At 32.5% G+C, this 72,089-nt stretch overlaps 2 protein-coding genes and 1 long non-coding RNA gene across 3 annotated transcripts; 1 reads left to right on the top strand and 2 right to left on the bottom strand.

Annotated features, from left to right (window-relative positions):
* Nucleotides 1-19,511: 19,511 nt before the first annotated feature.
* LOC123883157 lies at nucleotides 19,512-31,791 on the bottom strand. The gene is made up of 3 exons (XR_006800119.1): nucleotides 31,701-31,791; nucleotides 22,983-22,985; nucleotides 19,512-19,637 (listed from the first exon to the last, which is right to left on the bottom strand). It is a non-coding gene; the product is annotated as an uncharacterized LOC123883157 (long non-coding RNA).
* Nucleotides 31,792-40,607: 8,816 nt separating this feature from the next.
* LOC123886014 lies at nucleotides 40,608-42,570 on the bottom strand. The gene is made up of 3 exons (XM_045935352.1): nucleotides 42,344-42,570; nucleotides 41,219-42,170; nucleotides 40,608-41,111 (listed from the first exon to the last, which is right to left on the bottom strand). Exons 1-3 carry the CDS (start codon nucleotides 42,568-42,570, stop codon nucleotides 40,608-40,610), a joined length of 1,683 nt encoding a protein of 560 aa, XP_045791308.1.
* A 23,855-nt stretch (nucleotides 42,571-66,425) lies between these two features.
* On the top strand, nucleotides 66,426-67,666 carry LOC123885218. The gene is made up of 2 exons (XM_045934492.1): nucleotides 66,426-66,748; nucleotides 66,835-67,666. The coding sequence occupies exons 1-2, from the start codon at nucleotides 66,656-66,658 to the stop codon at nucleotides 67,606-67,608; spliced, it is 867 nt and encodes a 288-aa protein (XP_045790448.1). The 5' UTR covers nucleotides 66,426-66,655; the 3' UTR covers nucleotides 67,609-67,666.
* Nucleotides 67,667-72,089: the final 4,423 nt, after the last annotated feature.

Here is a 72,089-nt window from a genome sequence, read left to right on the forward strand (position 1 = left end):
TTTTTCCAAAAATTGTAATTTTTCCAAAAGATAAAAACCTCATTTTTCAATTTTGATGATTGATGTCATTGTATCTTGATCAGTGCATTTTGGCACATATTTTCTAGTATTATAATTTAGCATATTAGTAGTCTTTCTACAATAATATCGAGTTTTTATTATGTTTCTAAGTTTTGGGTCACAATTGAGCCTTAATGAATTTATTTGACCAATTTTCGTATTTAATGACATATTGACACCTTCTCATTGCGCAGACCATAACTGGAGCTACGAATATCGGATTGAGGTGCCGGAAGATGCGTTGGAAAGCTGAGATCAAGAGCTACAACTTTCATGTTGTGTCCAAAACCCAGTTCGGAGCGCAAGTGTGTCAAATATTTACGTTTATGTTCCAGACTTTATGAAAATAATGTAATTTCGGGTCAAACTTATGTTTTTCGACCCGTAGCTTTTTAAGCCCAATTTTCTCTGAGTACTTAAGCAAAAACACAGCTAGGGTTTCAGGGACAATTGAGTATTCACGCAAAATAGAAAAGAAGGGCTGCTTTGCTCTCATGGAAGCCTAAAAACCCTAGGTTGATTCATTGGTATACGGGAACATCGTTCATGACTTCTTGAGGTTCAATTCTTAATAGTAATTCAGTTTATTTATTTACTGTCTTCTCTTATCAATTCATGCTCTTTATTTATTTATGAAACTCGAATATAGTGATGCTTAATCTCTATTTTGAGTTATATATTGTGAGACTTTTCGGATTGATTCATCGCTTGTATGACTAGTTCGAATAGGAATTGATATAGGTTTTTTCGCGCTTAGCAAAAAAGGGTTGGTCGAAATCTGTCATGATACAAACCGTGTTCTAAGTGACGCTTGTTCACTACTCATGGTTAGTTGAACACATTCTTTGCTTAATCGAATGAATTCGTATAAACTGTTTATCGCTTGTATAATCGGTCTTATAAACCAACCAAGGCATGAATATATAAACAATATTTTATGTGAACCGAGGATAGAATCATAACGAAGTTTTCCTAAAACCAATGGATTGATCGTCTTTTTATCAATTGAATTTCTAATACTCTTTCGATCTAAACAAACCCAAAACCCCATATTTAATTGTGTTATTCATTGTTCTTATTTTTACTAATTATTAAATTAGAGGTCCTTGTGAGACGACCAAGGTTAACTACCTTGTTACTACTTTTCTTAATTTAAAACTTATTTTGATCACGAAACGACGGTGATCAAATTGGCGCCGTTGCCGGGGATCTCTGATTAGGATTAGTAAAATTGAGAACTAACTAACATTACTAACAATTTTGTTTTGTGAGTTTTAGTTGTGTTTCAGGTTCTGACGTTGAATTTTGTAGTGAAGCTGAAAAATAATTAATTTTCGGTTCATATCTCGGATTGATCCGAAATTTGGTCCACAAATCCGAAAAAAATCAAGGAACAAAACTTTCGTATCTTTGATACGAAAATTCAGGCTGAAATTGCGAAATTCCTTCGTTTAGACCACTTTTTATTTTTTTTGAATTTTCCATATATTTAAAAAAAATCCAAAAAAATTATATATAGATTTGTTTGATTTTTAGAGATTTTAGGTGGTATTTTTATTTTATTTTTTTAGATTTTATTTGACTCAATTTTTTTTTTCTCTTCATTTCATTTAGACAAAAAAAAAACCTATAAAAAAAATGGAAGATTCATTGGACCAGTTGACTTATATAATTAATTGTTTGGATGCAAGAAAACAACAAACATGCTATCAAAATCATATTCCAACTGTGATGTGTAATATTTGTTCTTCGAGTTTTCATATTAGTGATGCATGTCCTATATTGTTAGATACTGCTCTTTGTGGTGAGACCCAATTTGTAGGTAATTTTCAAGGACAATACTATCAAGAACAAAATTCATATCTTGAAGAACAGCCTATTTGGTCACATCCACAGTTTCAGCAAATTGATTCATTGGTAGTTGAACCACAACCTAGTTTGGAAGAAATGATAATGCAGATGGCTGAAAATAATAAGAGAATGGCTGAAGATCATTTGCAATTTCTTCAACATATGCAAGTTATGAAAGTCCAAACTGGTCAAGTTGAACAAATAATCTCCACCGTCCGTCGAATTCAAGAGGACAAGATGTCTCATGATGATGTACAACCTGCTGCACTCTTAGAGGTAATGCAATGTGATACAAGTGTTGATGAAACTCCAGGTGAGCCCATTGAAACAATACTTGTTTCTGTTGATGAACACAAAATAAGCAACATAAATTCAAGTGAATGCATGGAAGAGATCACACCACAAAATTCCTTCGAATCTGTTATAGATGAATTACATACTTCGCTTGAAGTAGATAAATCTTTTGAAATTTTTTCTTGTGAATGTGGTGTTTGTAATGCTTGTCTTGAGATCAATGCAGCTATTTTAAGTGAAGATATTTTGATGCCGACAACCACTTGTGCAGAAATTCAAGCAAATACAATAACTCTTGTAGTTGACAGCAAAAATGTGGATTTTAGTCGGAAGAAACCATTGACTATAGAAAAAAAATTGTTGGTGGAACCTTTGATTAAGCCAAGAAACATGCAGTTGTCCTTCACCATTTGTGCATCTCTTCCACCCAATTTATCTGACTCACAAACTAACCGTGGATTGTCTGATTTCCATGCTTTTGTTATTGCAGGTGTACCATATGTGCTGGCTATTCCTCCCAAGCCACCAGATTTTTTACTAATATCTAAGTTCATCTGCTATTTGCTTTTTCCCGTTTCATGTATTCGAAGTGCAGAAAGGCCTCCTCCAAAACCACCAGACATGAAAGCTACACCTTAGCCCTCGGGTGTGTTCCTTCCTTTTCTTTATGCTTATTGTTATACATTGCGGACAATGTCTGTTTTAAGTGTGGGGGGGGGGGGGACATTTATTTATTTTATTTTCCTGTCAATTAAAAAAATATAATAATAATAAATAAATAAATTTAGCATGCATGCAATTGTTATGAGTAATTAAATGTTTTAGGACTAGAGTAATATAGCCGTAGGATTGGTGAAATTTTTGGAAATTCTTGTTTTCATGCTTGATATGATGATCTTTGCACCTTAATGCACAACTGCTGAAAAACATGCAAACTTAGTAGTGGCTTGATAAATCTTTAAAATACACAGTCATCAGCTAAGTTGTCTGAGTATAGAATATGATAAAGAGGTATGATTAGGACTAAGTTTGGGGGAAAGCTGGATTACTTGATTGTAGGATCATGGCTAGATTAAATGATGGGATACTACACAATAAAAAAAAAATTAAAAAAATAAAAATAAAAATAGAATAAGTTCCTGTGCCCGAAACAGGAGGAACAATAATGAATATGTTGAGTTCTTATGCCTAAAACTGGAGGAACAAATGCTGTGTAGGGTGCTCTATTCGGAGTAACAGGTTGGACTCATTACAAGTGAGATCCCGTCAGGTGAAAAGGTAGAGTAGCACCTAAAGCATAACTAAAATGAACTTAAGTGGTATCCCTGCGTATAAAAATCAAAAAGCCTGTGAGAACAAGAAAAGAATAGCTTCCCCTCAAGCTAAAATCTAAACTCAAACTCTGAGTTGTAGGAAAGAAAAGGTAGCTTAGTATCCTGACTGTATATTTTCGAGAAGGATCATGTCATGACTCTGGTTGAAAAGTAATAGGCAGTACACACACACACACGCAGGGTTATCGTTGACAGCTGATATACAAGAGTTATGTCAATCTTTGAAATACAGTCCACGGTTGGAAGCTTGAATCCTAGAATTTGTTGATTGCTTGTGATGATTGTAGCATGCTTTGTTCTAGAGTTTTGCTCAGGAGAGCAAAAGAATAAGAGTGGGGGAATTTGATCAGTGCATTTTGGCACATATTTTCTAGTATTATAATTTAGCATATTAGTAGTCTTTCTACAATAATATCGAGTTTTTATTATGTTTCTAAGTTTTGGGTCACAATTGAGCCTTAATGAATTTATTTGACCAATTTTCGTATTTAATGACATATTGACACCTTCTCATTGCGCAGACCATAACTGGAGCTACGAATATCGGATTGAGGTGCCGGAAGATGCGTTGGAAAGCTGAGATCAAGAGCTACAACTTTCATGTTGTGTCCAAAACCCAGTTCGGAGCGCAAGTGTGTCAAATATTTACGTTTATGTTCCAGACTTTATGAAAATAATGTAATTTCGGGTCAAACTTATGTTTTTCGACCCGTAGCTTTTTAAGCCCAATTTTCTCTGAGTACTTAAGCAAAAACACAGCTAGGGTTTCAGGGACAATTGAGTATTCACGCAAAATAGAAAAGAAGGGCTGCTTTGCTCTCATGGAAGCCTAAAAACCCTAGGTTGATTCATTGGTATACGGGAACATCGTTCATGACTTCTTGAGGTTCAATTCTTAATAGTAATTCAGTTTATTTATTTACTGTCTTCTCTTATCAATTCATGCTCTTTATTTATTTATGAAACTCGAATATAGTGATGCTTAATCTCTATTTTGAGTTATATATTGTGAGACTTTTCGGATTGATTCATCGCTTGTATGACTAGTTCGAATAGGAATTGATATAGGTTTTTTCGCGCTTAGCAAAAAAGGGTTGGTCGAAATCTGTCATGATACAAACCGTGTTCTAAGTGACGCTTGTTCACTACTCATGGTTAGTTGAACACATTCTTTGCTTAATCGAATGAATTCGTATAAACTGTTTATCGCTTGTATAATCGGTCTTATAAACCAACCAAGGCATGAATATATAAACAATATTTTATGTGAACCGAGGATAGAATCATAACGAAGTTTTCCTAAAACCAATGGATTGATCGTCTTTTTATCAATTGAATTTCTAATACTCTTTCGATCTAAACAAACCCAAAACCCCATATTTAATTGTGTTATTCATTGTTCTTATTTTTACTAATTATTAAATTAGAGGTCCTTGTGAGACGACCAAGGTTAACTACCTTGTTACTACTTTTCTTAATTTAAAACTTATTTTGATCACGAAACGACGGTGATCATATCTTAGCATTAATTGTCTCTTTTGTACTTCTATTTTTTAATGAAACTTATTGTACGCTTTACAATCTCATTTTTCTTTTTGGCATCTATTCAAGGTTGACGAGGAGAGAAGACACTTCACACCATCAACAAAAAAAAATAGATATACAAAAGAAGGGGAAAGAGTGGGAGAAGACTATAGCAAGGAAAAAAGTATGAAAACAGAAGGTCATCCTTACGAAAGGCACACAAAATTATTATAGAAGAAGTAGAAGATTAGAGAGGAGTTTGATTATTGTTTTAAGTCAAAAATCTATTTTTTATCTTCACAAAGACATGTATGATCATGAAATCAACAATTAACAAACATATAGTTTGTCTTATTTTTAACTATAGATGTATATCTCTCTCTATAAATACTTATCTTGACCGGAACATTGATAGTTATGAAAATGGATTGTCATTTTATGTTCAAAGTTTTTTTTCTTCTATTGACAACCATCATGAACTTTCATTCTTATGTTCTACATATCGAATGGAGTCTTTTTGAAAATACTTTTCAAATATAAGATCACATTTTTTCAAAGATCACATATTAACATATATTGGTAACAAGTTGTTTCTTTACCTATTATGTCAATCAATTCACATAAAATACAACTTTTATTTAAATGAAAACTAAAAGTACGCAAAAATTGAATTGAATAAAAATTAAATTCTTAGTAAAATATTTACGGTTTATATATGATAGCAAAATAAAAAACGCGGACCACACAAACGGGCACAAAACTTGCCCGTTTGACTGCTAGATGCCAAAAGAAGCGGATACGTTCCGTGCCCGTTTGTGTGATCCACTTTTTCTATTGCGCTAACATGTACTTCAATTTTATTTCTTATTATTTTTTTCAATCCAGCGGCCGTCTGTGTGTTCCGTTTTTTCTATTATGCTAAGTTGGATAAAAATATTATATTATAGATTTTTCATATATATATAAATAGTTGGTTTTTGAAAAACAACAAATTAAGCCACATTAAAAATGAAAGACATTGTCAAACACTCTGTTCCATGATTTTGTTTTTTAAGTCTTTTTTTATTTTTTATTTATGGTGCTTGATTTTTTTGTCTTATTTTTACTACAATATGTGTTTTTTTCAAGTTTTTTTTTGTTTTCACACATAGTAGTCAAATATATACACGTTAGTGCAATAACAAAATAAAAAGAGCGGACAGACGCGCACGAGAGTGCCCGTCTGCACGCTAGTATATATAATTTAGATTTCAATTGTATTTTCACCTATCGCTCATCGTACATTTCGTATCTCGATCAATTAATCAATACGATAACATTAAAATTCGATAGTGTATGTGACTGTAAACCTAGCCCTTTCTCTAGTAACTAGCATTCACCGATGAATTTATTTCATATTCTTTAAGTAAAAAGTCTATGTATAGAACTTTCTAATCAAATAATCAATTTCAAAGTTTTACATCGAAAAAACATTAAGCATTGAAATAAATCATCAACATAATGAAATAGAGATTATATATAATCAGTCAAATTAAGAGTTTATAAGAAAATTATAGTTATGCATGATTTGTCCTCTCTCCCTTATCACTATCTGCCTCCAATTAGTCGTCTTGTTCCCTCTTTTAGTGTTATGGTGATGAGAGAAACGAAATGAATCCTCAACTTCTGTTCTGAATGTGTTTAAATAATATTTAGAAAAGTGCAATTTTGCTACCTATAAGTTGTTTTCTCATAAACTATCATAAAAACCCTATAATAATATATTAATAATACATAAAAGCTTTTTTATATGTATAAGTTGTTTTGCATAATTTTAAAAATAAGTCAATCCACACCGGCCCTTAGTCAATATGATTTTCAAGGATGAAAGAGTACAAATCAATTTTTTTCATTATTAAATTTTACTAACATGATTTTATATTAACTGAAATTATTTTTCTATGCTAATATTTATTGAATTTAATTGGTGTAAAATTATTTTACACATGCGTTTAATAATTGTTGTCACGTTATTTAATGAATATGACATGTCATGTGTTTTAAAATCCATTACATGATGTGTCAATAAATAAGGGTATAGTATAAATGAAATTAAACATTTAAAACATTTGAAAATTGATCAATTTTTTTTATAAAAATTACTAATTATTTTTCAAAATCTTTCTTACAAAAAGGAACGAAGGAGTTTTTCAATTTCTAAGAACGACTATAAATTTAAACCAACTTCCAATGAACGGAAACTATTCTTCAAAAATATAACGGCCGTAAAATTAATTGATGATTCAACTATTCCTTTTTATGCATTAAAATTAATACCGTATGATGATATTTTTAAAGATAAGAATGAAGATTCGCACTTAATTGGTATAATATTTTAAGGAGTTAATTTGTATATCTATATTGTCTATTAATTGTTATACTTTTTATTCTGACCGTTTTCTCCATCATATATATATATATATATATATATATATTTTTTTTCATTAAAAAAAATTGTTATATTTTTTATTTTTGCATTGAATATTCATCGCTTTATTATATTTATTTTTAAGATATATTATTGTAATTGTAAATTTAAATAATTTTATTCCAATATACTTATAACGCCGAGACTCTAAACTTATTTTATAAAAGAATATTTTATTGTATAAATTATTTTCAGAATTTATTTCCGAAATTATCACTTAAATTTCATCAAAATGCATACAAAATATTTTTTAAAAAAAATGAATATTGGACCGTGTATGTATTTTAATAAATTTGTTTCTTATAAAATAAATTATTAGTAAGATATACATTATCTTATTGAAAAATTGTATATATTTACTCAACAATCAATGAAAATAAGCGTAATTTTGTATGAGATATCCACAAACTTATACTTTTTAATTAAATTTTACTTCGCACGCATATCTATTTATGTGGGATTTATTTTCATTGATTGATGGAAAAAAATCTTCAATTTTACAAAAAACAATTTGAAAAATTTGAATTCTTCGGTACATATCTTATTTGGATATGTACTTGTTGTTAGGGTGCTCAAATTCAAAACAAGCCAAATAAAAAATGCAAACCGAACAAAAAAAACCGAAAATCGCAAAAAATAAAATATTTTTGGATGTGTTTGGATGTTCTTTTGTGAAAACCGCTAGATCGGATTGGATTGATTTTTCAAAACCGATCCAAACCAAACTAAACCACATACATATATTTTAATACTTTTTTATTTTTTAATTAGTAAGAATATATATATATATATATATATATATATATATATATATATATATATATATATATATATTGCATTAAACTATTTTTTTTTCATTTTAAATTTTGTCAATATATTGATTTGTTTAATTTAATCTATTTTTTACTTTTTGTTTAAATTTTGTCACTCCATAATATTAATTTTTAATATATTATATATTATATTTTACTTCAAACTTAATATCTATTTCGTCAAGAAGTTAAACTATTATTTTATAGTGTTTTATATGATAAAAAAAGTTACAATTTATAATTTGGATATTAAAAAACCGATAAAGTAAACCGCATAAAATTGGATCGGATAGTATTTTTTTATTTGTGATCCAAAACCGAACTGAACCACGAATAAATATATTTTGGATATGATAAGTTTTTGTCTCAAAATCGATCCAAATTGAATCACGAGCACCCATACTTGTTTTACACTGTTGGAGTGGATAATTTTAATAGGTTCACAAATAATGTTTATTAATTTTTAACACTATTAAAATCTTTCACTTTAACGGTATACCGATACATATTAAAATAAAATGAATAGCAAATTCTTCATTAAAAAAAAAACTATGAAATTCATAGTTAATTATAAACTTGCATGATATTTACTATATGGCCACCGTCCGTGTGTAAGGCGTGTAGTTAACAGTGCCGGTTGTAAAATTCATGTTACGTTCCAAGGTTTATGCAAATAATAAATTGTTTGACAAATTCAACTTTATTTGAAATGAAGCTATTATGCATGGTAATTTAACCTTTCGTAATGCACAAGAATACTTTGAAAAACGTTTAATAAATAAAACATCGAAATTTTTAAGAAAATCATGACCATTTTCATAATAATGCTTTTACTTGGAAACTCCTATAGGGCTAGCTATATATGATTTCTATATATAAGCTCCTTCATAGCTTCTTCGATACTCATTCCACCATTGATAGATATCTTTCATTCAAAACTTGAACTTGAATTGCACCATGAGTTCTAACAATCCAAACATTCAAAAAATTCTTTGTCCAACCACTAGGCCATCCTCATCCTCCTCCTCCTCCACCTCGGCCGGGACTAAACTTCCAACTATGGGGCAGATCTTTGGAAGGAGAAAGTAGACAATGTTTTCACCAATGGGTTACTATAAAGATGTGTTATTCATTTCACCATATATACCTATGTTTTCTTTTATTCTTTGATTTCAATCTGTTGTTTTTTTATGTTTATTCTTTTGAATTGGAAGTTATAGAAAAGTTAAAGCTTAATTAGTAGTGTTTTTATTTAAAAGTACATTTTCTCAATTGAATTTGAATCTCTTTTTGTAATTGTGCCCTATATCATATAATGTTGTAAGATCACTACTATTCATTCATGGATCTAATTGGGCTCTATAATGTTGTTTTTTCTTTTTGTAATTTGGATCTAATTGAGCATATAAAGGTTTGTTTTGTTAACAATTCTACCATGAAGGCTTTTCTTGCAGTTAGTGAGTCCCTTTTCGATCATATTCATTGCGTGATTTTAATGCTAATAGCGTCACCTCTAATAGCTGGAGCAGGCTACTAGTTGTTGTAAATTTAAAAGCATCGTTTAACACATACATGCTCACAAGAGAAACACACACAAAGCAATCACCTTGCTACTATTATACATACACAACCCCGAAATACTTATATGTCAGCACTGCCTTGCACGAAATCAATTATTATGAAACACGATCGATCAAAGACCACTGATTAATTGGTGAGGCAACCATATATATACTTGCGTGTTTACGTGATGGATGATGTGAACAAGCACTTGGAAGATCAGTGTTAATAGAGTCCACTAATGCATTCACAATTCCACAAATCGAGAAATGTGGGTTGAAGATGAATTGAAAAACGACGACTTGCTTGCTTGAGATACTAAACAGTGCTCTTGGCTAGGAAAATCCTAGCAGAGCGTAACAAATTTTGAGGGCAATAAAAAATAATTATAAATTAATTAGAAAATCAAGTTAAATAATTATATTGATGTTTCCTCATTAATATCTCAAATTTCATTTTTATTTCACCTAAAAATTTTCAGCAAGTTTTAGTTTCTAGATCAAATATTTTATCACGAACTTTTGTCCGTGCTTTTTAACACAACTCATGTGTATCGTTCAAAATTTTGAATTTTCTTCCGCGTTCAAGTTTAGTACATTATAGAAATCTCTTTTGAAAAATTTTAAATTTTTTTAGATGCATAAATATGATTTTTTTTATGATTTTGACGCTTTAAAGTTCATATTTATTCAACGATCTTTTTTCGGACTAGGCCGAAAGCTCATATGCGTTGCGTGCTAGACATTGTCACCGGATCCATATTTAACAAAGCATACAATATGATGACACACCCTGATTACATGTGATTACCACTTTGTATGGACAGGTGAACCTACACTGCCCTCCCATCAAACAACAAGTATCATAATCATAAGTGACATAAAAATATTCTAGGTCTTTACAATCCTAATTATTTCCTTATATAAAGCATGTAAAAAGCTACTTCAGGTATGCAAAAACCCTAAATACCTCTCACCTTCATCTAGATATCGGTTCGGAAAGATTGAGATCATTTGTAAGAAATTCAAAATTTTTATGAAAAAATATTTTTTTTATAGTATTATAAACATGAATAAAAAAATTTATTAAAAAAATGTGAGAGTACCATGGTAACAAAAACCAGACCGGACTGCCCGGTTCAACTGGTTCAACCGGCAATCGGACCAGCATCCGGTTTATTATGACTTGAAAACCGCTTGTTTAGAGAACCGAAAAATAAACCGGTAGAAAACCGGAAAAACCGCGGTTCACACAATTCTTAGGTTGAATCGGTTTTCTGTACTTTCTTCCAAAAACATGCAAAAAAAAAAATATTGATCCATTCCTTATTTTTAATACCAAACAGATTAGAAGTAGAAGAAGAAGATGATAAATTGATGTTATATTGTTATTCACTAAGAAAACAATTAAGAAGAAGAAACAAGACAAAGAAATGAAGAAGTGGATGGGATAACTATTAGAATTTAGAACTGACAAAAGTAAAGAATTGAAATTGTTCGGTGCATTTTTCATGAAGAAATATAGCGGCAGCTACTACTTGTTCATGACAAAAGTAATGTTACTCCCTCCGTCTCTAATTATAAACACCCTCTCAAAAATAAAATTTGTCCCTAAATATAAGCTCATTTTTAATTCCCTAGACACATTTTATTATTACTTTTCCAAACATCACCATACTTTACATTGAAATCCGAAAAATCAACTACAAATACATATTTTCACCAAGAACAATTTAGTAATTGAAATACTCAAAAAATACACATTTATTACACTATCAACTTTTCTTGGGTCAAAAACCAAACCACTAAAAACATAACTTTTTTTTACCGCATATATATACTAAAATCATAACCTTTTTCTTATAAAAAAAAACATAATTTCTTTAATTTGACTAAAAAGTAAAAATCCTACATTAGGTGAGATTTTTTAAGTTACATGAGCCTTATTTTTTTAGGAAAGCATATAAATTTTTGAAAATTTATTTTATTAATAGTGTGAAATTATCAATATTATGTAATTCTTTATTTATTATTATTTTATGTATTATTTAAAAATAAAAAATATATACAATAAAAAATGTATGATTCCCCCGGTTGAACCCCGGTTCGATCTTTAAACCTCGAACCCATGAGTACACCGGTTCAATGACCGGTCCGGTTTTGATTACTCGGAGAGTACATTTAAATTAACTTAAAAACAGAAACAAAAAATTGTGATAAAAAATATTTCAGGGTGTGTTTGATCTGCTAAAAAATAAAGGATTGGACAAGACAACTTCAATTGTACTGTGTTTGATTTTAAAACTATTCTTGGTATTGGACAAACTAGTGTGACCAAGGGACATGACAAAAACTAATATATTTGTCCCCCATTGAACCATGCAACAACTTTTTATCCTCTGCACAAGTTGTCTTAAATAACAAAATAACCTTTTGTCCATCAAATATCGTAGAACACAAAATTTGTTCAATACCTTAAATGTCTGTCTTGTATTGTCCTCTGTACTATTTGTTAGTATCGAGCAATAATAATAGTAGAAGAAATGAGAAGAATAGAAAAAGAGAAAAAGGACACAAAGATATAACGTGGTTCAGCACACAGTGTGTGTGCCTAGTCCACGGTTGCACTAGAGAAGAGCTTTATTACTTGGTATTTAGAAGTTTACAAGATGTCTATATATATAGCACTTAATGAGACATAACAGAAATAAAATAAGCGATGTGGGACTAATTTAGACCACACAACTCTAACAATTCTCCCACTTGGGGTCTAAGTTTCAAACAACAACTTCTTGTAAACATTGAGCTCATCTGCTCATTCCCTAGTGCAACGCCTTCGTCTTCAATTATCCTCGAAGGCCAGCTGAGGTTATGCAAAGCCTCAGCTTGTCAGTAGTGACAGTCTTGGTTAACATATCTGCTGGATTCTCTGATCCTGAGATCTTTAGCAATGACAACTCTCCATCATTTATTAGCTCCCTGATAAAATGGTATTTCAATTGAATATGCTTGCATCTAGAATGGAAGACTGGATTCTTAGCAAGAGATAGAGCACTCTGACTATCACTGAACAATGGAGCATCATCTTGTTCTTTCCCCAATTCTTTGAGAAAATTCTGCAACCAAATCATCTCCTTAGCTGCTTCTGAGATGGCTATGTACTCGGCTTCGGTGGTTGAGAGAGCAACACTATGTTGAAGTTTAGACTTCCAACTCACAGCCGTACCTCCCAAAGTGAAAATGTAACCGGTGGTGCTTTTTCGAGTATCTAAATCTCCTCCCAAATCTGCATCTGAAAAACCTTGTAAGGAGATATTACCTTTTCTGAAGCACAAACACATCTCTGATGTACCCTTCAAATATCTGAGTATCCATTTTACACCTTCCCAATGCTCCTTTGCTGGATTTGATAGGAACCTACTGACAACTCCCACTGCATGTGCTATATCAGGTCTGATACACACCATAACATACATCAAACTCCCAACTGCTGACGCATATGGTACTTTTGACATGTAACATTTTTCTTAATCTATCTGCGAAGACTGACTCTTTGAAAACTTCAAATGAGATCCCAGAGGAGTATTTCTGGTCTTGGCATCTTCAAGGCTAAATCTATCAAGTAACTTGTGTATATATTTCTCCTGAGACAATTTCAAAGTTCCTTCTGATCTGTTTCTGAGAATTCTCATACCAAGTATTTGTTTAGCTGGACCAAGATCCTTCATTTCAAAGTTTTCTGCTAACTTCTGCTTCAACCTGTTGATTTCTGCCATATTCGATCCTGCAATCAACATGTCATCAACATACACAGCAAGAATAATATAACTGTTAGCATATTTCTTAACATAGCAACAATGGTCCATGTTACATCTGTTGAATCCTGAGTTACTCATAAACTCATTAAACTTTTTGTACCACTGTCTCGGTGCTTGTTTCAAGCCATATAAACTCTTATTAAGCTTGCATACAAGATTCTCCTTGCCTGGAACTTCAAAACCTTCTGGCTGAGTCATGTAAATGTCTTCCTCTAAATCTCCATGTAAAAACGCAGTTTTGACATCTAACTGCTCTAAGTGAAGATTCTCTGCAGCTACAATACTCAAGATAACTCTGATGGTGGTCATCTTGACGACAGGAGAGAAGATCTCTGTGAAGTCAATTCCCTGTTTCTGTTGAAACCCTTTCACCACAAGTCTCGCCTTGTATCTTCTACTACCATCAGATTCTTCCTTTAACCTGTAGACCCATCTATTATGTAAAGCTTTCTTTTCTTTTGGCAACTTGGTCAAAGACCACGTTCCATTCTTTTCAAGAGATGTCATTTCATCTTTCATTGCTAGCTCCCACTTAATAGAGTCATTCCCCTGCATAGCTTCACTAAAACATTCTGGTTCACCAGCATCAGTTAACAACAAATAATGTAATGAGGGAGAATACCTATCTGGTGGTACTGACATTCTGCTAGATCTTCTCGGAGGAGTTGATGGTTCTGATTCTGACTCAACCTCAATACCTGTATTCTGGCTTTTAATGGCTATATCACTTTCTGAAATTTCTTCAAGTGTTGCCTTTTCAGGAAGTTCTGGTACTTTACTAACACCCACAGATTCTGCAGAAAGTCTGTCCTTATAAAATAAATTTTCATTAAAAGTGACATTCCTGCTTCTGATGATTTTCTTGTTTTGGTCATCCCAAAACCTGTAGCCATACATGTCAGATCCATAACCAATGAAATAACACTTTCTTGCTTTCGGGTCCAGTTTATCTCTATTACAAGAGTCAATTAGTATATATGAAACACAACCAAAGATTCTTAAATGTGAAAGTTTTACCTCCTTTCCTGACCATACTTCTTCCGGCAATTGATAATTCAAAGGAACTGATGGTCCTCTATTGATGAGATATGCTGCTGTGTTTATTGCTTCTGCCCAAAATACTTTAGGCAAACCAGATTGGATCCGGATACATCTAGCTCTTTCGTTTAAGGTTCTGTTCATCCTTTCTGCAACACCATTTTGTTCAGGTGTTCCTGGTATTGTCTTAATCATTCTGATCCCATGTTCTGAACAGAAATCTTTAAACTCTTGACTATCATACTCTCCACCATTATCAGATTTCAGACTTTTAATCTTTAGACCTGTCTGATTTTCAACTTCTACTTTCCACCTTTTAAATACAGAAAACACATCTGATTTATTTTTAAGAAAATAAACCCATACCTTTCTGGTGGAGTCATCGATAAAGGTGATGTAATAGCATGAGCCTCCAATAGATTTCACCGGAGCTGGTCCCCAAACATCTGTATGCACCAATTCTAGCTTTTCAACTTTGGAATTCTTCCCTGTTCTTGAGAAGCTAACCTTTTTCTGCTTTCCAAAGATACAATGTTCACAGACACCAACATCAACATGCTTCAAGTTTGATAACTTACCCTTTGTTGCCATAAGTTTCATTCCTTTTTCACTCATGTGCCCAAGTCTTTGATGCCATAAGGATGAATTATTGACAACCTCAGTAACTGCTATCATATCTTCATCTGCAACCATGTAAAGAGACCCTTGCTTCTTACCACGAGCCACAACAAGATTACCTTTTGTTACCTTCCAAGCTCCATCTCCAAAAGTGGTGTAATGTCCTTCACTATCCAACTGCCCTATAGATATCAGATTTCTTTTTAAGGCTGGAATGTGTCTGACATTGTGCAATGTCCAAAGAGTTCCACTAGAGGTCCTGATGTCAATATTGCCCCTTCCGATAATGTCAAGAGGTTTTCCATCTGCAAGATAAACTTTTCCAAACCTTCCAGAAACATAATTAGATAACAATTCTTTACAAGGAGTGGTGTGGAATGACGCACCTGAATCCATAACCCATGAATCAACAGGACTATCCAAGCTACATATTAATGCATCATCAAATTCATCAGTTGCTGCATTTGCGGATTCATCATCATCATGCTTTTTATTTCTGTGACTCTTGTTCTTCTTTGGTGCCTTGCACTGATTGGTAAAGTGGTCTATCTTGTCACAATTCCAACAAACAATATCACTTCGAAACTTTGTCTGACCTTTCCCTCTTGACTTTGATCTACCTCGACCATTCTGAGACTTTTGAGTTGTCCTTCCTCTGCTTTCAGTATTCAATGCTGAATTAGAAACATGACTGGAAGACTCCCCTGAGGCTCTCCTGCGAACATCTTCGCTTAAGATCAAGTTACGGATGTCATTGAGCTTCAATGTGTTATCCCCTGTAGAACTACTGACTGCTGTAACAATTGCATCCCAACTATCCGGTAGTGATGACAATAGGATCAGTGCTTTCACCTCATCCTCAAATTTAATCTGCACTGATTCCAACTGGGAGAGAATAGTATTAAATTCATTAATATGATTAGTTATAGAAATACCTTCTCCCATCTTGAGGTTGAACAACCGCCGCATCAAATATACTTTGTTGGCTGCAGACGGCTTCTCGTACATATCTGATAACGCCTTTATCAAACCTGCAGTAGTCGTCTCGTTCACAATGTTGAATGCAACATTCTTGGCCAATGTCAATCTGATCACGCCAAGAGCTTGTCGATCTAACAAAACCCAATCTTCCTGCTTCATGTCATCTGGCTTCTTCCCTGACAAGGGTTGATATAACTTCTTCTGGTAGAGATAATCCTCTATCTGCATCTTCCAGAAACTGAAGTCTCTGCCATCAAACCTCTCAATCTTCACCTTCCCTTCTTCTAACGCCATTGCTCGACTATCTCCTCTAAACTGAGAAGACTCCCACTAATTCCTCTAAACTAAGGAATTCCCTTGGAATAACCAAAGGCTCTTGATACCAGTTGTTAGTATCGAGCAATAATAATAGTAGAAGAAATGAGAAGAATAGAAAAAGAGAAAAAGGACACAAAGATATAACGTGGTTCAGCACACAGTGTGTGTGCCTAGTCCACGGTTGCACTAGAGAAGAGCTTTATTACTTGGTATTTAGAAGTTTACAAGATGTCTATATATATAGCACTTAATGAGACATAACAGAAATAAAATAAGCGATGTGGGACTAATTTAGACCACACAACTCTAACACTATTCTGTCAAGTACTAACATTTTGCAAATCAAACGGAATCTTATGAGACAAACTTGAAATTTTTGATGTGAACTAAAAACAACATTTAAAATAGTTATGAGGAATAAAAATTTATTTAACCCTAAACTATATTTATGAAATTATCATTGAAATTTCATTAACGTGTTACATTACAACATATTTTCAAATAAATTCAATGTTATTTTTTTTTGACTTAAAATTCGATGTTAATTACTATGAATTTGCATATACCGATTAAATTGACAATATTGCCACCGTCGGTGGGTAAGCCGTGTAGCAAATATGTTTACGTTCGTAGAATTATACAAATAACATATATGTTTGACCTTCTTCACCTTTGAAGCCAATCTGCATGGAAATTTACGTGGAAACTCTTATGGTTTCTTCAAAACATTATAAATATATCCATTTCATCATGAAGCTTCTTCATTACTCATTCACAATTTGTTTCAATTTTCTCTCATATACAAGCTTGTGCATTATTCATCTCTCTTATTTAAAACTTCAATTTTATAAGCTATTGCTGAATTGCATCATGAGTTCTAATAAACACCCAAGTATTCAAAAAGTTCTTTGTCCAACCACAAGGCCATCAACAATTACTTCATCATCCTCTAATTCCTCGGGGACTAAACTTCCAAACATGGGGCAGATCTTTGGAATTAGGAGAAAGTAGAAAATGTTTTTACCAATGGGTTACTAAGATGTTGTTATTCATTATACCATATACCTAGGTTTTCTTTTATTCTTTGATTTCCAATTTGTTGTTTTATATGTATTGGAAGTTATAAATTAAAAAGTTATAGCTTAGTAGTCTTCTTTATTTAAAGGTACCTTTTTGTTAATTGTATTTGAATCTCTTTTTTTAATTGTGCTCTGTATATCATATAATGTCGTAAGATCACTACAATTCATTCATGGAACCAATGAGATCAATTATTATTTTTTCTTTGGAAAAATACATTCACATGTCCTTTAAGTTTTTTAAATAATAAATAGATCATTTAAGTTTTTAATTTATAACATCCAGATTCTAACCGTTAGGAGTTGGAGGGAGTAAATGTAGCTTCTGTGTCGCGAATATGTATAATAATATATGTGTGGATTTTGGTATTGGAGGAATAAGGAGGCTCATGATGTTGATTTTGTTAGACCAAACCTTCCAATACAGCAGGTGATGAAACTGCTTAACGAGTATGATCATGCCTCAAAGAATAACATGATCACGGTGGAAAGGTCAAGTACTATGGCATTGATAGGTTGGAGTCCACCTCAGACAAATTATATAAAATTGAACACATATGGTGCATTTAAAGATCAGCACACGGCTGGTTGTGGGGGAGTGATTCGAGGTTGCGACGGCGAATGGTTGGGTGGATATGCCAAAGGTCTTGGTTTATGTTGTGCTTTTGTGGCCAAGCTTTGGGACGTGCTAGAAGGACTGAAGTATGTTTGGCGGTTGGGAATTAGTAAAGTGGAATTGCATATTGATTCAAAAGCAGTGGTCTGAGTAGTCAGAGAAAGACGGTTACAGAGTTCGGCAGGTGTCGCCTTAGTAAAACAAATATGGCGCTTGTTGGACTTGGATTGGTGTGTTGAGATTTCACACTCATATAGGGAGACAAACAAGTGTGCCGATGCCTTGGCCAATCTAAGATGTACTCTAGATCATGAGATATTAGTTTTTGATGATTGTCCATCATATTAGATATATTTACCATGCTGATAGATTAGGAGTTACCACTCCTATAATGATATTCGTGTAATCCTCTTTGTTTCTGGGCTTGTGCCCTCAAGATTACCAAAAAAAAAAAAAAACTTTAATTAAACAAAATTTTAATCACTTTTATCAAGAAATACAAAGTCAATTTCCAAAAGCGTGATATAAGCTGAATTAATTGGATAAAGGAAACTCGTGACTTTTTTTGTTATTAAAAATGATATATTTTTTATATATTTTTTTAAAGACTATTTTATTTCCGTAGAGTGCAACAAAATATTTTGAAATTTGTCAAAAAGAAAATAATATTTTCTTAGAGTAATTGGATTTACAATTTTAAAAAAGTCAATTCTAAGTTTTTGGGAAAAAGAAAAGTTAATTATAAATTGAAAAATACTTATAAATTTGCACATACGATATTAGCCCATATTGCTAACCCATTAAAGCGTGTAGGAACCGTGGGATTGTAAAATTCATTGTTAGGTTCTTAACATAATATAGGCAATACACAATAACATCAACCACCATTTTTCAATTCTTTGACCGTTTCTCTTCTTTATTTTTCGAATGGGAAATTTAATATTTCTTGGTGATCAAGGATCATGAGAAAAATATTTAAAAAATAAAATAGAAATTTTGTAGAAATTTACCATTTGCTTTTGCTTTTAGAATTCACATTGCTAGTTATAGTTTTAGTCTCTTCAACCATTATAAATATTACCACATCGTTAATCTTCTTCAATACTCATCATTTCCAAAAAATATATTTGTGTTAATTTTCTCTCATAAACAAACTTGTTTCACTCTTATTTCAAAAATTCAAATATAGCTATTGTTGCTGAATTGCACCATGAGTTCTAAAAACCCTAGCATTCAGGAAGTTCTTTTTCCAACAACTAGGCCATCACCTGTTGGAACAAAATTGATTTAAAAATGTTTGCCCCTAAATCTATAAAGGTTTTGATGTTAACAAAGTATTAATTAACAATTGGAAGGATTAAAAATTTATTTTAAGTGCGCAGATATAAGCATCATATAAAGTTCAGAGGATGTGAATTCAGAAGTTCACAAGCGCTCAGAAGATGTTGGACTTCAGAAGTTACAACCTTCAGAGGATGAAGTCTTCAGAACTTCTTGAGTGACTAAAGCGTCATCAACCTCTGAAGATCTTTTTGATATCTGTGAAGATTCCCTTTGCAAGTCAACTCTTCTACCAATGAAGAAAAGGACCTTTCAAGCCTGATCAGTTCAGCTACCCTCTGTTTGTCTGTTCTAACTTGAGAACGTGGGTCTTCAGTTTTGTTAGCTGAATAAGGAAAGTCTTCTCTGCTGTAGTCAAAGTAACTGAAACTCTTTCTTAGTTTTGGATACAACCAAACTGCATCAAGACAGACTGCTTGAAGACAAAAGATTATCAACTCCAACGGTTCCTTTTGCAACGACTCTTTTCTAGTGGTATATATACTAGAAGATTCAGCTACAACATAGACAATTATTAAGGATTGAACGTACGCTGAACAAACTCTGAACTTTGTGATATACAAGCTCTGAACCGCTGTTAAGTGTTTTTGCACTTTAGTCTAATACTCTGTACTCTTTGTATTGGCTCTCATTAGGTTCGGTTAAGAGCATTTGTATATTGTTATATACTTTTATATTACTTGAGATAACTTAAGCTTGTGTGCTTAAGTGTGAAGTCTCTTGCTTGTGTGCTTGAGCATTGTTGAGAAGTCTCTTGCTTGTGTGCTTGAGCAGGTGTAATCTTGTGTGATTATAGTGAAATCCCTTGGAAGTGCAAGGGGACTGGACTACTCTCGTTTTGTGAGAGGAACCAGTATAAATTGCTTGTGTGATCTCTCTCTCTATCTTGCTTTTGTTTGTGTTATTTATCCGCTGCTAACGTAGTTGAGTTAAGAACTTAAAAAGGTTTTAACTTGGCTAAAACACAATTCAACCCCCCCTTCTTGTGTTTTCACACCTTCAATTGGTATCTAGAGCTCTGGTCTGTTACTTTCACTTAACAGTGAGACAGTAAAGATCTTGTGAGAACACTATGTCTGGAGGAGACGATAGTAGCACTAGAACCGGTGAGGCCAGTGGTGCTGGTGGTGGTCCTAGAAATGCTTTTGGTTATGACTACTTAAGTAATGAATCACATGAACATAGTGGAAACAGAAAAGCCCCTATATTCAATGGTGATGCTTCATTATTTGAGTGGTGGAAAGAGAGATTGTATAGCAATATTACTGCTATTGATCATGAGTTGTGGGATTTGGTTGAGTTGGGAGTAACTTTTGAAAACTTAAATGAACATGGAAGATTGTCCATTGAGCATAGAAAGTTACTCACACCAGCTAACTTAAAAACCTACACTAAGCATCATAGAGTAAAGGACATTGTTGTTGGTGCTATTAGACATGAAGATTATGTCAGAATAGAGGACAAGTCTACTGCTAAATCTATCTTTGATTCTATGTGTGCTACCTATGATGGTAATGAAAAGGTTCAAGAGGCTAAAGCTAGTCTTTTGATAAGGCAATATGAACTATTCACTATGCAACAAGATGAAAACATTGAGACTATGTTTACAAAGTTTCAAATCCTTGTATCTGGTCTTAAAGCTCTCAAGAGAAGTTATTCCACCTATGACCATGTTCAGAAGATTCTGAGAAGTCTTCCTATTGCTTGGAGACCCAAGGTCACTGCAATAGAGGAAGCTCAAAATCTCAAGACTCTGAGTCTTGAAGCTCTGATAAGCAATCTCAGAAGCCATGAGATGGTTCTGGATGCTGACTCAGAAACTAAGAAGAAGTCCAAGTCAGTGGCTTTACAGTCAACTAAGACTACTTCTAAGGCTCTTAAGACTCAGCTTCTTGATATTGAAGAAGAATCTTCTGCTGATGGTCAAGAGGATGAGATGAATGAGGATGAGTTTGCTTTATTCACCAAGTTTCAGCAATGGAACAGATTTAACAAAAGAAATTTCAGAGGTAACAGCTCCAGAAATTTTGTCAGCAAAAAGGATGATCAGAAGAACTGCTTCAACTGTAAGAAGCCAGGACACTTTATTGCTGATTGTCCAGAAATGTCTGCTAAAGACAAAAGCAAAAGATACAGCTCAAAGAAGCAACAATTCAAGAGTAAATTGAGAAAGAGTCTGATGGCTACCTTTGAAGAGCTATCATCTGAGGAAGAAGTTGAGGAAGAAGAAGAGGCAAATCTAGCCCTGATGGCTTCAACTGACTCAGATATAGACTCAGACGATGAATCAGAATCAGAATCAGATTCTGAAGTAACTGATGAGGTATTTTCTGACTGCTCTAAATCTCAACTTATAACTGCACTTAACAAGGTCATTGAGAAACATCTCAGAGTGTTAAGTAAACAAAAAGTTTTACAAGAAAAGCTTAACACTCTGACTGAACAAGCAGAACATTTTCAAGGTCTTTATCAAGAAACTCTGAGTAGAGTAAATGACTTTGAAAAGGGTTGTGCTGTTTGTCACAAACCTATTGATGAGCAGGAAATAGCTCTTCAACAGTTTGTGCATCTCAACCTTGGTAAGAGCAAAGCTGCTAATCTTGTTTATAATGTCATGAGACATAGAGGAGAGGGACTCGGCTATGAATATGGTAGAACATATTCAAAGCTGAAGACCTCTGCCAAAAAGGTTGGAAAATCTTGGGTTTATTATGTTGTTCCGCAAAGTGAAGAGGGAAAGAATCCTGGTAGTGTTGAAAATGACAAAGATGATCTGAGTGATTTAGAAGCTGACAGCTCAGAGGAACCCAGTTCCTCAGGATCTGAAAGAAGATGTTCAGAAGATAGAAGTTGTTCAGAACCTGAGAACATTAGCTCAGAAGTTCTGAAAGCTTCAACATCTGAAACTTCAAAATCTGGATCCAAAGGAACTTCAGTACCTGAAGCTAGTCAATCTAAAGGATCAGAAGTTCTTAAAAGAAAAAATTCTAAATCTCAGATGGAGTACAGGACTCAGATTATTTATGATTCTAGAGTCAGTAGATATAATCAATCAGAACATGGGATTGGTGATAGATACAAACCCTGGAATCATAAACAATCCAAATCTTGGAATAATAACAGATTTCAAAAGAAAAGGTTTCAAAAAGGTTATTATTCCAAACCAAGATCTTTCTCTAACACTAGACAACATAATAAGCATTTGTGGACTAACAAGCGTGGACCCAGAAGATGGGTACCAAAAGCTGAAATTATGTACCATTCAGATTTACCAACTAGGAAAGGATATGTCTTACCTAAAGTATGGAAACAAGTCCTATGCAAAGGAAGAAGGGCTTATGTCCTAGATACATGGTTGACAAGTTCTCAAGTTAACAATCAGAACTTGGACAATGAAGAGGAAGAATACTGGGATGACTTTATCATTAACCTTGATGAAGAGTTCTATCGCAATGATTAAAGTTGTTTCTCATACAGCCTGCCACTCAAAGAAGTATCATGAATCATTCATGGTATTTGGATAGTGGATGTTCAAGGCATATGACTGGTGACAAACAACTATTTTCTAAGCTGACTATGAAAGAAGGAGGATCTGTTGGCTTTGGAGGTAATCAAAAAGGAAAGATAATAGGTACAGGTACAGTAGGTAATTCTTCCCTATCTATTAATGATGTTTGGTTAGTTGATGGACTTAAGCATAATCTATTGAGCATAAGTCAATTTTGCGACAATGGTTATGTAGTCATTTTTAATAAGGAATCATGTACTGTAACCAAACAATCTGATAATTCCATTATATTCAAGGGTCTTAGAAAGAACAGTGTTTATAAAATTAATCTTTCTGATTTGAATGAACAAAAAGTGATGTGTCTTTTGACTTTGAGGAAGAAAAATGGGTCTGGCATAAGAGGTTAGGCCATGCTAACTGGAGATTGATCTCTAAGCTTAGCAAGCTTGACCTTGTCAGAGGATTACCTAAAATCAAATATCACTCAAACACACTTTGTGGTTCTTGTCAAAAAGGAAAGATTACAAAATCATCTTTTAAACCTAAGAACATTGTTTCTACTTCAAGACCATTGGAACTTCTTCACATTGATCTTTTTGGGCCAGTTCACACTGCCTCTATCAATGGAAAGAAGTATGGATTAGTAATTGTTGATGATTACAGTAGATGGACTTGGGTAAAATTCCTAAGAACAAAAGATGAAGCTTATGATGAGTTTAGCATCTTCTGCAAACAAATTCAAAATGAAAAAGGCTACACTATTTTAAAAGTTAGAAGTGATCATGGTGGAGAATTTGAAAATGAACCTTTTGAAAACTTTTGTGAAAAATATGGCATTCTGCATGAATTCTCCTCTCCTAGAACTCCTCAACAAAATGGGGTTGTAGAAAGGAAGAATAGAACTCTGCAAGAAATGGCCAGAACCATGATGCATGAAACAAATGTAGCAAAGTTTTTATGGGCAGAAGCTGTAAACACAGCATGTTATGTTCAGAATAGAATCTATATCAGATCTAAGATGAACAAAACTGCTTATGAATTGTTTAAAGGAAGAAAGCCTGATATTTCTTATTTTCATCAGTTTGGGTGTACTTGTTACATCTTAAACAACAAAGTCCATCTAAAGAAATTTGATGCTAGAGGCTACAAGGGTATCTTTATAGGATACTCTGAACGCTCAAAAGCATACAGACTGTATATTTCTGAAACACATACTGTGGAAGAAACTATGCATGTCAAATTTGATGACAAAGAGCCTGACCAAGTGTCAGAGCTTGTGGAAGGTTTGTCTAGATTTCAGGTATCAGAGGATCAATATTCAGATATTCCAAACTATTCAGAACATCCATTCTCTGAAGAACCTCTGAATACAACAGTTCCTACAGACTCTGAACAACAAAGAACTGAAGCAACTGCTGAACCTGATGTTAATGAGTCTGAAGATGATGAGCCCCCAAGAAATACTTTCAAATACAAATCATCACATCCAGAGGAACTGATATTAGGCAACAAGGATAGTCCAAGGAAGACAAGATCTCAACTAAGAAATGAGGAATCTTTAGTTGGTCTGATCTCAATGATGGAACCTTCAAAGATTGATGAAGCTCTGAAAGATGATGCTTGGATTGTAGCAATGCAAGAAGAGCTGAATCAATTTCAAAGGAATGATGTGTGGACTCTAGTGCCTAAGCCTTCACACAAGAACATTATTGGAACAAAATGGGTATTCAGAAACAAGCTGAATGAACAAGGTGAAGTGGTAAGAAACAAGGCTAGATTGGTTGCACAAGGTTATAGTCAACAAGAGGGGATTGACTATACTGAAACCTTTGCACCAGTTGCTAGACTTGAAGCAATCAGGTTACTTCTATCTTATGCTGTTAATCATGGAATAACCTTGTATCAGATGGATGTTAAAAGTGCCTTCTTAAATGGTTTTATTTCTGAAGAAGTGTATGTTAAGCAACCTCCTGGTTTTGAAGATGTCTCAAACCCAAAACATGTTTTTAAATTGAAGAAATCACTGTATGGTCTGAAACAAGCTCCAAGAGCTTGGTATGATAGACTCAGTAATTTCCTTCTTGAAAAAGGTTTTGAAAAAGGAAAGGTTGACTGCACACTCTTTAGAAAAACAACCAAAGAAGACATTTTAATCATTCAAATTTATGTTGATGATATTATTTTTGGTTCAACTAATGCTTCCTTGTGCAAGAACTTTTCTAAGATAATGCAGGATGAATTTGAAATGAGCATGATGGGAGAATTGAAATTCTTTCTTGGAATTCAAATCAATCAGAAGAAGGAAGGAACTTATGTTCATCAATCAAAATATACCAAGGAACTTCTGAAGAAGTTCAATCTAAATGATTGCAAGATAATGAACACTCCTATGCATTCAACTACCAACATGAGCAAGTCAGATGATGAAGGAAAAGTAGATCAAAAGGTTTACAGAGGTATGATTGGTTCCTTACTCTATTTGACAGCCTCTAGACCAGATATTTTATTCAGTGTATGCTTATGTGCAAGATTCCAGTCAGATCCTAGAGAATCTCATCTTACTGCTGTAAAGAGAATCTTTAGGTATCTGAAAGGAACAACTAATCTTGGACTTCTCTATAAGAAATCCAATGATTATGTGCTAAATGGATTCTGTGATGCTGACTATGCTGGAGATAAAATTGAAAGAAAATCCACAAGTGGCAATTGTCAATTTGTTGGTGAAAACCTTATCTCCTGGGCTAGTAAGAGACAAACTACTATAGCTTTGTCTACAGCAGAAGCAGAATACATTTCAGCAGCTAAGTGTTGTACACAACTACTCTGGCTAAAGTATCAGTTGGAAGATTATCAGGTAAGCAGTAACAATATTCCTTTATATTGTGATAATACTGCAGCCATTCATTTATCTAAAAATCCTATCCTACACTCTAGAGCCAAACATATTGAAATCAAACACCATTTTATCAGAGATTATGTTCAGAGAGGCATTATAGATATTAAGTTTGTTGATACTGAAAATCAATGGGCTGACATATTTACTAAAGCCTTACCTGTTGAAAGATTTGATTTTATAAAGAAACATCTGAACATGTTTTCAATCTCTGAATGAAAATTTTTTTTGGGCTTTTAAAGTGTAAGAGGTTATGTATATCAGAACTTATGATTCAGAACATCTGAAACACAAGCTCTGAAGTACTTGACTCTGATAGAGAATTTTAAATAACTCAGAGGCTCTGAACTATTTAAGTGGGAAACGTTTAGTATTCACTGCTGAACAGTTGTCCATTAAAATAGCAGTTACCGAGTAAATTTCTGCACGTGGTCTACGTGTGTCAGGTAGTGGGTGGTTAATGATGACTTTTGGTATTCAACTTTCTGTCAATTAGCGTAACTTCCCAAATTTGCTATTTTCGTGATAACTGTGTGCATTTAAATAAAACTTACACAATACACTTGCACACTTCTCACTTTCACAACCTACACTTTCATATTCTCTCTAAACCTCCAACAAACTTTCTTTCTCTCTCGTTAGTTTCCAAACCCTACCCTATCTCCAACAATGGCTGGACCTTCGTCGTCAACAAAGATTCCACCTTTTATGTTCAAAAATCTCCAAATCGTTGGGAACGAGATGGAGTTTCCAGAATCTGAGCTCATATTCCTTTATGAAAAGATGATCGACTTCGACAGTATAAAGGCAAATGGGTTTGATGTGAAACATTACTTCTCCGCTCAAGGTTGGGATAAATACTTCAGCATGTTAAATGGTCCTATTTACCCAGATCTCTTGAAGAAATTCTGGATGAAAGCTAAGGTCTTTGACAAGCATGAAGCTAAGGAAGAAGAACGTGCTGCTATTGAGAGAAATCCTAGTTTAAAAGGTAAATCTAGGAAAGAAATGGGTTTATTGGAATTCACTGGGAAACAAATTAGGTCTAACATCTGTGGTATGAACCTAGCTTTCTCACCTATTCATTTTAATGCGTTGCTTGGTCTAGATAACTCTGGGATAGAGTTGGATGTTTTTGAGAAGGACACTAGGTACAGAGATGATCTTCTGGCTCTGATGTGTACAGATTTGAAACTGAAGGGTAAAGTCAAGGGTTTGACTGACGTCTGCAGAGTACTTTTCAAGATCATACTAGCTTCTATCAGTCCAAGAGTTGGTGGTACTGATACCATTTCCTGGACTCATCGTCATCTGATCTACTTTCTTCTGAAAGAAATGAAGGTGAATCTGGGAGAATATTTCTTTGAGAGGATCTGTGAGGCAATCTTCTTAAGCAAATCTCAGAGGAAGACAGCTATAGCCTATCCAAGATTACTCTCAGACCTTCTATATCAAGGTCATGTTGTTGAGAATCTGAAGAAGTTTCATCCGGAACTTGTTGAAAAGAAATTCACTCCTGAAATTCTGAATGCCAGCTTCCTCACCAAGATGCGTCTCATTTCATCCAAAGTGGTTCCACCTCCACAAGAGTTTACAGCCAATCTTGAAGATCGTCTGTATGTGGATGGATATCCAGTTATCTCAGAAGCTGATGCTGAGCACATCATTCAGGACTATTTGGAAGTGCTCAGACAAGAAGGATTTGTTGTTGATAGAAGTATGGTTCCTCCAGCTCCTGTAAACATGTATAATCCTAAGAGGAAACCAAAGAGGAAAGCTGAACAAGATAAACCAGATCTTCTGGCTCAGAAGAAGGTTAAGGTAGAAGAAGCTACTGCTGAGCAAAGAACAAAGAGGAAACATGAAGCTTTGACTGGAAAAGCTGCTGCACCATCATCAAAGGAGCCTATCATTGTTGATGATGAAGAGGAAAGTGAGGAAAGTGAATCCTCTGAATCAGAAACTGAATCTGATGAAGAGACTCTGGCTGCTCGTTTGAGGAAAAGACCTGCTCCTACTCCTAAAGGTAAAGGTAAGTCTACTAAGTACATCTTTAATGAAGCTGAAATTGGAATAGGTTATACTAAACCACTTAGGACTATACTTCCTGAACCCACAATTATTCCAACCTCTGACAACCCTCTTTCTGAACTAGAAAAACATCTGAGCCCTGACCCTCTCAATAATCAACTTCTTTCTCATGAAACCCACAAATCTAGCTCATCTCCTAAACCAAAATCACCTCTACCTCAACCACAACAACTATCACCTGTCATTCCACCATCTGAACCTCAACCAGATATTCCAAATGCTGAACCAACCCCTGAACAACTTGCTCCTGAACCAACCCCTGAACAACTTGCTCCTGAACCAACCCCTGAACATAAATCTCCTGAACCATCGCCTGAACATATTTACCCTGAATCAACTTCTGACATATCATCATCTGAACCAACCCCTGAACCCCATCCTAACCCAAGTGCTGAACATGCTTCTCCTGAGCGTATTCACACTTGTGCTCCCAAGCCTACAGAGGCAGAAGTTGTGATTATTGACAACCCTGCTACTGAAACACCTAATCTCTCTACCATTCCCAATCCTTCACCCTCATCATCTAACTCTTTTTGTAATCTATCCACTCAGTTTCATGATGACTTACGTAGATTATCTAAGATAAAGGACAGGTTCTTAGTTTGTCCTTCTGATGTGGACCTAGAAGTGTCACGCATTAAGGCAAGGATTTGCAATGCCTTGGATGATGCTGCTGAAGAAATTAAGGCTGTGATTGGAAGAAGAGACTTGGATGTGATAAGCTTCATGAGGGAAAGTCTGGCTAGGGCTGAATTGAAAAGGTTAACCATGTTTAATCATGCTGGATTTGAACTTGCTAAGCTGGAAGCACTTGCTGCTGCTGAACAACGTCTGAACGCTTTCAAAGTCATCTGGATAGACTCCAAGCTGTTTCAGAGTCTTGAAGCTCAGAGGTCTGAGTCTGAAAGGTTAGAAGAAGCTGCTGCAAGAGTTGCCCAGTTGGCAAATGAGTTGCAACCCGAGGACTTTTCAGAGGATGATGTGCTGGCTTCTCAGAATCACGAGGATGTACTGATGATTGATTACCCAGAGGAAGGTGAACCCTCTGATAAAGGCAAGGCACCTTTGGTTGAAGAACAAGCGCCTTTGGTTCAAGATCAAGCTCCTGTTGTGGCTGATCAGTTGCAGATCTTTCAAGAAGCTCTGAGGGAGCAGCAAGAAGGTTTGGAAAGGCAAAGGACAGCTCACCTCAACTTGGAATCCAAAGTGGATGGTCTGGTTTCCAACGTGGGATCTCTGAATGACAAATTCGACCAGCTCTTAGCCTTTCTTAAGAAACCCTAGGATTCTAAGCACTTGTTTTAAGCTTTCTTTTTATTTTCTTGAACACTTTTTCTGGTTTATCTATTTCAAGTTGTTTTGTTTATGTTTTGCTTGCTCACTTCTTTCATGTTCACTTGATATTTATATTTTCTTGATAAATAAGAACATAAGAACACAAGATGCTTTTTAAAACGAAAATTTTTTTATTAATGATCTAACAATGTTGAGTACATTGGTATAAAGAAAAAGAAAAAGACAACCTAATCCTAATCAGATGGATAAAACTCAGAAGAAATCTCTGATTTCTCCTCAGCATCATCTGATGAAATTTCTATGGGAGAACTCAACATAGTCAGCATCATCTTCATTCTCTTCAGCTTCAGAATCTGATGAGATGATTATTATCTCAGCATCTTGTGGTTTCTTGTTGTCTTCTTTATTTTTCTCCTCTTCTTCGCGTTTTTCGTCTTCTTTTCTTCTCTTAAACTCTGCGATGCGTAAACTAAATCTTTTCATTATTCCTAATCTTTCTTGTTTCACTTGTTTACTCTTGTTTTTACGTGAAGAAGGCATGTTAACTCGTTCACCTTTTTATAAACCTGTGAGCGCGTTGGTTTTCGTTTTTAACATAAATTCACCTTTGTAACAACCACTCTTCTTCTTTGACTGTCTTGGTTATATAAATTTTTTTTACTTTTTGATAATGACAAAAGGGGGAGTAGTTACGCATTAATTGATAAGTGATAAGTTCAAAACTGAAACCACTTTTATCTCGCTTTTATCCGTTATGTTAAAAGTTGTTACTTTTAAGTTGTTTTACGTATTTCAATGTGGAGACTAAGTTAGTTGAAACTGAAATAAATTTCATTAGTAAGGATAAGTTAAGAGTGCAATTTTAACTTAGCCTTATGAGACTTAGGGGGAGAGCTTGCAAACCTCTCACTCTGAAGAAAGATATGAAACTTGTTTTATTTCAAACCATCTTAATCTTATACTAAATTAAAATATCATGGATAAAACATAAAGTTCAGACTTTATGGAATATCAATCTTAGGGGGAGCTTGCAAACCTCATAAACCTAAGAGAAACATGATAAGTTAATTTAACAACAATTGTCAATTAATACTGATGTTTGTCATCATCAAAAAGGGGGAGATTGTTGGAACAAAATTGATTTAAAAATGTTTGCCCCTAAATCTATAAAGGTTTTGATGATAACAAAGTATTAATTAACAATTGGAAGGATTAAAAATTTATTTTAAGTGCGCAGATATAAGCATCATATAAAGTTCAGAGGATGTGAATTCAGAAGTTCACAAGCGCTCAGAAGATGTTGGACTTCAGAAGTTACAACCTTCAGAGGATGAAGTCTTCAGAACTTCTTGAGTGACTAAAGCGTCATCAACCTCTGAAGATCTTTTTGATATCTGTGAAGATTCCCTTTGCAAGTCAACTCTTCTACCAATGAAGAAAAGGACCTTTCAAGCCTGATCAGTTCAGCTACCCTCTGTTTGTCTGTTCTAACTTGAGAACGTGGGTCTTCAGTTTTGTTAGCTGAATAAGGAAAGTCTTCTCTGCTGTAGTCAAAGTAACTGAAACTCTTTCTTAGTTTTGGATACAACCAAACTGCATCAAGACAGACTGCTTGAAGACAAAAGATTATCAACTCCAACGGTTCCTTTTGCAACGACTCTTTTCTAGTGGTATATATACTAGAAGATTCAGCTACAACATAGACAATTATTAAGGATTGAACGTACGCTGAACAAACTCTGAACTTTGTGATATACAAGCTCTGAACCGCTGTTAAGTGTTTTTGCACTTTAGTCTAATACTCTGTACTCTTTGTATTGGCTCTCATTAGGTTCGGTTAAGAGCATTTGTATATTGTTATATACTTTTATATTACTTGAGATAACTTAAGCTTGTGTGCTTAAGTGTGAAGTCTCTTGCTTGTGTGCTTGAGCATTGTTGAGAAGTCTCTTGCTTGTGTGCTTGAGCAGGTGTAATCTTGTGTGATTATAGTGAAATCCCTTGGAAGTGCAAGGGGACTGGACTACTCTCGTTTTGTGAGAGGAACCAGTATAAATTGCTTGTGTGATCTCTCTCTCTATCTTGCTTTTGTTTGTGTTATTTATCCGCTGCTAACGTAGTTGAGTTAAGAACTTAAAAAGGTTTTAACTTGGCTAAAACACAATTCAACCCCCCCTTCTTGTGTTTTCACACCTTCATCACCAACATCATCATCCTCTCAATCCACTGCTGGTACTAAACTTCCAACCATGGGGCAGATCTTTGGAAGGAGAAACTAAATAATATATTCACCATACTTATATGATTGATATACATATGGATCATGATTCTCTGCAGTCATTTGACGCATTAATGCAGTTAAGACAATTATGGTTGTTGGATCGTAACTTAGACATTTTAGATTTCAAAATTAGTATTTTTTTATTTTTAAAATTTCAAGTAGTATACGATCCAACGACTACGGTTGTCCTAAATGAGTGAATGTGTCAAATTTTAATTGCAGATAATCTGATTTGTATATCTATATATTTTCTTTTATTCTTTGATTCCAATTTGTTTGTTACTGTTTATATAGGAAGCTATATATACAAAGAAAGCTTAATAGTGTTTACTTAGATGCACCTTATTAAATTGTTTGTAATAGTGCTCTATATCATATCATAAAAAGCGTAAGATCTCACTACACATTGATTCATTTATGGATCCATTACTAACATTTGTTTCTTTCATCTAGGTCAAGCACAAATTTACTTCTTTTTTATTAACTTTTTAATCAACTGATTGGTTAGCTAATTACAGTATAACGTTAAACTCTTTCGAGATTTGCATGTTTTGAAGATACCTCATAGAGAGCTTCAAAGTCTTCTGTTTTATGACAATTCTAACACGTGCATCCCTCGGATTATTAGTTTCGTTTCCTTTTTTTTTGGATTTTGCCCCTTTTATGTAAAAAAAAAAAATAAACACTTAAAATATCATTTAATAAGTTGTGGACCGTCACACCTTGCTCTTAAGACGGTAACATAATATTTCTCATTTTTTTCTTGGAAAAATATGAAGGCGCGTAAACGTAAAATTTAAGATCTTTGACAATTTCTCTAATTTTCTCGTTCCAACTTAGAAACATATTTATGTGTCAAAAAAATAGAGTTGGGATCCTCTCTATTTCCAATTCTTTCCATTTCCTCCATTATTATATAGTTTTGGGAATATAAATGCAAAAATGTGACATTAAGTGGGTCCAAATGTCATTTATACACCTCAAAATATTTAAAAACTTTGATAATAGAAGAAATGAAAAACATAAGAAATGGAGAGGATCTCAACTCAAAAAAATAAATAAATTTAGAAACATGTTTTAGTTATAAATATGCTACCTCTACCTGTTGCTCACGAAACGTGCTTCACCTAACGGCTAACGCTAACTCCACCTTTATCTCTTAATTGACAACATTTCGTAAGCCTAAGTTATAAGTTATATAATACTAGGGGTAAACCCGTGCGTTGCACGGGTTCGATTAAATATATAATTAAAATATTTTTATAAATGAAAAATAATAATTGTTATAAATATAATAATATCATATAGTTAAATAATAGATATTAAAATAGCATATTTAACTCCTCTTCGATGTATTATTGGTCAAAAAGGAATAAGAAAATACGAGACATAAGAGCAATTTAAAGTTCGCTTATAGATATGTCGTAAAATAAATTATAACCTTTAACTTCTAAACTTTTGCATAGATCATATACATTCAAATTATTTCTAATGTAGTTGAGACATACAATTTTTTTTTTTACAAAACATACCAAATCCATGGTTTAAATAGAAGAAAAACTTCCGATCAAAAGGACGTGCTCCACAATCATCACACTGCAATGACCACATTTATTGCATAAAACAATCTTTAAACTTCAGTCCTTAAAAAGATGAAAAATGGATATTGAAAATAGAATAACATTCATATATATAGACATAATTTGCTAAAATATCTATACATAGAAAACATACAAAATAATTTAAATACAAAAAATGAGAGAGCATGACTAAACAAAAAGTATGTGATACATGTGAATAGATATTAGTTATATAAGGATCATGGTTACATTGAGAAGCATTCCAACAGTCATAAGATTTAATTGTAATGAGTGTTTAGTTATCATTGCATTATATTTTTACAAATTAACTATGCAAATGTTAATTTATAGCATAAGAAATTAGATCTCTTTATGCAAAAACCACAATAACACATGAAGTTTAATTCTTTTCATTTTAGTGTGCTGTTTCTTTTGCAGATAATCAAAAGTCACACTATTAATTGGTGTGAATAAGCAAGCATTGAGGGAGATCTTCCGGTTCCAAGAGAAGCATGAGTTGGAATTGTAATATATTTTTGCAATTCTTTATCATCCCAAGAATGCACACTACATTCTATGGTGGATGGAGCACTCCAGACATATAGAGAGTTTCTCTCATATGGTCTATTCGGGTTGCTCAATGCATAAAAGTTTCTCAACTGAACATAAAATAATGAAATGTCGCCCAAAGTTTCCAGTTTGACATAATTCATAGTTAAGAAGTCTATCTTGTACACATTTGGTAATGTATTGTGATGCCTAAAATCAACCACTAAAAGTTGCTCGTCACAACAAACCAACCAACGAAAGGGTGAGACAACTGTTTCATTAGGGGTACTCTTCAGTTTTAGAAATGTAATATTTGCAGAATTCAAGTTGATTACCCTATGTTGGCCTTGTTAGTGAGACCATATATTTTATTATGAAAAACCACAAAGTTGACTACCGTCCCTTGATTTTCCGTTGTCGAATAAGTAACCCAACCACAATTTCGAGATTGATAGACATTCAAACTCCCAGGAACAAAAATATTGCATAAAACCACCAAGAAAAATTCCTCAGAACATTTTCCGAAAGCAAGCAAGGCATGGTTGGCCAAACCAACAGACTGAACTTTAAAGGTAGAGACATTGATTACCTTCCTTATAATGTAATAGATCTCTTATAATATTTCATAAGTTTGAAAGGATGTATCATTTTTTTATTTTATTAGTGTAATCATATAAGATTTTAGTTTTCTTTATATGAGTTGCAATTTTATCGTCAAATGTTACTTTGTTTTTTATTTTTGATGTATCCCTTATTTTATTATTTTCAATAAGAGTTGGAGGTATACCTAATTATACTTGTAGACAATATTGCTCATGAGAAATGTTAAAATAAGTTTTTATTATAGAATATGATTCATATATGGTGGCTTTGACTATTTGTTCCACGTGAAATCATTTTATGAAAATTATGTATCAAATAGCGTTTTGCTTACTACGTTCTATGCAATTTAAGGTTCTAAATAATTTATCTACTTACTCTGTCTTGGAGTTTATTCTCAGTTATTCACTTGGTGAAATTTTATTCCAACTTTATTAGTCCCAATTTTTTAGTCTATTGTTTGGTTCACTTTTTTTTTTTGCTTGGTCCTTTTTTTTTGGTTTGTTTTTCTTTTTCTTGGTGAGGTTTGTGTCTCTTCAAAATTATTGTTAGTTTTTGTCCCTCTTATTTAATATTTTCTTGAACATTTATTTTATTTTTCTTATTATATTATATAAACTTAAATATTTGTTGTTGTCAATATATAAGTTTGGACGAAGATTTTATATATTTGAATTTAGGTTTAGTTATTTGGTTAAGGTAAAGAAAGTCTTAAAGATGAATTTAAGATTTAACATGTGTCATCTTCTTATTTTCTTAAAAAAATGTCATCTTATTCTTATAAATATTCCACTATTTTATTTTCAGCTGTAACGTAAACATTCTTTTAGAATATGTACTTAATTTATCCAAAAAGTTTTTAGTACAATTCTAAGTGGAGGAAAAAGTATTTAGCACAATTTCTAAACTAACATGTTTTTAGCACAATTCTTTTCATTGATTCATTTTATGGCCGTAAGAATAAGATGGCATACGTAGATTAAAATAGGACCGTCTATTAAAATTCATATATATATTCATATTGAACCATCCAGATTTAGGCAAGTGTTATACTATAAATGCATGAAGATTATATATTTGGACAACCTCTAAGTTAAGTTGAATCAATATACTTCTTACATGTATTACAATTATAAGAACCGTATGATTTGAGTGTCAACTACAAAAAAAAAACTTATTTTAATTTCTACTTTGTTTTTGTTTCTATATTTCTCTTGATCGAGATCTATATTTCTCTTGATCGAGATCAGGTAGATCACCTACACATTGTAGACAATATAGTATTTAAAAATGAGACACATATTTATATTTCTAAATTATTTGGATTGTCCTCTTTTAATTGAATGCCTCCAACATCAATATACCCTCGATCTATATAAATTTTAAGGCACTTCAAAATCAATAAAAAGAAGTCTCTTTTATCCTCTTCAACTTATTTACATGAAAAAAATTAATTATATTCCCATTAATCAACAATTTTTATACAAATCTTTTACCTTATATAAAATAATAAATGAAAAAGAAAATAAGAAACAAATAATCTAAAACATTAGACTAATAAAATAATAAATGAAAAAGAGAAGTTGTCTAATTACAAACATTATATCAATTAAAAAAAAATGATGGTTTACAAACTGCCATTAGAGTTAAATACACATCCTTACATGAGGTGCCATTTCATAGACTTTATAAGGAGCAAGGATGCAACGTAAACAAAAATAGAAGTATGTTTTATCCTGTTCTCCTCCTTCACATGAAAAAATAGTCATATTCATATTAATCGATTCAACTCAAAGTTTAATTAATCATCGAACAAAACACCGGTTGATATTTTAAAAAATATCCAACCTAAAAAAGAAATATAAAAAATGATTAGAGATGTTCCAAACTCAGAGTAATAGAAAAATTCCAATTTACAAACATATTAATAGGCAACTATCACATATATGTATATCAATTTCTTAATCAATCACATGTAGACATACCTGATATTCTAAGAGGTTAGACACCATCACCTACCAAGGACAAAAACCAATATACTTACGATGTAACTATATATATGCACACAATAGCTTTTAAATCAATTCAAGACACTATAATGTGTAACTATAACATATGGAAGGTGAAGATGCATAACTTTTTCTCATGGAGATGTTAGACAAAGAAACCATAGAGTTTTTGCAATGAGATAGATAAATTAAAATTTTGTTAAAACATAGAAGGTAAACTTCCTGATATGGTGGTGGTGATAATTAGCTTTTGGGTTAACTTTATATAGAGCTTGTGTTTGATAATTAGCTAAATTTACATATTCAATATTAGTGTCTCCAAGAATTCTTTGTTTTCAATTGCATTAATAGGAAATTGTAACATACAATATATATTTTAATATATTATTATTATTAGAGTAACTCTATTATATGAAATATGAAAAGGTTTTAATAGAGATTGTAAACTTTTCTTGTAGAGTGTCACATCATCACAATGCATGCTTGTGAGCAACTCAACAACTAAAGTATTTTTTTTTTCATAAAATTTATTTTGTCAAGCATGAAATTTTTTTGAGGAGTAATTTTTTTATTTGGTTTATTTATTTAAAGTAAATTTTTGCAAATTGCAAATCATATTTACACATGCATGATTTATATTTTATGTTTGGTAGTGTAAAATATGAAAGAGCATATATCTATTCATTGTTCTTTTTGTAATTTGTTTTTTTTTTTTTTTTCTTTCTTTCATTATTATTGGGAACCATTATTAATGTAACATATAGATAATTATTTTGGAGGATGAATGGACACACAAAATAAATTGTGGGACAAATTTTAAATAGATATGAGAAGCTCTCTAAAGCATGCCACATCATCACAATGAATGCCTATGAGCAATTCAACCTTTCTTTTACTAGTAGAGGTGGGAATAGGCTAGGCCGAGCTAGGCTTTGCCAAGCCTGAGCCTGGCCTATCAAAAAATCGAAGGTCTGAGCCTGGCCTGTGGCCTATCATAGGCTTAAATTCTAGGCCTGAGCCTGGCCTTTTGAAAGTCTGATGTGGCCTGTTAGCCTGTTTAAAAGCCTATTTCATATGAACATATTTAAATAAATAATTATATTTATTTTGAAATATACTTATGAACTAATAAAATAATGTTCCATTTGATATTTTAGAGAATTTGACTATATATGTCATCATATTTCAATTCTAGTTTATAATAATACATTTATATATGTTAAAAACTAATGTAGATTAACAAACTTAAATTACTTAAAAAGTTAATAGATTTATAATTTAATCAAAGTATAAATTTTAATATATAAATAATAATCGTAATAAAAATATTATTCATGTTAACTTAAATAGGCCGGCCTAGTAGGCCTCAAAGGCTTTTTTAATGGCCTGCGGCCTGGCCTTTTTAGCTAAATAGGCTTATAAAAAAGCATTGACCTGCTCTATTTAAAGAAATAGGCTGGCCTGGCCTGAGCCTATGTAGGCTAGGCCTTAAGGCCATGTAGGCCGGCCTGGCCTGTTCCCACCTCTATTTACTAGTAGAACCACAATAACACATGAAGTTTAATTCTTTTCATTTTAGTGTGCTGTTTCTTTTGCAGATAATCAAAAGTCACACTATTAATTGGTGTTTCCAATTATTTGCAATTAAGCATAAAATAAATCTCATAACTGATTTCAATTATTTTTTCTTCTATGGACCAATAATAAACATGTTATTGTTCTCGTATTTATCAATTCTCTTTTCTAAAAAGTCCGGTATCAAATATAAAATTATATTCATAGTTATACAATAACTTTAGTAAAATTGCATATTATTAAAAAAAAATTATAAGGAAGATTTTTTTTTTTTTATCAGAGAATTTTTTAGTAAAGTTGGACGCAAAAATGTCAATATGGCGCAATTCAGTTTTTTCTCAATTACATTATATACTATCATTTATCATTATAAGTCCAAATTTAGTAGAAAGTTGAGACAAATAATATAAGAATACATCATTGTTTGTTGATATATCTTCTTGTGATAATTTCATTTTAGAATTCCAACAATCATGAGAATTTGATGGTCATAGTATCATTTATGTCTCTCTCTAAACCATAACCGAGATATAAATTTGTAGGTCTTATTATATTAGTTGGTCACTTTTAATTAAATTTTTCATTTTTCATTATTGATATATTCTTTTGTAAGAAATTCTCTTAGAGGTGCCACATCATCACAAAGAAGGCCTAAAAGCAATTCAAGCTTCCTTTTAATAGTAAAAGATGTTATGTCAATTTTCAAGATATAATTTGGTCGAACAATCTAATAGATATCCAACCATAAAAAATATGGATTAACATATATGAAGAATATGAAATACAAAATGGATAAATAATAAAATGGTGAATTAACTGAATATACAATAGATGATAATATATTCTTATATGAGTGACTATTTGTTTTACAAATTTCTCGTAAGGATGCATGAAAATCAATAGATACTTTAGTCAATATTCTGCCATAGAAATCAATAAATTAGTGAAGGCATACATGGAAAGTAAGAAAAGAACATAAGACATTATTAAAAGTTGAAGAATACGTACCTAAGAGTTATTTTGGAGAAAGTAAATGATGACTCAAACAAAAAATTTATAAATTAGTAAATACCTTTTTCTTCCTCTGGTTCTATCACATGGATCTGGAGTAAGTAGACTAAAATAATATAACGTTCTATGTTCTCGATAACAAATGAACAACCAATATCAATAAATAAATGAGAAAAATAAGATTGTTTACTTACAATCATTGTTATGATAAAAAATATATTTTAAAGATAACTTTTAAATGAACAATATAATTTGATAAGAGTAATTGAGTATACCGGCCTTTTCATTCATTAACATTCTATTATAGTGAAAAATTATTTCTTTCAACCTACACATGAAGATCAAAAACTAAACATTAGTACAAATGAATATTGTTGGATATCAATACATAGCACCATGGTAGAAATACGCTCAAAGATTGAGTGAAAATATCAATTATTAAGATTTAGAAATAATAAGTAGAAAAAGAATGTGGGGTGGTGGTTATAAAGAGTAAGAGTGAACCTATTAGTCACTAAACTTTCTCATTTTATAGTAATGTGTTTTTCTAGCTCATACCACTTTCTAGCTCTAGAATTTGAAAGAAAAACCTATCATAATACATAGCACATACCACTTTTTTTTCTTCTTAGTATTGAAAGAATATATTTTGTGGTTATATTGGTCCCTTTTAATTCATTTAGAAACCAATTAACTTGCAATGAAGAGAGACACACGTTTTTTTTTTATATTAAATTCAGCTCTTTAAGGGATTGATCAAAGAGGTTTGGAATATCAAAGTGACTCACTTGCTTGAAATATGATGATTCCTTTTTTTATTAGTATTAGTATTGAAAGAATTCCAATAGTCATGAATATTTTGTGGTTATATAAATCTTATATATTAGTTGGTCCATTTTAATTTAATAATTTTTCATTTTAGTTAGTTGGTCCCTTTTAAGAAGTTATATAGTGCTAATTTGATATATTGATAATTAAAATTAAAATGATTTAATTAAAGGAGATGATGAAAAGGTTTTTTAATAGAGATTGTAAACTTGATAATTTGATATATTGATAATTAAAATTAAATGATTTAATTAAAGGAGATGATGAAAAGGTTTTTTAATAGAGATTGAAAATTTTTCTTGTAGAGTGCCACATCATCAAAATACTTGATTGTGAGCAACTCAACATTCCTTTTACTTGTAAAAGATATGTATTCAATGAAACCGAAATGTTAAAAGAAAATCACCATTTCGTAGGCTAATTGATTAAGTGTTTATAAAATAATAAAAAATATGAGATTATAAATCATTATTGACATCGGAGTTAAAAATAATGTAAAAATATTTTAGCTACTGAAAAGATTACTGAGATGAGTGATGCAATAGGTCACATTGTTTAAAATATTTTGTGACACTATCAAAATTGTGCAACTTGCACACAATTAGCCACCACGTCTCTAGAATCAAACAATTTAATTACAACTGTATAGGAATTCTATTGGATTGTAGGATCCGTTCTAGAAATACAACTCAAAATATGGTTTTAAAATCACTCTAATATAGAGAATGAAAAGCAGAACAGAATGAAATTCATCACATGAGTAATCATCAGCTGAACACAAATCAGAATGAAATATGGTACAAGCATCACATGAGTAATCATCAGCTGAACACAAATCAGAATGAAATTCATCAACAATTTCAGAAAGTAGTTCTAATTGAAAAACAGAGTGCTCTTCCAAAGGGTATTTCATAGCATCGAAAATATTAAACTTCGCAACAATGCCACCAAATTCCATGGACATGGTCCCATCATCAACGTCGATTTTTGTCTTTGTCGTCTTCATGAATGGTCTGCCCAAGATGATCGGCGATCTGCTTGACTCTGTTTCTCCAGCCATGTCAAGGATGTAAAAATCTGCAGGGAAAATCAAGTCATTAACTTGAACTAGCACATCTTCCACCACTCCAACAGGGCGAGCATTGCTCCTGTTTGCCAGCTGAATAGTAAGACTTGTATGCTGCAAAGGACCAAGATCAAGATTGTTAAAAATAGAAATAGGCATGACATTAATAGAAGCTCCTAAATCTAACATGCAATTTTCGAATTTTCTATCCCCAATGGTACATGGAATAGAAAAGTTCCTGGATCCTTGCATTTCTGTGGCATGGCCTGATTGAGGGCTGAAACATTAGCTTTTTCAGGCACAGGTTCGAGTGCAGCATTAGACTCAATAAGGGCTGAAACATTTCGGCCCAGATTAACTCTCTCATTTCCCTTTACTTTCCTCTTGTTTGTGCATAAATCCTTCAAGAATTTTACATATTTCGGAATCTGCTTGATCACGTCAAGGAGAGGAATGTTGACTGCTACTTTGCTGAATACATCAAGAATCTCTTTGTCTTCCTCAGCCTTGTTCTTTTTATTTTTCTGCACCCTTTGATGAAAAGGGATTGGTGGCACATATGCTTTTTCAGTCTCAGCGGTCACAAAAGGTTCAGCAGGTTCAGGAGCAGATGATGTTGCAACGGCCTTCTTCTTTTTCTCTGGAGCTGGAACTGGTTCGGTCACTCTCCCGGATCGCAAAGTAATTGCACTCACATTCCCATTTGGGTTCGGAACTGATTGTGCAGGAAGGTTACCGGAGCCTTGGGCTTGTAGTTGGCCTATTGCATTGGCCATTTGTCCCATCTGCGTTGTCAGGTTCTGAATGCTAGCATCTGTTCGTTGTTGATGTTGTGTGCTATTTGCAACCAGTTGCTTGACAAGGTCTTCCAATGAAGAAGTGGCTGGTGGGGCAGCAGGGGCTGCAGCTTGTGACTGATTCCCATATCGGAGGTTTTGATGATTCCTCCAACTAGGGTGATATTTGTTGGTGGAGAGGTCATGATTGTTGTACCTGTTTTGATTGTAAAGGGCTGCTGCTGCATATGCTTGACGAAGCTCAGTTATTGTTTCATCTTGTAGAATGGGGCATGTATCAGTCGGGTGCTCAGAAGAAGTACAAATACCACATACTTTTGCTGGTTGAGCTTTGCTAACTGCCAACTTTTTCACCAAGGTAGTAAGTTCATCAATTCTAGTAAATTAAACCATAGGAATACACAAGTACAATAGTAGAAGAATGTGCATTAAAATGCCCTGATCACAAATCTTCTGCTAAATCAATTTTTGATTCTATGTGCGCAACTTATGATGGTAATGAGAAGGTTCAAGAGGCTAAAGCTAGGCTCTTGATAAGGCAGTATGAACTTTTCGGCATGAAACAAGATGAAGATATTGAAACCATGTTCACAAGGTTTCAAACTCTTGTATCTGGTCTCAAGGTTCTGAAGAGAAGTTACACCACCTATGACCATGTTCAGAAGATTCTGAGAAGTCTTCCTCTTGCGTGGAGACCCAAAGTCACTGCAATTGAGGAAGCTCAAAATCTCAAGAATATGAGTCTTGAGGTTCTGATAAGCAATCTCAGAAGCCATGAGATGGTTTTGAATGCTGACTCAGCAGCTCAGAAGAAGTCCAAGTCTATGGCCTTACAATCAACTAGGACTTCTTCCAAAGCTCTTAAGACTCAACTTCTTGACATTGAGGAGGAATCTTCTGCAGATGGTCAAGAGGAAGAGATGGGAGATGATGAATTTGCTATGTTCACCAAGTTTCAGCAATGGGTCAGGTTCAATAAAAAGAACTTCAGAGGAAATAGCTCAAGAAACTCTGGTGTCAAGAAGGAAGAACAGAAGAATTGCTTCAATTGCAAGAAGCCAGGACATTTCATTGCTGACTGTCCTGAAATGTCTTCCAAAGACAAGAGTAAAAGGTACAATTCTAAGAAGCAACAATTCAAAAGTAAGCTGAAGAAGAGTCTGATGGCTACGTTTGAGAAACGATGTTGGGAATTATGTTGAGATAACCTTTTTAATGACGTTGGGAAGCTATGAATTTGAATGTTGAGTATTGTTGTGTTTTAATGAGTTACTAATTGACGTGCTTGTGTATTTAGTCGGTGTCCTCATATATGCTAAATTGTGTTTTGGTCCCGGAGTGCCTTAACTCCTTTGTGTTTATGTTTTCTTATTCCCTATTCTTGTTTTGTGTGTTGTGTGAATATATTCTCACCCCTTTGTTGTTTGTGTTGTCCGGCTTGGCCCTGCGATTGTCAAATCGCAGTATTTACAGGTTGTCGAGTTTTCGAGTTCGAGAAGTCCGCTCTGATTGTGACACTTGAGAAAGAGTCTTAACGTCTATAATATTTTATTACTTGTAATCTCTGATAGTTATGGTCTTGGGAGAGATGATGGGGTGAGACAAAAAAAAGGGTAAAATTATTCTACCAAAAAAATAAAAGGTAAAAAGTAAAATTGGAAAATAAATTGATTTGTAGAGGTAGAGGTATAATTGTAGGCAAGGAAAAAAAAATTATTGAAATAGTTTTGGCAATGGATCAAAGCCTCTCCATTTATTAAAAAAAGAAAGGTTCATAGTTATTGACTTGCACATCAGTTTTTTTTTTTTTTTTTTTTTCAAATCGTTTAGTGACGAGAAATTTCACCCTTAAGATGGATAAGTGAGATAATCTAGGTTCGAACCCCGACCCCTTGCATATATAATCAGGTTCGACCCCTATGATGGTGTAGGGTGAGCGACGACATCGGACCTCAAAATTTTGGAGGCCTCAACTTAAAATTTTTAAGTCCTATAATATTAGTTATAAATATTATTAGTTATAAAATATCAGATGTACCCAATAGAATATTTTTGAGGTCCTATAATAATAGTTATATATATTGGTTATCATATGTTTAGTAAAAAAATATTCTTATCAAGTAAAAATAATAATAATTACACGTTTCTTGATTAAGAATTTTCTCTACTCTCAACCAAATTTTTCTCCATACGCATGAGCCATAAAATCGAACCCATGATCATATATTTAAAGGATCCAACACTCTTACCTCTTAGACCAATTCATTATTGATGTTTTTATGTTACTTATAATTTAAATAGAGGATAATTCTTTCTAATTTTTTAACAATATTTTTATTAAGGATCTATTTTTAATATTTAAATTACACCTCTAATAAGTTAGAACCGGTCCTATATATATATAAAAGCCAATTTCATGTCAACTAAGTAAACTAATCAGCGCGGATTGTAAAATTCATGTTAGGTTCGATGGTTTATGCAAATAATAAATGTTTGGCAAATTCAACTTTATTTGAATTTAAGCTAATATGCATGGTAATTTAATCTTTCGTAATGCACAAGAATACTTGGAAAATAATTTAAAAAATAAAAAATAGAAATGTTTCATTTTCATATTTTCACATAATGCTTTTACTTGGAAACTCCTAGGGCTAGCTACATATGGTTTTTCTATATATAGCTTCTTCATAGCTTCTTCATTACTCATTCCACAAATATATTTGTTAACATTTTCTCTCATAAAAAAAGCTTGTTTACCTGTAACAGAAAAAAAAAGCTTGTTTTTCATTGATAGATAGATATCTTTCATTCAAAACTTGAATTTTATAAGCTATTTGTGAATTGCACCATGAGTTCTAACAATCCAAACATTCAAAAAATTCTTTGTCCAACCACTAGGCCATCATCAACATCATCATCCTCTACCACTACGGGGGTTAAACTTCCAACCATGGGTAATGTCTTTGGAAGGAGAAAATAGACAATATTTTCACCAATGGGTTTAATAGATGTTGTTATTAATTCATGATACCATATACTTATGTTTTCTTTTATTCTTTGATTTCAATTTGTTGTTTTAAAAGTACCCTTTTTGTACTTGTGCTTATCATAAAATGTTGTCAGATTATTGATTGTATTTACTTCTACTTAATTTTAATTTTCCATCTATGTATATATTCTGATTTATTGGGTTAATTTTTTTTAACGGCAAATATATTATTAATCAGATCTCTGCACAAAACATATAAAAACTCGTAAAAAAGGAATTACTTAACAGATGTGTATATGTAGTCGGAACACCGAAAATAAACACAAAAACAAACACTATAAGACCATCAGAGAAAAAACTAACCCTACCAGAACTATACCCAATAACTATAACCCATTAATTACTCCACTTGGATCATCTATAAGAGTAATTTCACTATATCATAAGAATGAATTATACAATTAACTATATCATAATAATTTTCACTATATTACACATACATATATCTCAGCAAATGAGGGGAAAATCTTGTGTTCTTCCAAGTCTTTGGCCACGCCATCAAAAAGGGAAAAACTAACTAAGAGCGGGCACTCCCAGAGATACCACTCAACATGAGTTAGATACATCCAGGCACCGCATCCTCACATCGCCTTATTAGACCAGCATAAGAGAGGTTTCATCTCACACTCATAGAAAGAACACGAGTTATCAGGGTTTTTACCTAGAAATCATTTCCAAGAGGAGGGTTTCACCCTATTCACAAGATTATCAATCGTTGAAGCTCCATTGGCAAAGATAATATCATTCCGGGAGGTCTAGATAGACCACACAACAACATGTCACATTAGAACCATACCTAACCATACCTGACGCCCCACACCCATCCTAAAGAAGATCTCAATCAAACACTTGCATTATTCTATTCGGGAACACACACTCGATCCATAACCACCTAGTAATGCGATACCAAATCGGAGAAATCCGATCCCTAAACACCCTCCTCCTGCGAAGGTTCTGCTGAGTTGGAACCCTATCCTGAAGGAGTTGCCATGAAAAGACAATCATTTTAGGCGAGGCCGAAGAATCCCACATCCTAGCAAGATTTTCGATGTCATCTCGCGTGGCAAACAAAAACCTCACTTGGAAAGATGACACGTGCCCAAATTTAACGGTAATAATGAAAAATTTGACGGCAGGGACCAACTTGAAACCTGTAGAAAAGATAAGGGACCAACTTGAAACTTTTAAAAGATAAGGGACCAACTTAAAACCTAAATAAAAATAAGGGACTAAAAGTGTAATTAAGCCAATAAAAAATTAGTGAGACAAACATTATCTTATGAAAATAAGTGTAATTTTGTATGTGGTAGCCACAAACTTATAATTTTTAATTAAATTTTACTTCGCATACATATCTACTTATGTCTGATATATTTTTATTGATTGTTGGATAAAAATCTTCAATTTTTCAAAGATTAATTTTAAAAAATGTGAATTCTTCGGTACACATCTTATTTTGGTATGTACTTGTTGTACACCCTACTAGGGTGGATAACTTTAATAGGTTCACAAATAATATTTATAAATTTTTAATCTATTAAAATTATCAACCTTAACAGTGCACCGATACATATCAGAATAATATGGCAAATTGTTCATTGATGACAGTCAATTATATGATGTTTTTAGTAGTATTTTAGAGTAGTTTCAGTAACAATTGAAGACCAAATGCAGGCAAATACCCAAAGTTACTAAGTTACTTGACCAAGAATCAAGAAAAGTGAAAAATGCACAAAAAGGGTCAAAAAAGGAAGAAATTGAAGAATTCACCGCACCACGATAGATGACCATCGTAGCACGATGAGAAGGTGGTTAAAAGATTATAAAAAATCAATCCATCGTAGCACGATGGATCGTATCGTGGCCACGATGGGTACGGTGCGCAAGATGGAAAAAAAATGAAGAAATACCACATCGTACCAAAAACGTAATAACTGGAGCTACGAGTATCGCATCGAGTCCCGTGACCATGCGTTGGAAAGCTAAGACAGAGAGCTACACCTTTCATGTTGGAGAAAAAAATCTAATTATGGACTCCATCGTGGCCACGATGGAAATGCTGAAAATCTGCAAAGAATCAGAAAATTTTGGGCTGCAAGTAAAAATCTCATCTCGCCACGATGAATATCAGCGCGGTACGATGGTGCTTGCAGCCCAAGTCCAAAAACACTATAAATAGAGCTCTTCTCTTTCACAATTATTCATTCAAAAGTTTAGAGAGCTATAAGCCTCTAAGAAGTAAAGGAGGAGGAGCAAAGGAGGGCTAAGGAGCTCTCAAGGCATAAAGGTTTTTCTTTATGCTTATTTTTTCTTTCTTTTCTTGTATGGTCTTTAGTAGCTAAACCCATCAGGGTTAGATCAAGTAGATGAACTCCCCTAGGACTGCTTGAAACATGTAATTTGGTAATTTTCCAAGACTATTTACAATTGCTATTCATTTATTATCTGTTACTATCTCTATTTAATTATTATTACACTAGCATATATGAAAGCGCACATATTCTGCGAGTAACTAGAGTCGAAGTAGATACCGTGACATATATAAGACTACTGAATCAAAGAGATATTATAACCTACCAATATGAGACTATTAAATTCAGTATATGCGGTTAGGTTTGAGATTAAGAATTACACATAGTTAAATTCTGTACTGATATTAGGAATCCGAGCATGCTATAGAGAACTTGTTAAATTTTGAACCTCTAAAGGTTAGACACCCCTTCGAGGCTGAAGCCGTTAAAGGTAAGGACACGAGATAACGAAGGCTAAACCTAGGTTAATTGGTTCAACCTAAACAGATTACAATAAAAGTAAGTATAGTTCTACTAGGCTTACTTTAATAGAAATTAATCTCCGGATAATACTTCGATAGTGAGCAGATATAACGCCAGTTACCAAGCAGAAACAGGGGAGAGATTCAAAAGTACTTAACCACCAGTTCTCATCTGAAACTCAACTCTTTATTTAAATTGCTCTTTACTTTAATTGATATTTACTTTTATTTGTCAAAACCTTTACAAACCAACAAAGCGAAAACAAAATTATCCTAATTCCTAAACGAAACTAGTCGCCTTGACACAATTCCTGTGGAGACAATAACTTACTACTTTATTATTTGGTAGCGATTCTGTACACTTACAGAGCCACCATCATTCATAAAAAAAACCAGTGAAATTTCATTTTTTTTTTGGACTAAACCTATGAAATTTCATAGTTAACTAGCATGACACCCGTGCGTTCGCACGGGAGTCGCGGCGTTGCCGCTCCTCATTTGGTAAGATGAAATTCATTGGAAAGTAGATTAAAATATAAAAAAAAATAGAAGGGATATAATATTTGGTAAAAAAAATAGAAAAAGAACAATGGTAAAATCATCACCAAAAAATCTTAGGTCTCGTATTAATATAGGAATATAAATATAGATAATGTCAAAATTATGAAAAAAATAGGCTACCTTATTAATATATTAGTAAAAACATAGGTCTTGTAAAAATGACCAAAAAACTTATGTCAATGTATTAATATATGAGTATAAATATAGTCACGTAAAAATTATTAAAAAAATAGGCAATCGTATGTGAAAATATAGGTCCCACAACAATCATCAAAATAATTAGGTCACTGTATTAAATATGAGTATAACCTGTAAAATTGTAAAAAAAAAATAGACAACTTAATTTTTATTTTATTTTTGTTACAAACAACTTAATTAATATATAATTAAAAGTATAAGTCCTCCCGTAGAAACCACACAAACAAAAAAGTTTTCATATTAATATATGAGTATAAATATAGGTCCTCCAAATGTTATAAAAGATGGGCAAGTTTATTAATATGAGTAAAACACATGTGTCCCCATGTACCCAAAAAAAATAAACACATAGGTCCCCAGAAATCACACAAAAGATTAGGTTCTCCTATTAATATATGATTATAAATATAGCTCTAACAAAATAGTAAAAAATTGAAAACTAAAATTTATTTGAAAAAGTGCAATAAAATAGGAATTTATTGGTGAATTAAAAAGAGGGTATAATAGGAAGAGAGTGTGCAAAAATCCACTTTCTTAATTTAGTGTTATCATTCTAACTGAACACCTATAAAAAAACGGAAGGAGTAAAATATTAAAATGGAATTAACCACCTAAAAAAAATTAAAAATATTGAAATTATTTACTAAGTTTCAAATATGACACAAAATACCCATGAAAGTGATGATGTGTCAAATTATTAAGTGGGGTAACATGAGATTTTCACATGTATCTTATTTTCTTAGGTCCTTGTAATAAATATATGTATGAGTATGAATATAGTCCCATAAAAATTATTAAAAAATATGCAATCTTATTAATATGTTAGTGAAAATATAGGTCTCACAACAATCATCAAAATAATTAGGTCACCGTATTAAATATGAGTATAAATATAGGTTCTACATAAATTATTAAAGATCAGAAAACCTTATTAATAAGAGGATAAATATAGGTCCCACATAATTCACACAAAAGATTATGTCCCCGTATAAATATATGAGTATAACTCGTAAAATTATAAAAAAAAAAACTTTATTAATATAGGAGTAAAAATATAAGGCCCGTAGATATAACAAAAAAAAGAGGTTCCCGTATTAATATGAATATAGTCCGTAAAATTATTTAATAAAATAGACAACATAATATATTAGTAAAAACACAAGTTAGAATCACAAAAAATAGTAGATTTTCGTATTAATATATGAGTATAAATATAGGTCTCACAAAAAATAGTAAATAACTGAAAACTTCATTAATAAGAGTAAAAACACAGTTCTCGCAGAAATCCCACAAAAAATTAGATCATTGTATTAATATATGAGTATAAATATATGCCTTGTAGAAATTATGAAGAATGAACAACTTTATTAATATATGATTAAAAATATAAATATCGTAGAAATCAGAAAAATAATAGGTTCTCCTATTAATATCTTTAGTATAAATTTAGGTCCTACATAAATTATTAAAGATCAGGAAACCACCTCAAGAAAATATTAAAATATTGAAATTAGTTATTAAAATATCTGACCAATGTATTGATGACACAAAATATTAAAATGAAAGTAACCACCTAAAGAAAAATATTAAAATATTGAAATTAGTTATTAACTTTTAAATATGACACAAAATACTCTTGAAAATGATTATGTGTCAAAAAATGAAAAAGGGGAAAATTGGTGATTTCATATGTATCTTCTTTTTTCCTTAAAAAAAAAGTATCTTTGTGTAATATGTTCATTCGTCGGTCATAGTTATTAATTTTATGTGAATATCTATGTGTTATTTATTTTATTTTTTTGTAAGGTAAATATACGTTTTAAATTGAGTAATTAAAACAAAATTAATACCGCCTATATTAATTCGCTTATATAGTAGATTGTATAGGATATATCGATGCCTCGTTAATTGATTTTTGTTTAATAAAAAAATTGAATTTGTATAAAGTGAGGTAATTTGAATTTGGGTTACATACAAAAAATTGGAGTTTTGATAAAAAGAAAAAAATCGAGGGAGAAGTAACAAATAAAGTGGAGTTTTGTGGTTACAATTGGACATTTAACTCATATGGGTTCCAAAAATCTACATTATATGAAAAGAAGATACATATGAAATCACCCTTGAAAATGATTATGTCTCAAAAAATGAAAAAGGGGCAAATTGGTGATTTCACATGTATCTTCTTTTCATATATTGTAGATATAAAGTGAGGTAATTTAATTTGAATTTGGGTTACATACAAAAAATTGGATTTTTAGATAAAAAGAAAAAAAATCGTGGGAGAAGTAACAAATAAAGTGGAGTTTTGTAGTTACAATTGGGCATTTAACTTATATTAGTTCCAAAAATATAACAAATTAATTCATATGGCCTAGTTGTAAATATAATAAGAAGTGTAACTAAAAGGTTAATGGCTCGAATCCTGTTGAGACATGTTAGAAATTTTTTAGCATTTTCATACTAACTTTTTTTAATAAAGACACAAAATACCCTTAAAAATGATTATGTGTCAAAAATTGAAATAGGGGCAAATTGGTGATTTCATACGTATCATCTTTTCATATATTGTAGATTATAAACTTGCATGATACTACCTCAGTTCCTTTTTATTTGTTTTTTTAGAAAAAAAATCATTTCAAATTATTTGTCGTTTTGATAATTTAAGGTTATATTTAGTCTATTATAGCATCCTTTCAATAAAAACTAATTAATGCTATATATTTGGAAAACTACAGATGTTTTTTTTAAATTTTTTTTTGGTAAATAACATATTCAATTTGTTTTTTTACACAATATATTAAATTTATTGGAAAGAGAAAAGGTGTGCAAAAAAAAAAAAAGAATTTATTAAAATTTGGATATAATTGGAAGATACAGTGCAAAAACACATTTTCTTAGTTTGATTTTTTTTTTCTTCCTAAAACACACAAATAAAAAGGAACAGAGGAAGAATTAAACTATATTGCTAACCTCAAAAAAAAAAAAAATTCATAGTTTTTCATAAACTTGCATATACTGATGATATTTACAATATTGCCACCGTCCGTGTATAAGGCGTGTAGTAAACAGCGCGGATTGTAAAATTCATGTTAGGTTCGATGGTTTATGCAAATAATAAATATGTGACCAATTCAACTTTATTTGAATTTAAGCTAATATGCATGGTAATTTAACCTTTCGTAATGCACAAGAATACTTGGAAAATAATTTAAAAAATAAAAAATAGAAACGTTTGATTTTCATATTTTCACATAACGCTTTTACTTGGAAACTCCTAGGGCTAGCTACATATGGTTTTGCTATATATAGCTTCTTCATAGCTTCTTCATTACTCATTCCACAAATATATTTGTTAACATTTTCTCTCATAAAAAAAGCTTGTTTACCTGTAACAGAAAAAAAAAGCTTGTTTTTCATTGATAGATAGATATCTTTCATTCAAAACTTGAATTTTATAAGCTATTTGTGAATTGCACCATGAGTTCTAACAATCCAAATATTCAAAAAATTCTTTGTCCAACCACTAGGCCATCATCAACATCATCATCCTCTACCACTACGGGGGTTAAACTTCCAACCATGGGGAATGTCTTTGGAAGGAGAAAATAGACAATATTTTCACCAATGGGTTTAATAGATGTTGTTATTAATTCATGATACCATATACTTATGTTTTCTTTTATTCTTTGATTTCAATTTTTATTGTATTAATTTGAATCTCTTTTTGTACTTGTGCTTATCATAAAATGTTGTCAGATCATTGATTGTATTTACTTCTACTTAATTTTAATTTTCCATCTATGTATATATTCTGATTTATTGGGTTAATTTTTTTGACCCAATAATAAATATGTGACCAATTCAAATTTATTTGAAACCAATATGCATGGTAATTTAACTCTTTCGTAACGCACAAGGATACTTGAAAAGAAAATTAATAAATAAAAAATAGAATTATTTCTATACTTGAATTATTTCATAATAATTTTCACTATATTACACACACTTATATATTATACTTTATGTGTATTTTGATTTATAATAAAAGTTGTGATTGCTCCATAAGTAACCACAACAAATTGTAAACTATAACTAATGCAGATTTTCTTCATGCATATATAATTTATAAATCTAAATATTAAAACAAATTTGAAACAAACGATTATTCTTTAAATAACAATAGAATCTGATGCTTGAAATTTTCTTCCCCTATGTGTTTTCCACGAGCAAAAGATCCTACAAAAATGATCAAATGATGAATATGTAAATTCAATATAAAGGTTTAATAATTAACTAGTATGGTGTTCCTTTTTTTTTTCTTTTCATTAAATGGAAAATAAATAAATATACAATAAAAAAGAGGTAAAGATACAAATAAGGAGATACTTTATTTAAAAAATAATCCGACCAAACAAATTTTTTGCATCTCCTTCATATGACTCACTTGATGTTTCAAACCAAAACTCTAGTATATTTCTTTGAGGACAAAAAAAAGTATTTCTTAGAGATCATCTAATATGAATGTAGTAAAAAAATAAATATAATATATTTTAAGTAAATTTTAATACAATATTATTTTCGTTAACCATGTTTTATTATTATGAAAAAAATTTACCAAAATTTGTGAAAGACCATTATTGAACTTAGAGGTTCATAATAGACTCACTCAATTATTGTTGGGGTTGTAATAACTGCAATAATCATAACCATCATTTTATAATAAAATCATTTTAAGATGGTTTTAAAATTGAGGTTGTAATTTCTTAAAATATTATAAAAATAACTTATGTAAACATATACATAAATGTTTATCATGATAAATATTTGTGCTATAAACTACAAATTAGTTGTTTATCCAAATCTCTAGTGACTTATTCAAATTATTATTTTTGTTTAATTTGTGGTATTTTAAGCTGAAACTTTTTAAAATATATATTAAAACATAAAAAATATACGAGAGGAAATAATAAAAAACAATCATAATGTCTTAATATACCTCTTTTATTTAGCAACTAATTCTTTTGACGACCGTCATTGTAGGCCATATGGTCCTGGTTTGCGAGTGAATAGTTCTTAATATCTTTCGAATTCTTGTTTTTTGTTAGAGGTTTTTCTGAATAACTAAGACCATTCGGAGCACTTGAGACATGATTTTTCTTAGGATCTTCCGGATTCTTCTTTTCTGCGGGAGGTTTTTCTGAATAACTAAGACCATTCGGAGCACTTGAGACATGATTTTTCTTAGGATCTTCCGGATTCTTCTTTTCTGCGGGAGGTTTTTCTGAATAACTAAGACCATTCGGAGCACTTGGGACATGATTTTTCTTAGAATCTTTCAAATTCTTCTTTTTTGCAGGAGGTTTTTCGGAATAGCCCAAATTTGTTTTGCCTAATAAACCCATTGTATGCTAAACTTGCTGGTTTTTAGACTTGATTTTTCTTAGGATAATAATGTAATTTCTCTATGTCTTTCTTTGGAGAGATGTGATTCATGGCATGGTTGTATATAGGTATTTATAGTAACATTTGAGTGTAGTTGTGGTTTAAATGCCATAACATTTCGATCATATTTACTTCCAAATTCATAGGAAATTATGTTCATAAGGATTTTCTATGTTTTGTTTTAATTTTTGTTTATGAATTATAAGTTGGCCATTTTGAAATTATCAAATATTAGACACTAAAAAAAAGAAGAAGAAAAAGATTGGAGAGATTTCGAACGTAGAAGAAGTAAGAAATATTGATTGGAATTTAACAGCCAGTTTCTAAGAAATATATTTGGAATGTTTTCACTACAAATTCATGGACGTAAGGGAGTGGAGTGGAGTTCAATTGGTTAACTTTTTACAAATTCCTCAGCACTTACATCATTTTCTCCATGCAAAGGTGTCAGATTTCATCTTAAATCATCAATGGATTGTTCCATTAGACTTACAAGCTGCTTGATAGAAATTTAGCAAGTGTACTAAATCGCCGTCAAGTAGTATAATCAAAGTTCGTATCCACAGGGATTGTTTCAATCTCGACAAAACAATTAAATTAATTTAGGATTAATAATTAAAATGCAAAGGGGGGAGTTTTGCTTGGTTCAAAGTTTTGATCATAAACTTAAGAAATGACTTAAAATTCAAATTGATAAAGAAAAACGATTGATCTTTTTGGTTCATCTAATTACTATTTCTCTTGGTAATTTCATGTATGAGAACAAATTACTCAATTTAGTTTCATGATTAGATTAAACATAATTGATTATGCCCAATGTCTTGGTAACACAATCCTCTCCCTTGATCATCAATTCCTAATGTCTTAGGTAATCTATGATCAATTGAGGAATAAAAACTTTAATCCTTAAAATCTCAATTAACAATCCAAAATATCTTAAGTGAAAGTCAATTGATCAATTATTCCTAGATCGATGATTCATTCCTATTTTCATAGTAAAACAAATAATTGAAATCATCATACAATTGGCCAAATCATATAAAGCATTAAGCATAAGGAATAATCAATAGAAACTAACTTCGTAATTCATTCATCATATCAAATGACAATCACATTTTTCAAGATTAAAAGTAATTAGAATCCCCTAAAGATCAATCATAAAGATTTAGCCAAACATGTTTAAATAAGAAATTACATTAACATGAGTGAAAGAAATCATCATTACAAGAAGGGATTAGATGTGTTTCCACCCTTGAATCCTTGCTTGAATGCCTCTTTGATCCTCTGAAATAGCCGTCAAAAATCAGTTCTCGATCCAATATTTCGTATCCCTAAAATGAGAAACTGTTTTCAATTTATAGTGCAGAATTCGTGCCAAGCCAGGCTTGGCTCTGCCCAAGCTGGGCGCAGAAGGCAGAGAGCAATTCTTCAATTTTCAAGCTGGGCTCAGCTGCCCCTAAGCTGGGCGCAGAAGGCAGAAGCTAGGCAATTTTTCATCTTTTCTTGTTATCATGCTATCTCATATTTCATGCAATTTCTTCTTATTTAATTGCTAAAAACATGGTATAAACCTACTTGTTTGCTTGCATTTGCTAAAAAAAACATAGTAATGACATGAAGTCATCACAACCCCAAACTTGAACTTTTCCTTGTCCTCAAGGAATATCTTCATCCATCGGAAAACCTGGCACTATCAAACAGTCTAATTCAAAGCCATCAAAGTCAGTCAAGTTAGAACATCACAATTATCATTTCAATGATCATCCCTATCATGAATTTACTTGCACACAAATTAATACCGAAAAATCAAGAACTTTTCACAAATATTGACCAAACCATAATCACTTCACTCCCTCACATTCTCTCCTGTTTAAATTGGTATATTCACTCAATCAACACAAACATAGCCATTCTACCATAAGCTTGCAAACATTCTAACAATCGATCAACATGCATAAGAGTTCACACTTTAAGAGGACTTGAGGGTTATAACGGGGCTAAGGTTTTAGGGTGGATATTTTTGTATGGTAAGCAGAAAAACTTGGAGTTTTAAAGATCACTCATTTAACAAAGAATTAGATTATTCAAACATCCCCCCAAAATTCAAACATCATCATACTAGAGAATTTATTTGTCAAACTTTTCTTTGTTTTTCATTTTTTTTTTGCGGAGAGGTTCATTAGCATTTCTTTATTTGGTGTTTTGTTTTTGTTATTTTTTTTATAAACACCATTTTTTTTCACAAGGTAATGTCTCTCCCTACTTAATTCTTTTTTCTTTATTTTTTTTGATAAATTCTCTAGTACCCCACCCCAAACTTAATCAGTTGCAAATACCAAAAGCAACCCCAAACTTAATGATGAACAATGTGCTCTAATCATAAGTTAAGTGATCTAACTCCAAGAAAATCATCTTTTTTTTTTTTTCTTATATGTTTTCAAACTTGGGTTATCAAACAAAGAATATTTTTCTTTCGGCTCAACGGGGTTAACAAAGGATATAAGATAAGGAATGGTGGCTTCAAAAAGGCTCAAGGTACAAACAACATGCCTCAGTGTGTAATTCAAAGCAATCAATCAATTAAAAGAACATAAGCAAGTTCTAGAGAATTAGCTAAGTTGTGGAATCTCTCATGACAAGAAAATTTATGTGTTTGGGCTCGAAATCTCACGGCTTGGCCGGATTAACGAGTGGTCAATGTTTGAGAAATTTCCTCAACTTTTCTAATTATCATCAAATATGACAATCAATCAAACAAGGGAATCACAAATTCATGTATCATGGATGCTAACATAGATGACTTTTAATGGCATTTAAACAAAACTATTCGAACAATGCACAAGTTTTCAAATAGACAAAAACATTCATAAAAGACAAAATTAAATTCAAGGGAAGTGATACTAACCAACAGTAGAGCAATCAAAAGTGGGAAGAACCACCCCTTTTTTTTTAACATTGGCGCGGGGATCCGTAAGGCTTGAGTCGGGCGCAACACCAAATTTTTTTTTCTCATGTTTTTTTTTTAAACTCCACTCTACTCCTTTGCTTAACCTGCAAGCACAAACAAATGTAGCAAAAACCAGATGTTAATAAATAAAACCTTGGGTTGCCTCCCAAGCAGCGCTCGTTTAACGTCCTGAGCTTGACGCACCATCATCCAAGTTAGGGAGGATACTTCAAATTTGATTTCCCCCGTCTCCTCTTTTCCTCCTTCTTCAATGGGGTCACATTGCGATCACAAATCAACAATTTTTTGATGACCGGATGACTCACAAACTTTATCCACTTGTGCTTCCATTTTTTTCTTTTCTTCTTCTTTAGCCTTTTAGGAGCTTCCTTGGAATCTTCCATACTAACTTCCCTTTTTGGACCCACATGAACCGAATTTACCTGAAAGCTATCGGAAATAATACTCATCAAACCAATTTCAAATATCTTCATCACTTCATTCTTCACCAAGTCTTCCAATGTTGTAGTCGAGAGCTCTTGAGATGGGACCACCGAATTGGAATCCTCTTCATTCTTCAGCTTGTGCAAGCAAAAGGCTGGAATTACACCATTCAAATCCCAACCCATGACACCATCATCCATTTTCAAATATTTCAAAATTTTCTCTTCTTCCAAAGGAGTGAGCAAGCTACTAATGATCACAGGTTGCTTACAACCATCTCCCAAAAATACATATTTCCAATTAGGAGGGAGTGCTTTCAAATCCAGAGAAATTGACTTTGTTGCTTCTTTCTTTGAGTTCCCAATCTCATCTTCAATGACATCCACTTTAAAGCATTGTGGAGTCACATCTTGATTTCTTATACATTCAAAGATATTGAAGTTAACTTGCTCATCATTGAGCCTCAACATTAAATCACCCATCTCCACATCAATTAGAGCTCTCCCGGTTGCTAGAAAGGGTCTTCCCAATAACAAAGGCATTTCGGCGTTTTCTTCCATATCGAGAATTACAAAATCCACCGGAAAGACAAATTCGGCCACTCTTACCAAAACATCTTGTAAGATTCCATAGGGGTACGTGATGGACCGATCCGCAAGAGATAACTGCATCTTTGTGGGTTTAGCTACGGCACCGGGTATTTTTTTCATCATAGAGAGGGGCATCAAGTTGATGCTTGCTCCTAAGTCACAAAGTGCTCTCCCAACATGTAAATTCCCAATAGAACAAGGTATAGTGAAACTACCGGGATCTTTCTTCTTTTGTGGGAGTTTTCTTTGAAGAATTGAACTACACTCTTCCGTCAACAACACGGTTTCATCCTCTTTAGGCTGCCTCTTCTTAGTCAACAACTCCTTCATGAACTTGGCATACATAGGCATTTGCTCCAAAGCTTCCATAAACGGAATTGTGACTTGAAGGCTATTAAACATCTCCATGAACTTCTTAAAGTCGATATCTTTTCTCTTACTCTTCTTTTTGTGAGGGTAGGGTAGCTTCTCATGAGGTAGAACTACTTGAGCTTTTTCTCCATCTTTCAAAATTTTACTCTTAATTTTCTTCAAATTTGAGTCGTTATCGACAAACCTTGCATCATCTTTTTTCTTCTTTCTCTCATTTTCAACTCCTCCCTCTTTTTCTTTTTCTTTCTCACTTTTTTCTACTTCTTCATTTTCACTCTTCCCTTCTACCACCTTCTTCTCACTCTCACTAGACACACTACTTTTGTTCTTCCTTATGTGTGGATAAGGTAACTTCACATAATAAGGAATTTTTTGAGGTCCCTCTTTCAAAAGTTGACTTTTTATCTTCCTTAACATTGAATTGGGATCAATAAGTCTTTCTTTCTTACTTTTCTCTTTTTTTTCCTCACTCTCATTTTCGACTTCTTCCTCAAGCTCACCATTTCTCTCATTTTCCACTTCTCCCTCATGATCTTTTTCCTTTCCACTCCTTCCTTCTACCACCTCTTCCTCAACTTCATTTGGCATATTTTCCTTTGTACGTCGCTCACTTACCGGTGTAGGAATCACTCTACTTCTCAAGTGAATTGCATTACAAGTCTCCTTTATAGGATTATTGCATGTGTTTCCTTCAAATCTGCCATTAGATAATGACGCATCTTGGCTTGACAATTGTCTCAATTGGGTTTCTAAATTCTTGATGGAGGCTTCATGATTTTTATTTGCTGCTTCTTGACTTGTCTTCATAGCTTCTTGACTTGTCTTCATAACCTCGAAATTTACTTGTATCATCTTCATGACTTGAGAAAGAGTTTCTTCCAATGGTGATGGTCTACTTGGTGGAAGTTGAACTTGTGATGTTGACACTTGTTGTACTTGAGCATGAACAAGCTTGTTGGTGGTCAAGTGTTTTATAAAAGTCTCCATGTGAACATTCATGAGATTGAAATTTGCTAACAAAGCCCTTTGAGTGTCAAGCTCCAACGTAGTCACTTTATTTTTAGCTCCTTTCTCATTAAGAGCTCTATATTCATTTTGCGCCATGGCTTCCACAAGCTCTTTAGCCTCATTTGCAACCTTGTTATTCATGGAACCACCCGCGGATATATCAAGTAACATGCGAGTTTGTGCTCTTAAACCTTGAGTAAAATATTGCATTTGAGCCAAATTATCCACACCATGATCGGGACACTTCTTCAAGAGGAGTTTGAACCTTTCCCATGCGTCATAAAGAGACTCGAAATCTCCTTGTTCAAAGTTTGTGATCTCGGCTTTTTTTTCTAGGAACTTGTAAATTGGGAAAAAGCGCTCCGAAAATTTGACTCTCAATTCGTTCCATGTGTTGATAGTCCCGTTAGGCAAGGTATCCAGCCAATCTCTGGCTCTTCCGGTAAGAGAAAATTTGAATAGTCTCAACCTTTTTGCACATTCCGAGACACCCGGAGGATCGGTGTAATCACACACATCTAGGAAGTTACTCAAGTGCAGATTTGGACACTCTGAGTCGGCCCCAGAAAATTTGTTCTCCTTTAAAGCTTTTATGACGGAACTTCTGATATCAAAAGCTACTGGGTTTGCCGGTTGAAACCCTCTAAGATCTTGATCTCCATTTGCTCCTCTACCATAATCTCCCAAGGTTCTCCTTGGTGGTGGCGGTGGTTGCACCTCCGCCATTTCAATTGTACCTGAGCAAACACAAACAAACAAATACCCAAGTAGCAAAACAATATAAAAGAAAAACTAATAAAGCTAATTAATAGAAAGAAAAAAATTATGTACTAAATTCCTAAGTAAAACTAATTGCCTTGTTGAAATTAATCAACAATCCCCGGCAACGGCGCCAAAAACTTGATAGAAATTTAGCAAGTGTACTAAATCGCCGTCAAGTAGTATAATCAAAGTTCGTATCCACAGGGATTGTTTCAATCTCGACAAAACAATTAAATTAATTTAGGATTAATAATTAAAATGCAAAGGGGGGAGTTTTGCTTTATTTGCTGAAATCATGGGAGTTATTATAGCTATTGAATGTGCTTTTGAGAAAAATTGGAAGCAGCTTTGGTTAGAATGTGATTCTAAGTTAGTTGTTTTAGCCTTCAAATCCCCTCATGTAATTCCTTGGCAATTAAAGAATCGTTGGCTGAATTGCATCACAAAGATAAAAAATATGAGTTTTTGTATTATTTCGTATCCCTAAAATGAGAAACTGTTTTCAATTTATAGTGCAGAATTCGTGCCAAGCCAGGCTTGGCTCTGCCCAAGCTGGGCGCAGAAGGCAGAGAGCAATTCTTCAATTTTCAAGCTGGGCTCAGCTGCCCCTAAGCTGGGCGCAGAAGGCAGAAGCTAGGCAATTTTTCATCTTTTCTTGTTATCATGCTATCTCATATTTCATGCAATTTCTTCTTATTTAATTGCTAAAAACATGGTATAAACCTACTTGTTTGCTTGCATTTGCTAAAAAAAACATAGTAATGACATGAAGTCATCACAACCCCAAACTTGAACTTTTCCTTGTCCTCAAGGAATATCTTCATCCATCGGAAAACCTGGCACTATCAAACAGTCTAATTCAAAGCCATCAAAGTCAGTCAAGTTAGAACATCACAATTATCATTTCAATGATCATCCCTATCATGAATTTACTTGCACACAAATTAATACCGAAAAATCAAGAACTTTTCACAAATATTGACCAAACCATAATCACTTCACTCCCTCACATTCTCTCCTGTTTAAATTGGTATATTCACTCAATCAACACAAACATAGCCATTCTACCATAAGCTTGCAAACATTCTAACAATCGATCAACATGCATAAGAGTTCACACTTTAAGAGGACTTGAGGGTTATAACGGGGCTAAGGTTTTAGGGTGGATATTTTTGTATGGTAAGCAGAAAAACTTGGAGTTTTAAAGATCACTCATTTAACAAAGAATTAGATTATTCAAACATCCCCCCAAAATTCAAACATCATCATACTAGAGAATTTATTTGTCAAACTTTTCTTTGTTTTTCATTTTTTTTTTGCGGAGAGGTTCATTAGCATTTCTTTATTTGGTGTTTTGTTTTTGTTATTTTTTTTATAAACACCATTTTTTTTCACAAGGTAATGTCTCTCCCTACTTAATTCTTTTTTCTTTATTTTTTTTGATAAATTCTCTAGTACCCCACCCCAAACTTAATCAGTTGCAAATACCAAAAGCAACCCCAAACTTAATGATGAACAATGTGCTCTAATCATAAGTTAAGTGATCTAACTCCAAGAAAATCATCTTTTTTTTTTTTTCTTATATGTTTTCAAACTTGGGTTATCAAACAAAGAATATTTTTCTTTCGGCTCAACGGGGTTAACAAAGGATATAAGATAAGGAATGGTGGCTTCAAAAAGGCTCAAGGTACAAACAACATGCCTCAGTGTGTAATTCAAAGCAATCAATCAATTAAAAGAACATAAGCAAGTTCTAGAGAATTAGCTAAGTTGTGGAATCTCTCATGACAAGAAAATTTATGTGTTTGGGCTCGAAATCTCACGGCTTGGCCGGATTAACGAGTGGTCAATGTTTGAGAAATTTCCTCAACTTTTCTAATTATCATCAAATATGACAATCAATCAAACAAGGGAATCACAAATTCATGTATCATGGATGCTAACATAGATGACTTTTAATGGCATTTAAACAAAACTATTCGAACAATGCACAAGTTTTCAAATAGACAAAAACATTCATAAAAGACAAAATTAAATTCAAGGGAAGTGATACTAACCAACAGTAGAGCAATCAAAAGTGGGAAGAACCACCCCTTTTTTTTTAACATTGGCGCGGGGATCCGTAAGGCTTGAGTCGGGCGCAACACCAAATTTTTTTTTCTCATGTTTTTTTTTTAAACTCCACTCTACTCCTTTGCTTAACCTGCAAGCACAAACAAATGTAGCAAAAACCAGATGTTAATAAATAAAACCTTGGGTTGCCTCCCAAGCAGCGCTCGTTTAACGTCCTGAGCTTGACGCACCATCATCCAAGTTAGGGAGGATACTTCAAATTTGATTTCCCCCGTCTCCTCTTTTCCTCCTTCTTCAATGGGGTCACATTGCGATCACAAATCAACAATTTTTTGATGACCGGATGACTCACAAACTTTATCCACTTGTGCTTCCATTTTTTTCTTTTCTTCTTCTTTAGCCTTTTAGGAGCTTCCTTGGAATCTTCCATACTAACTTCCCTTTTTGGACCCACATGAACCGAATTTACCTGAAAGCTATCGGAAATAATACTCATCAAACCAATTTCAAATATCTTCATCACTTCATTCTTCACCAAGTCTTCCAATGTTGTAGTCGAGAGCTCTTGAGATGGGACCACCGAATTGGAATCCTCTTCATTCTTCAGCTTGTGCAAGCAAAAGGCTGGAATTACACCATTCAAATCCCAACCCATGACACCATCATCCATTTTCAAATATTTCAAAATTTTCTCTTCTTCCAAAGGAGTGAGCAAGCTACTAATGATCACAGGTTGCTTACAACCATCTCCCAAAAATACATATTTCCAATTAGGAGGGAGTGCTTTCAAATCCAGAGAAATTGACTTTGTTGCTTCTTTCTTTGAGTTCCCAATCTCATCTTCAATGACATCCACTTTAAAGCATTGTGGAGTCACATCTTGATTTCTTATACATTCAAAGATATTGAAGTTAACTTGCTCATCATTGAGCCTCAACATTAAATCACCCATCTCCACATCAATTAGAGCTCTCCCGGTTGCTAGAAAGGGTCTTCCCAATAACAAAGGCATTTCGGCGTTTTCTTCCATATCGAGAATTACAAAATCCACCGGAAAGACAAATTCGGCCACTCTTACCAAAACATCTTGTAAGATTCCATAGGGGTACGTGATGGACCGATCCGCAAGAGATAACTGCATCTTTGTGGGTTTAGCTACGGCACCGGGTATTTTTTTCATCATAGAGAGGGGCATCAAGTTGATGCTTGCTCCTAAGTCACAAAGTGCTCTCCCAACATGTAAATTCCCAATAGAACAAGGTATAGTGAAACTACCGGGATCTTTCTTCTTTTGTGGGAGTTTTCTTTGAAGAATTGAACTACACTCTTCCGTCAACAACACGGTTTCATCCTCTTTAGGCTGCCTCTTCTTAGTCAACAACTCCTTCATGAACTTGGCATACATAGGCATTTGCTCCAAAGCTTCCATAAACGGAATTGTGACTTGAAGGCTATTAAACATCTCCATGAACTTCTTAAAGTCGATATCTTTTCTCTTACTCTTCTTTTTGTGAGGGTAGGGTAGCTTCTCATGAGGTAGAACTACTTGAGCTTTTTCTCCATCTTTCAAAATTTTACTCTTAATTTTCTTCAAATTTGAGTCGTTATCGACAAACCTTGCATCATCTTTTTTCTTCTTTCTCTCATTTTCAACTCCTCCCTCTTTTTCTTTTTCTTTCTCACTTTTTTCTACTTCTTCATTTTCACTCTTCCCTTCTACCACCTTCTTCTCACTCTCACTAGACACACTACTTTTGTTCTTCCTTATGTGTGGATAAGGTAACTTCACATAATAAGGAATTTTTTGAGGTCCCTCTTTCAAAAGTTGACTTTTTATCTTCCTTAACATTGAATTGGGATCAATAAGTCTTTCTTTCTTACTTTTCTCTTTTTTTTCCTCACTCTCATTTTCGACTTCTTCCTCAAGCTCACCATTTCTCTCATTTTCCACTTCTCCCTCATGATCTTTTTCCTTTCCACTCCTTCCTTCTACCACCTCTTCCTCAACTTCATTTGGCATATTTTCCTTTGTACGTCGCTCACTTACCGGTGTAGGAATCACTCTACTTCTCAAGTGAATTGCATTACAAGTCTCCTTTATAGGATTATTGCATGTGTTTCCTTCAAATCTGCCATTAGATAATGACGCATCTTGGCTTGACAATTGTCTCAATTGGGTTTCTAAATTCTTGATGGAGGCTTCATGATTTTTATTTGCTGCTTCTTGACTTGTCTTCATAGCTTCTTGACTTGTCTTCATAACCTCGAAATTTACTTGTATCATCTTCATGACTTGAGAAAGAGTTTCTTCCAATGGTGATGGTCTACTTGGTGGAAGTTGAACTTGTGATGTTGACACTTGTTGTACTTGAGCATGAACAAGCTTGTTGGTGGTCAAGTGTTTTATAAAAGTCTCCATGTGAACATTCATGAGATTGAAATTTGCTAACAAAGCCCTTTGAGTGTCAAGCTCCAACGTAGTCACTTTATTTTTAGCTCCTTTCTCATTAAGAGCTCTATATTCATTTTGCGCCATGGCTTCCACAAGCTCTTTAGCCTCATTTGCAACCTTGTTATTCATGGAACCACCCGCGGATATATCAAGTAACATGCGAGTTTGTGCTCTTAAACCTTGAGTAAAATATTGCATTTGAGCCAAATTATCCACACCATGATCGGGACACTTCTTCAAGAGGAGTTTGAACCTTTCCCATGCGTCATAAAGAGACTCGAAATCTCCTTGTTCAAAGTTTGTGATCTCGGCTTTTTTTTCTAGGAACTTGTAAATTGGGAAAAAGCGCTCCGAAAATTTGACTCTCAATTCGTTCCATGTGTTGATAGTCCCGTTAGGCAAGGTATCCAGCCAATCTCTGGCTCTTCCGGTAAGAGAAAATTTGAATAGTCTCAACCTTTTTGCACATTCCGAGACACCCGGAGGATCGGTGTAATCACACACATCTAGGAAGTTACTCAAGTGCAGATTTGGACACTCTGAGTCGGCCCCAGAAAATTTGTTCTCCTTTAAAGCTTTTATGACGGAACTTCTGATATCAAAAGCTACTGGGTTTGCCGGTTGAAACCCTCTAAGATCTTGATCTCCATTTGCTCCTCTACCATAATCTCCCAAGGTTCTCCTTGGTGGTGGCGGTGGTTGCACCTCCGCCATTTCAATTGTACCTGAGCAAACACAAACAAACAAATACCCAAGTAGCAAAACAATATAAAAGAAAAACTAATAAAGCTAATTAATAGAAAGAAAAAAATTATGTACTAAATTCCTAAGTAAAACTAATTGCCTTGTTGAAATTAATCAACAATCCCCGGCAACGGCGCCAAAAACTTGATAGAAATTTAGCAAGTGTACTAAATCGCCGTCAAGTAGTATAATCAAAGTTCGTATCCACAGGGATTGTTTCAATCTCGACAAAACAATTAAATTAATTTAGGATTAATAATTAAAATGCAAAGGGGGGAGTTTTGCTTGGTTCAAAGTTTTGATCATAAACTTAAGAAATGACTTAAAATTCAAATTGATAAAGAAAAACGATTGATCTTTTTGGTTCATCTAATTACTATTTCTCTTGGTAATTTCATGTATGAGAACAAATTACTCAATTTAGTTTCATGATTAGATTAAACATAATTGATTATGCCCAATGTCTTGGTAACACAATCCTCTCCCTTGATCATCAATTCCTAATGTCTTAGGTAATCTATGATCAATTGAGGAATAAAAACTTTAATCCTTAAAATCTCAATTAACAATCCAAAATATCTTAAGTGAAAGTCAATTGATCAATTATTCCTAGATCGATGATTCATTCCTATTTTCATAGTAAAACAAATAATTGAAATCATCATACAATTGGCCAAATCATATAAAGCATTAAGCATAAGGAATAATCAATAGAAACTAACTTCGTAATTCATTCATCATATCAAATGACAATCACATTTTTCAAGATTAAAAGTAATTAGAATCCCCTAAAGATCAATCATAAAGATTTAGCCAAACATGTTTAAATAAGAAATTACATTAACATGAGTGAAAGAAATCATCATTACAAGAAGGGATTAGATGTGTTTCCACCCTTGAATCCTTGCTTGAATGCCTCTTTGATCCTCTGAAATAGCCGTCAAAAATCAGTTCTCGATCCAATATTTCGTATCCCTAAAATGAGAAACTGTTTTCAATTTATAGTGCAGAATTCGTGCCAAGCCAGGCTTGGCTCTGCCCAAGCTGGGCGCAGAAGGCAGAAGCTAGGCAATTTTTCATCTTTTCTTGTTATCATGCTATCTCATATTTCATGCAATTTCTTCTTATTTAATTGCTAAAAACATGGTATAAACCTACTTGTTTGCTTGCATTTGCTAAAAAAAACATAGTAATGACATGAAGTCATCACTGCTTATCCTACACTCTTACCATATCTCAATCAATTCACTATTCCATTAGAAGATAAAGAGGACAAATTGATATGGATCCATAATGCTCATGGCGAGCTCACCCTCAAAGATGCATACTCCTTTTTCACAACTTCAGGTCAAAAAGTTAGCTGGGCAAAATCTCTTTGGAACATAGCTATTCCTCCTTCCAAGTCTTTTATGGTTTGGAGATTATTCCATCATAAGATGCCTACAGATGAAATTCTTGCTGTTAGAGGAATACAGCTGCCTTCTATGTGTTGTTTGTGCAACAAGGATTCTGAAACTACCAACCATCTGTTTCTCGAATGTCAGTTTTCTCTTGCTTTATGGAATTGGTTGGCTGCTATTATTAATCATAGAATTGATGTCTCCTCTTTATCAACTCTATGGCAGGTCACAAGTGGTAATTGGAACCCTCAATGCAAAATCACAATTACTGCTGTTGTTATTTATATATTGAACTACATTTGGCTTAGTAGAAACAATTTGAGATTCAAAAATATCAAGCCAAATTTCAATTCAATTACCTCTTTGATAATTGCCAATGTTTCATTAGTTGGTAATTGCTCTAGATTGACTGCTGGTTCTTCTATTACTGATTTTGAAATTTTGAAGTTTTTTAAGATTGAAATTCATCAATCTAGACCTGCTAAAATTGTTGAAGTTTTGTGGTCTCCTCCACTAAATGGATGGTACAAATGCAATACTGACGGAACTTCAATGGGAAATCCAGGGCCAGCTGCTTGTGCTGGAGTTTTTCGAAATTACAAGGGTGAGTTTCTTGGTTGTTTTGCAAAAAATCTTGGAATAGCTAATGCTTTATTTGCTGAAATCATGGGAGTTATTATAGCTATTGAATGTGCTTTTGAGAAAAATTGGAAGCAGCTTTGGTTAGAATGTGATTCTAAGTTAGTTGTTTTAGCCTTCAAATCCCCTCATGTAATTCCTTGGCAATTAAAGAATCGTTGGCTGAATTGCATCACAAAGATAAAAAATATGAGTTTTTGTATCTCTCATATTTATAGGGAAGGGAACCACTGTGCTGATAAACTTGCCTCTTTTGGTCTTGCTTTGAACGATTATGCTTGGTGGAATATTTCTCCTATCATCATTAGAGAGGATCTTGATAGAAATAGGCTCGGCCTCCCGTTTTTTAGAATATGTTAATGTTGTTTGAGGGTTTGGTTTGGTCCCCCCTCTTTGTACTCCACTTTTCTTTTCTATAATTTATTTTGAGTTTAAAAAAAAAAAAAATGGACGTAAGGGACAATCTTCTTTTTTTTTTTTTTTTTTTTTTTTAACTGTGCTTACATCATAGACATTAATATAAGGCTATGCTTTTTTTTCATTCAATTGATTTCATTTCTACTTTTCTATTTAATTTTTTACATCTTATTTCAGACCTAATTTCAAAATCGTTGCAAAAGATAAAAGTAAATGTCAGTGAGAAAAGAAAGATGGAAAATCATATTCACATTTTTTGAAAAGCATAAATGGTTTGTCATGCATCAGGGGCTTCACACCTACAACGAGTATATGCTATAACATTGAAGGAAAAATCACACACAAAAGATATTTTTCCACTCTTTCTATTTTTCCAGTAATTACATCTTAATTTTTCCAAAAGATAAAAACCTCATTTTTCAATTTTGATGATTGATGTCATTGTATCTTAGCATTAATTGTCTCTTTTGTACTTCCATTTTTTAACGAAACTTATTGTACGCTTTACAATCTCATTTTTCTTTTTGGCATCTATTCAAGGTTGACGAGGAGAGAAGACACTTCACACCATCAACAAAAAAAAAATAGATATAGAAAAGAAGGGGAAAGAGTGGGAGAAGACTATAGCAAGGAAAAAAGTATGAAAACAGAAGGTCATCCTTACGAAAGGCACACAAAATTATTAAAGAAGAAGTAGAAGATTAGAGAGGAGTTTGATTATTGTTTTAAGTCAAAAATCTATTTTTTATCTTCACAAAGATATGTATGATCATGAAATCAACAATTAACAAACATATAGTTTGTCTTATTTTTAACTATGGATGTATATCTCTCTCTATAAAGACTTATCTTGACCGGAACATTGATAGTTATGAAAATGGATTGTCATTTTATGTTCAAAGTTTTTTTTTTCTATTGACAACCATCATGAACTTTCATTCTTATGTTCTACACATCGAATGGAGTCTTTTTGAAAATACTTTTTAAATATAAGATCACATTTTTTCAAATATAAGATCACATATTAACATATATTGGTAACAAGTTGTTTCTTTACCTATTATGTCAATCAATTCACATAAAATACAACTTTTATTTAAATGAAAACTAAAAGTACGCAAAAATTGAATTGAATAAAAATTAAATTCTTAGTAAAATATTTACGGTTTATATATGATAGCAAAATAAAAAACGCGGACCACACAAACGGGCACAAAACTTGCCCGTTTGACCGCTAGATGCCAAAAGAAGCGGATACGTTCCGTGCCCGTTTGTGTGATCCACTTTTTCTATTGCGCTAACATGTACTTTAATTTTATTTCTTATTATTTTTTTCAATCCAGCGGCCGTCTGTGTATTCCGTTTTTTCTATTCTGCTAAGTTGTATAAAAATATTATATTATAGATTTTTCATATATATATAAATAGTTGGTTTTTGAAAAACAACAAATTCAGTCACATTAAAAATGACAGACATTGTCAAACACTCTGTTCCATGATTTTGTTTTTTAAGTCTTTTTTTATTTTTTATTTATGGTGCTGGATTTTTTTGTCTTATTTTTACTACAATGTGTGTTTTTTTAAAGTTTTTTTTTTTTGTTTTCACACATAATAGTCAAATATATACACGTTAGTGCAATAACAAAATAAAAAGAGCGGAATCGTGCCCGTCTGCACGCTAGTATATATAATTTAGATTTCAATTGTATTTTCACCTATCGCTCATCGTACGTTTCGTATCTCGATCAATTAATCAATACGATAACATTAAGATTTGATAGTGTATGTGACTGTAAACGTAGCCCTTTCTCTAGTAACTAGCATTCACCGATGAATTTATTTCATATTCTTTAAGTAAAAAGTCTATGCATAGAACTTTCTAATAAAATAATCAATTTCAAAGTTTTACATCGAAAAAACATTAAGCATTGAAATAAATCATCAACATAATGAAATAGAGATTATATATAATCAGTCAAATTAAGAGTTTATAAGAAAATTATAGTTATGCATGATTTGTCCTCTCTCCCTTATCACTATATCTGCCTCCAATTAGTCGTCTTGTTCCCTCTTATAGTGTTATGGTGATGAGAGAAACGAAATGGATCCTCAACTTCTGTTCTGAATGTGTTTAAATAATATTTAGAAAAGTGCAATTTTACTACCTATAAGTTGTTTTCTCATAAACAATCATAAAAAACCTATAATAATATATTAATAATACATAAAAGCTTTTTTATATGTATAAGTTGTTTTGCATAATTTAAAAAATAAGTCAATCCACACCGGCCCTTAGTCAATATGATTTTCAAGGATGAAAGAGTACAAATCAATTTTTTTCATTATTAAATTTTACTAACATGATTTTATATTAACTGAAATTATTTTTCTATGCTAATATTTATTGAATTTAATATGTGTAAAATTATTTTACACATGCGTTTAATAATTGTTGTCACGTTATTTAATGAATATGACATGTCATGTGTTTTAAAATCCATTACATGATGTGTCAATAAATAAGGGTATAGTATAAATGAAATTAAACATTTAAAACATTTGAAAATTGGTCAATTTTTTTTAGAAATATAACTAATTATTTTTCAAAATCTTTCTTATAAAAAGGAACAGAGGAGTTTTTCAATTTCTAAGAACGACTATAAATTTAAACCCACTTCCAATGAACGGAAACTATTCTTCAAAAATATAACGGCCGTAAAATCAATTGATGATTCAACTATTCCTTTTTATGCATTAAAATTAATACCGTATGATGATATTTTTAAAGATAAGAATGAAGATTCACTCTTAGTTGGTATAATATTTTAAGCAGTTAATTTGTATATCTATATTGTCTATTAATTGTTATACTTTTTATTCTGACCGTTTTCTCCATTATATATATATATATATATATATATATATATATATATATATATATATATATATATATATATATATATATATATATATATATATATATATATATATCTATTTTCCATTAAAAAAAATTGTTATACTTTTTATTTTTGCATTGAATATTCATCGCTTATTATATTTATTTTTAAGATATATTATTGTAATTGTAAATTTAAATAATTTTAATCCAATATACTTATAACGTCGAGACTCTAAACTTATTTTTATAAACGAATATTTTATTGTATAAATTATTTTCAGAATTTATGTCCGAAATTATCACTTAAATTTCATGAAAATGCATACAAAATATTTTTTAAAAAAATGAATATTGGACCGTGTATCTATTTTAATAAATTTGTTTCTTATAAAATAAATTATTAGTAAGATATACATTATCTTATTGAAAAATTGTATATATTTACTCAACAATCAATGAAAATAAGCGTAATTTTGTATGAGATATCCACAAACTTATACTTTTTAATTAAATTTTACTTCGCACGCATATCTATTTATGTGGGATTTATTTTCATTGATTGATGGAAAAAAATCCTCAATTTTACAAAAAATAATTTGAAAAATTTGAATTCTTCGGTACATATCTTATTTGGATATGTACTTATTGTTAGGGTGCTCAAATCCAAAACAAGCCAAATAAAAAATGCAAACCGAACAAAAAAAACCGAAAATCGCAAAAAATAAAATATTTTTGGATGTGTTTGGATGTCCTTTTGTGAAAACCGCTAGATCGGATTGGATTGATTTTTCAAAACCGATCCAAACCAAACTAAACCACATACATATATTTTAATACTTTTTTATTTTTTATTTAGTAAGAATACATATATATATTGCATTAAACTATTTTCTTTTCATTTTAAATTTTGTCAATATATTGATTTGTTTAATTTAATCTATTTTTTACTTTTTGTTTAAATTTTGTCACTCCATAATATTAATTTTTAATATATTATATATTATATTTTACTTCAAACTTAATATCTATTTCGTCAAGAAGTTAAACTATTATTTTATAGTGTTTTATATGATAAAAAAAGTTACAATTTATAATTTGGATATTAAAAAACCGATAAAGTAAACCGCATAAAATTGGATCGGATAGTATTTTTTTATTTGTGATCCAAAACCGAACTGAACCACGAATAAATATATTTTGGATCTGATAAGTTTTTGTCTCAAAATTGATCCAAATTGAATCACGAGCACCCATACTTGTTTTACACTGTTGGAGTGGATAATTTTAATAGGTTCACAAATAATGTTTATTAATTTTTAACACTATTAAAATCTTTCACTTTAACGGTATACCGATACATATTAAAATAAAATGAATAGCAAATTCTTCATTAAAAAAAAAACTATGAAATTCATAGTTAATTATAAACTTGCATGATATTTACTATATGGCCACCGTCCGTGTGTAAGGCGTGTAGTTAACAGTGCCGGTTGTAAAATTCATGTTACGTTCCAAGGTTTATGCA

The sequence above is a fragment of the Trifolium pratense genome, linkage group LG5 (genome assembly GCF_020283565.1).
Source record: "Trifolium pratense cultivar HEN17-A07 linkage group LG5, ARS_RC_1.1, whole genome shotgun sequence".
NCBI classification, from domain to species: Eukaryota; Viridiplantae; Streptophyta; class Magnoliopsida; order Fabales; family Fabaceae; genus Trifolium; species Trifolium pratense.

Excerpts from the sequence above, each read along its gene's own strand:
- LOC123886014 (XM_045935352.1), bottom strand. The coding sequence starts at position 42,570 with ATGGCTTCTGAGATTGCTTATCAGAACCTCAAGACTCATATTCTTGAG. Across the intron at positions 42,171-42,343 it reads ATCTTGTTTCATGCCGAAAA|AATTGATGAACTTACTACCT; the intron begins GTTCATACTGCC and ends TTAATTTACTAG. Across the intron at positions 41,112-41,218 it reads CAGGAACTTTTCTATTCCAT|CATACAAGTCTTACTATTCA; the intron begins GTACCATTGGGG and ends GGTCCTTTGCAG.
- LOC123885218 (XM_045934492.1), top strand. The coding sequence starts at position 66,656 with ATGAAATTCTTGCTGTTAGAGGAATACAGCTGCCTTCTATGTGTTGTT. Across the intron at positions 66,749-66,834 it reads CAACCATCTGTTTCTCGAAT|GTCACAAGTGGTAATTGGAA; the intron begins GTCAGTTTTCTC and ends ACTCTATGGCAG.